Source organism: Schistocerca piceifrons, chromosome 5 (assembly GCF_021461385.2).
Source record: "Schistocerca piceifrons isolate TAMUIC-IGC-003096 chromosome 5, iqSchPice1.1, whole genome shotgun sequence".
Taxonomy (NCBI): Eukaryota; Metazoa; Arthropoda; class Insecta; order Orthoptera; family Acrididae; genus Schistocerca; species Schistocerca piceifrons.
In genome coordinates, this window is record NC_060142.1 from 35,143,644 (window position 1) to 35,215,732 (window position 72,089).

Consider the following 72,089-nt stretch of genomic DNA (forward strand, 5'->3'; position numbering starts at 1 on the left):
AAATTTTGTGTTAAATGCTTGTGTTTTAAGTCCATTTGTTCATTTAAAAAGTCATCAGGGTGCTGTAGTGTGTGTATGTAGATTTCTATCTCTTTAAGTACGTTCATTGTTAGACTTTTAGGTAATATTTGTAAAATTTTCATTGCTAACTCCGTTCGTTCTGCGTTGTGGTTATCGTTTTTTAAGTGATTGAAGAATGTAGAAGGATTATTTTCGCTAATTCAGGACAGACATCCGGCTACCCACTACCATTAACATTGCCAAATTCGAAATAACCCGCCCGCGCTGAGGGAACACGGGAAAGGCTAGGATGAAAAAGAAGAAGAAGAGGAAATCTGTGATTAATGACAGGTGAACAGCAAGGCCATGCTACTGCTCCACGACGGATCCATCACTCGTTAAATGTTTGCTTTGCGAACTGTCGTACGAGTCGTACAAAGTTGGGTGGCGCCCCATGAAGCATAAACCACATCCGCTGTCTTTCACCGAAGGTAACGTTCTCCAATAGCGCGGGTAATTTATCACGCAGAAATTGGTGATACTACTCATATTCCCGGTAAAATGTATGGTCCTCTGTCTCTCACCCAGAATGATGTATCAGTGGTTTGTGTCTAACAATAGCGTAGCAGCACACTCAGAGAACTAATTACGCAGACAAATACAATCAATGAGAAATGAGCAATGAAGGTCAACAGGAGACAGCTCGCACAAGTGAACACTGAAAATACTAGACGCAAGTACAACGGCCCAAATGTCAACAAGTATGTATATACAGACATATGTTCATAGGGACCTCTCTTCCTAACTTTGGCCATTACTTTAGCCTGTAACAGAATGGGACCCTTCTTTAAAACAGCCTAAATATTTAGCGAAATAATTTTGACGTTAAAGAAAATTTAGCATCCTTAATTCGTGAAGCTCTAACAAATACGCTACTTAAACTTAATTTTATGAATGGGAGACGTATTTAAGTCATTTGAAATACAAACTGGTGCTAGACAAGGAGACGTTTTATCATCTTCACTTTTTAACTGAATTTCAGAATAAAATGTAAGGATCTAGAATTTCAAGCTAAGCAATGACAAAACTGAACCAATTATTCGGAAAGGAAAACAAACAGAATTAAGGTAAACTGTATGGCTGTTGCTGAGGATTTTTCAATACTTTCAGAAAATCTGAGGGAAGCAGTTTCTACCATAACTCTCCTGGGAAGAAAAAGCGAACAGAAATGGTCTCAAAATTTCAGCGTAAAAAGTGAAATGCATGACATAAATTAAAAATGCACCAAAATATATGGAAACACAGACAGGCTCAATAGAATGAGTTAGTAAATTAAAATATCTCCGAAAACCTATAAAGCTGATTACACTAGAAATATTTGCAGTAGGTTTAGGAGTTAATAAAATGGAGACAGCATAATTTGACAAAAATTTCTACAACAATGAAGGGATATAAAAAAAATGATTAACGATGAACTATAAGCTGGATACGATAGATATACCTGAAAGTCAGATTATTAGAAAATCAATGGGTGAAATACAAACTGAAAATCGTTGAAAAATCATAAATAACAAGGAGTTTTAAGAAAATGTATAGAAAATATCATAAATAATGACAAAGCGAAGATCTTCTTTAGATACCTCTGTCGAATGAATGAGCATGCCTAACGAAACAAATATTTCTACAGAGTGTTTCGCAGTTCGTGTAACACACTTCTAGAGGCTGTAGAGGGGACTTAGATCAAGTTTTATGTAGGAGCCCATGGCCGAAAACGTCGTCCACCAACGGTACAGAACGTAACAGTTATAGGCGCCGGCGCTTGTAAATGCATGTATATACTGGCTTATTCCGTGATGAAATAAGGATGATGGAAAAGATCAATTTGAGGAAGGTATCAGTGTACCTCAAACGAAGGAGTCAAAAGTTGTAATCAAAAACCGTTCTGATACCTCTGAAAGTGGAATACATGTAATGGTACTGTTGTCGCTAATATTGTAGGGTAGGAAACTTTCCGAGGTAGTAGTATGGACCAAAACAAGAAAAAAATGTCCACTAAACGTGGGCCGGCCTCTGTGGGCGAGCGGTTCTAGGCGCTTCAGTCCGGAACCACGCGGCAGCTACGGTCGCAAGTTCGAATCCTGCCTCGGGCATGGATGTGTGTGATGTCCTTAGGTTAGTTAGATTTAAGTAGTTCTAAGGCTAGGGGACCGATGACCTCAGATGTTAATTCTCATAGTTCTTAGAGCCAGTTCTGAAGCAAACTTGGGCTGTAGAGTGCGTACCTTAAGAGCTATGAGCACTTGTTGAATAGAGAACACGTGTTTCACAGTAGCGAAAATGAACAAGTTCTCATAGCTCCTCAGGTATGCATTTTAGAGGCCATTTTCGTGGAAGAAGTTTTTCTTGTTTTAGTCCATAATAGCAACTGTGAACGTTGCCTACGCTACAATCTTACCAACAACAGTGAACCGTGGATTTAATTTCAAAGAATATTCTTAAAATTTTATTTTATTTACTAGCGACTCATCAAGAACATTAACACATTTAACCACACTATGTGAGCGCGGAAGTAGTTGCCAGGGAATAACTGATGAAATCATAATCAAATTGCTTTTAACAAATGGTAATTTTATTCCTAAAAGCATTTTTTTAAAAGAAACAAATTTAAAATCATGAGCAGAAAGCATCCTCTAAATATCAAGTTACAATTTATTCACAGGCAGGAAGAAACAAATTTTTGAGTGTATGAGCTTTCGGGCTGAGAATCTTGCCGCTACCTTTTGACACGGCCGTAGTCACGACCGCTCACAACAACCTCTGAAAGACTACTCTCGTGCAAATCTACAACACACCAGATTACTTTAAACTAAAAGTTTTAACAATTCACACAAACACACAAACTATGCACCCCATAGGAGGGATGTAAATAGTACAAAACACTAAAACTAAAAGATTAAGTTGCCACTGAAGGTGCAACTTGATTTTGACTTCTAAGAAAAAGTGTTACGGTGGAAGGGTGGCAACTTTATATACTAAAATGACCATTTAAATAAAAGCCCATGAAATGCAATCTTATACAAAATTATACAAAGTTGGCCAAACGAGTTAACATGCTCTACAATACACATATACCGCCTCTCAAGATGATAGGCAAGGTAAAAACACATTTCAGGAATTAGGCCGTTACACTCCAAGCAATGAATTCGTTAACACACCGAATCCGTCAAACATGACAGAGACAGCTACTAACATACGGCAGATTGATATGGAGATTACAGAACAACCTGAACCGCAGGTTGTTCTAACCCGCCCCTACTTTACAAGGGAAAAACGGACCACCCAATTCATAAATTACCATCTTCCCGCGGTGGGAAAACGGAGAAGAATGGTGGGACGACCCCAAAACAAAGCGGCTGGTGACCTCACCAAGAAAACAAGTAGAATTTAACAAGTAAATGAAACAACATATCACCAATCACTTAACTTCTAGTAATCTGCGATTTCTGGAGAAGACCTTCCGCAGCACCCCCAAATCGCTCTTCCGAACCGTCCGCTGCCAGCCGCTTCAACGGACGCAGGAAGGCGCGCCGATCTCCCGTCTCACGGCGTCGCAGCTCGCACCGGCCAGACTGATGTCGTGGGTTGACTTCTGTTGCTCTCGTGTCGGCCGCGAAGCCACTACCCCTCGCTACATGGCGCGGCCCACTGGACTGACGTGGCGACCTCTCATGCGCCGACGCTCAAGACGGACAAGTCATCTTGTGTCTCAGTGCGCGACCGACCAACCGGTCGATCCAAACCGCCAATGACCATTGCCTGAGCAACTCAAGCAGACTGGCGGCCTAACGAGCAGATTCAGATGCAGTAACTAAGCCCCGAGCGGGCGACCGTACGCTGTTCTCTTACTGGCGGAGTGGAAAGACTCATATATCCAGCTTTAAAGATTGATCCGAACGAAAGACATACTAACACTCCGGACGACAGACAGACACTAACTGCCCCACAAATCCGGGCGAGAGACAGACTAGCAAGCTGGAGATGAGAGACTGACCCCAGACTGACTCCATGCTCACCCAGACTGACCAACTGGCGAGCTCATAGCGCGCCTTAAATGCACGTGAACAGGAACCTTTCCCCTTTCCCACCAGAGGGAGACACCAGAGCTGTGATTGCCACAGCGGCGCCACCGTCAGAAACGGAAGGCGACTGCTTCACACTACGCGCTGCGGCGCGCTCTTCAAAACAGCAATTTTTTACCACGCCTCAAACAGTACCAGAACATTCATTCTACTACCAGAGGTATCAGAACCGTTTTCGGTTGTAACTTGGGATTCGTTCGTTTAGGGTACAGGGGCTCTTACCTCAAGCTGACACATTTATCCCTCGTCTTCCGCATGCTGATTGAACACTGCCTGTGTTCTACAAGTGAACCGAAGTCAGACATCTGCCTTACTTACGACTGAACCTATGTGATCGTCTGTTTCATACCCCTACAACTTGTTACACACAGATATTTATATGAGTTGGCTGATGCCAGTTATAATTCATTGGCACTGAAGTCATAGAATATTATGCTTCTTTAGTTTTTTGAAGTGCACAGTTTTACATCTCTGAATATTTAGAGCAAGCTGATTAACTTTACAGTCAGCGCTGTTACCCGCAACCAAATTATGTGCGTAGAAAATGTACGACTAAAAGTGGAATTGAATAGAAGAATAACTTGCTAAATTTAGCAGATTTAGCATGTCATTGTTAGTGAAGAGGAATTTCTAGGAGTCAAATTAGCATCTGACGTACATCAGGGCAGAATGATAGCGCTGCTGACGTGTTTACAATGAGACTGTACCCTAACGTCAACTGCACGATAGCAAGCATAATTTGCAGGAGAAAATTCAACCGCATATTATTTCTTTTTGTTTCCAAACAAATTAGTCAATAATTTAGGCCAAAGCTTTTTGTTTATAGAAACGACCTTCAGGAACCACGTATAATCAGAACGGACAACTGCGTGCCGATTTCGGAACGAGCAGGTGCACGGGAGTCTTGTTGGTTCGTGTTGACAATGCGTCCAAGGGCAAGTGGGTTATGCCACGTGCGCTTGTGCGACGCTGGCCAAGTAGGCCTACCGACCTTGCCTGGTAGAAGTACAGCTCATCAAAGTTAGGACCCTCTTTCGCTAGGTTCAGTGCTGAAATATTTCCTGTATTTTGCTAGCAACATGATTCATTTGGAAGATTCAACTCCATCAGATCTTTATCTAATCGTTTTAGGTGTGGAATAGTTTCTGACTCATGGCTTCCGAACTACATAATGGCGACGAGATGTCGCTAAATACTGATTTGCGTCAAAAATGGTACTAACTTTTCGATTCCTTTCAGCATAATCTGTACGTTGATCGATTTTCCGTACACCCCGAAAAAGGCCTTACTCACATCCTTACCTAAGCTCGTGGGCCACTTCACCATCTGATACTAGAACACCTCTCCTCGTGCGTATAGTTTATAGGGTAACGCCCTTTCCGAAGACGGCACCGAACGAGGTGGCGCAGTGGTCAGCACACGTCCGGCCATCCTGATTTAGGTTTTTCGTGATATCATTTAATCGCTTCAGGAATATGCAGGGATGGTTCTTTTCAAAGGTGCGGTCGACTTCCTTCGCTAATCCGGTGGGACCACTGACCTCGCTGTTTGGCCTCTGTCCCGCAAATCAACCAACCAACCCGACACGGCACACCAACAAATTATGCCTCACAGCTCGCTGTTTTTACAGAACATTCATTTTTTGTTCACGCCTCTTCAGATATTTACATTCATTTACTCGCTCTGAACATTGTTTCTTTATTTACGACGTTTTACAATAACTCCCTTAAAAAATTCCATTGCAGAGCTCTGAAACGCCTTTAGTGAAGACACAATGTTCATGGCATCGGAGGATAGGATGTAAGGCATCTTACAATATCACCGTAGAAAAATAAACGCCTATAAAAACAACTAGTCGCAGTAAATTCATTATAAATTATCTTCAATTTCAGCAACTCCAGACGTCGACAGTGGACAAATATTATTTACTGATGTTAATACGAAAAAGAATAGAAAAACAAATTGTGGCAATGAGATGGACAATCCGAGTTGAGTAAGGAGTAATTTTGCGATTTTGGCCACTGGCAGGTCATCGAGGGTTTGAAATACATTGTGTTAATATCTACAAAGACAATTAGGGAGCATGTTTCTTAAATATTTGTCCAAAAGTACTTTTGTACAAATTGTTTCTGTAACGAAAAATAGTTTAACATTCACTAGTCTGCGTCATTAGCTTCAGACCCTAGGCGAGGAGAGAGTTGGTGGAAATACGCGAAAATGCTTTCCCGGTAGAGAATAAAGCGAGCGTCTTGCTCTCCCACGAATTGCTAGGGCCAGCTTGAAACGAGTCGACCTGTGGTGCACAGGAAGGTGACTAGTTTACACTGAGGAGCCAAAGAAACTGCTGCTACGCCTGCCTAATATCGTGCAGGGCCCCCGCGAGCACGCAAAAGTGCCGTCACACGACGTACCATGGACTCGTCTAATGGTTGAAGTAGTGCTGCAGGGCTGTCCACAAAATCCGTAAGAGTACGAGATCTCTTCAGAACAGCACGTTGCACCGAGATATGCTCAATAATGTTCACCTCTGGGGAGTTTGGTAGCCAGCGGAAGCGTTTAAACTCAGAAGAGTGTTCCTGGAGCCACTCAGTAGCAATTCTCGACGTGTGGGATATTCTATTGTCCTGTTCGAATTGCCGAAGTCCGTCTGAATGCACAATGGACACGAATGGATGCAGGTGATCAGACAGGATACTCACATATGTGTCACCTGTCAGAGTGGTATCTAAACGTATCAGGGTTTCCATATCACTCCCACTACACACGCCCCACACCATGACAGAGCCTCCACTAGCTTGAACAGTCCCTTGCTGATATGCAGCGTCCACGGATTCATGAGGTTGTCTCCATACCCGTACACGTCCATCCGCTTGACACAATTTGAAACAAGACTCGTCTGACAAGGCAATATGTTTCCAGTCAGCAACAGTCCAACGTCGATATTGACAGGCCGAGACGAGGCGAAAAGCTTTGTGTCGCGCAGTCGTCAATGTTGCACGAGTGGGCCTTCGGCTCCGAAAGCCAATATCAATAATGTTTCGTCGAATGGTTCGCACACTGACACTTGTTGGTGGTCCAGCATTGAAATCTGCAGTAATTTGCTGAAGGGCTGCACCTCTTTCATGTTGAACGGTTCTCTTCGGTCGTCGTTAGTCCCCTTCTAGCAGGATCTTTTACCAGCAGCAGCGATGTCGGAGATTTGATGTTTTACCGGATTTCTGATATTGACGGAACTCTCGTGAAATGGTAATACAGGAAAATCCCCACTTCATAGCAACCTCGGAGATGCTGTGTCCCATTTCTCGTGCGCCGACTATAACACCACGTTCAAAATCACTTAAATCTTGATAACCTGCCATTGTAGCAGCAGTAACCGATCTAACAACTGCGCCGGATACCTGTGTTCTTAGATAGACTTTGCCGACCGTAGCGCCGTATTCTGCCTACTTACATACTGTATCCTTGTTGAATACGCATGTCTGTACCAGTTTCCTTGAAACTTCAGTGTAGATTTTTGTTACAAAATCTAGTGAGATCAGTGCCTTATGCAAAGACTGATAACTGTGCCTAAATGGAAATAAATGTAATGTAATGCGCGTATGTTGGCATAAAGATGAGGTCAGTCACTGAAATCAGATATAACCTTCAATTACCTAGGAATTTCTCTGTGTTGTAATTTAAGGTGGAAAGACTACGTAAATCCAGCTGTGGGTACGGCTAGTGAGAGACTTTATTTTCAATGTGAGAACTCTTTGTGTAGTGTCACATATCAGTAGCACCCTACAGACATCACAGCTATAGAACTGGAAGTTTCCGTGAGACGCCAATAGCGTTTGTGTAGGAGCCAGGGGACCCAATTGAGCACGCCAGCTGAGCCACACCTCCAGCAGCTCTGTCCCTCACTCGCCCTCTGGCGCCGTGATTTGGGACAGCCGGCAGCAGCGATTCAGGCCACTCACTCTTGCAGCCACTTCCTACGGGATGCCACGCAGACTATGCCCAGTCGCGACTCCAACATCATCATTGTTACTACTGTATGAGGTGGACGTTGTTTCCTACCGCAGTATTTGTAATGTCTACATTCACTTGGAGAAATACAAGTATATCCTCTTGTTGTGCTAACTTGTTCGCTAGAGCTTTCCTACTACGACAATTGCCACACCAGTATGTAGTCCACCTCTCCTTACCGTTCTGAACAAAGTCTTACTGAACACTAAGGTAGTATAACTCATGCATAAAAGAAGAAGCTTTTGATCCATCATTTCTTAGGTGTTGATCATCAATCTGGGCCCCATAGAAGAGCTTCCCTCGGCCTGAGAACTCGACAGGTTTGATTAGCCATTTTCACGCTAGAAGGCAGAGCTGACTCTTCCGCAGTTGTACAAGAACACGATTGCGTGCTGTTTCTCCTAGTACTATCAAAAATGTTCAGATGTGTGTGAAATCTTATGGGACTTAACTGCTAAGGTCATCAGTCCCTAAGCTTACACACTACTTAGCCTAAAGTATCCTAAGGAGAAACGCACACACCCATGCCGGAGGGAGGACTCGAACCTCCGCCGGGATCAGCAGCACAGCCCATGACTGCAGCGCCTCAGACCGCTCAGCACAGTATTCTCCAGTAATTGTTGCCCAGTGGGGGGATAATCCACAAACTGAATCCCCTTCGCATCCCGGAACACTGATGCAGTGACATTTCCCATCGAAGATATTGCCTTTGGTTTCTTCTTGCACATATTTTTTTTTTCATTTCTGTTTCTTCAGTTAAAATGTGATATACCCTTTCCGATGACATCTGGCAAGCGTGAGCAATTTCACGTACTTTCAAATGGCGGTCCTCCACGACCATTTGGTGCACTTTTGCAATGATGTCTGGAGTAGTGACACATCTCGGCCGACCACTGCGCGGATCATCATCTAAGCTCTCCCGACCAAATTTAAATTCATTTGTCCACTTGGCAACAGTTGAATATGAACGAGAAGAGTCCCCGAGAGTATTCTGGAAATCGGCACGAATGTACTTTGCTTTCATACCTTTCTTTAAGAAAGTACTTAATCTCTGATCGAATCTCGATTTTTTTCCATCTTCGCCTTCACTATGCGCAAACAACAATAGAGACACGTCACCGCCACAGCTCTCTTCCAAGAGCACTGACGTGGCACGTGTTTACAGGCAACAGTCCATTGAATATCACATGAACAACTCGTTGCGCTAGCGCTGACCTCTCGTGGTGATTCCGAAAACTTCTCAAACGACCCTCGTAACAGCACGTAACAAGTAGAAGCTGAGTCCAAACGCGTCAGCTAGCGTTAACAGTTCGTTAAGAGTTTAGTTTCGATGCTCAATAACAAACAAAAATACTTACAGTGACAGTAATATCTGGTTAAATTTAAATTATGACGGTAAACTCAGCATCAGCCATGAGCTCAGTCAGGTAGACCCCGTTCTGGATTTGGATTGTTTTGGGGAAGAGACCAAACAGCGAGGTCATCGGTCTCATCAGATTAGGGAACGACGGGGTAGGAAGTCGTCCGTGCCCTTTCAAAGGAACCATCCCAGCATTTGCCTGGAGCGATTTACGGAAATCACGGAAAACCTAAATCTGGATGGCCGGAGACCCCCCTTCCTGAGGGTCAGAGGGATAAATAGCGCGGCCACTACGGGTTTACAGGATGCCAGAGGTGTAATGTTTTATTGTCTGTGTTCTAGTATTGGCAACTCAAGTGTGTGCGCGTCTGGTACCCATCAGAACCTATGATATAAATTTTGACACGGAAGGTGCCCTAGATTCGTGAAAGCGCATTTGAAGATAATCATCTTCAAATGCTGTTCATATCTGTAGCAAGGAATATCAAATTAAATTAAGGCTGCTGTAATGCAACGCAATGAGGTGAAGAAGAATGACATTCAAGATATTTGGTAAACATGTGTGATAGTGTCTTTCCAAACTCCATTTAAAAGAAAGTTCAGTTACTGTTTTTGATTAGTTAATCATCCGCTCTGACAGACAACAATACTTCATTCCGCAGTTAAACTGTCACAGCTTCAGGGTCGCTGAGGGCGGCAGCAATCTAAAGCAGACAACACTCAATACAAAATGTTCCGAATGGTGCCGAGTTGTAACGGTCGAGACCTGGAGGCTGGCGGACAACTTACAGGGGTTGGACGAAAATCTGGAAACGCAGCGAGAAATGCGTGCTTGAAAATAAATGCAGGTGCTAGCCAAGCCTGAAGGTGCTGCTGTTGTATCTGACCACTAGCGGCACCTGTGTGATGGCCTCGATGTCTCGCAGCTGTCAGTCGTGCTTTGAACAGTGTGTCTGTGAAGTGGTGGGTGCATTTTGTCTAAGCATTCGAAAGTTGGAAAACTGCTGTTGCTCATACGGTGGGTGCTACCGTAACCGATGTAGCCGAAGTTTTCTTGCATTTCTAAAGGCACAGCACCGATGATTTATACTGCACGCAGGGAAAACAAAAGATCATCATATGCTAAGTCACAACGAGGACGAAACCGTGCGTCGAGCGATCGCGCTGGATGGTCACTGAAAAGGATCATGACGTAAAATAAGAGGATGGCAGCTGCAAAAGTCACTGTGGAACTGAATTCCCCTCTCGCGAACACTGTCAGCATCAAAATAACACGAAGAGGGTTCCATAGTCTTACAATCGTAAGGGGCGCTGGAATCCCAGAACCATCCGTCAGTGATGCAAATCCACTCACGAGGATAACGTGATGGAGAAACCACAAAGCTGGACTACGGAGCAACGGAAGAATTGGTCTTCATGTTTACTGTGTAAGATCGCATTACTGACAAGGACCGTATGACCATTTTAGTTGATCAGATCCATCCCATGATACAATATTTGTTCCTTAATGATGAAGCTTGGTTTGTATATTCAAGGACTGGTTTTTTAAGCACGTGGGTGAGCTGCCGAATCTCCGTGACTACCAGTCAGCGGATCTCAATATTGTTGAGCCTCTATAGCCTGCTTTGGAGAGAAATGGGCGTGATCACGACCCACCTTCACCGTCGTTACCTCAACTTGCCCTTATCTTGCAGGGAGAATGATATACGATTCCCTTCAAAACAAAACAGGACGTGTATTTACCCATTATGAGACAGTTTGGATGCCAGCGATTTTCCTACACGGTATTAGCCATGGTAAGCTGTGTATTCCATGCTTGCTATAGCTGGCCTATTATGGATTCATAAAATACTAATATTATAGCTTACGAATTAGTAACCAGATCGGTACGTAGGCGCCAGAGGTGCCGCTCCACAGTGTCAGTATTCGATCTTGAGCAAGAAAGTTCGACGACCACTGCTACAGATTATGTAAAACATTGTGCTGCTCGTTTTCAGTTATAATTGTTCATTAACTGTAATCCCTAAGTTTTTAGCTGAATCAACATCCTTTAAGTCATTTATCTACCGTATAACTTAAATTTAATGGATTCTATTTAGGACTGATGAGGATGATTAGAATTAATTGACATCTTTCGCGCCAAACAGTTATCTTGTCTAAATAATTTTGCTGTTCTCTTTTATTTTATGACGACGTCACTAGACTGAAAACGACAGTATGATTGGCAAACAGAGGGCTGCTCAGATTTAATGTTAAATCGTTTATACAGATCACGAACAGCAGGGGCATTGAAACTTCCTGGCAGATTAAAACTGCGTGCCGGACCGAGACTCGAACTCGGGACCTGTGCCTTTCGCGGGCAAGTGCTCTGCTATCTGTGCTACGCAAGTACGACTCACGCCCCATCCTCACAGCTTTACTTCTGCCATTACCTCATTACGTTCGCAGAGGAGCTTCGGTAAAGTTTAGAAAGTAGGAGACGAGGTAATGGCAGAAGTAAAGCTGTCAGGATGGGGCGTGAGTCGTGCTTGGGTAGCTCATATGGTAGAGCACTTGCCCGCGAAAGGCAAAGGTCCCGAGTTCGAGTCTCGGTCCGGCACACAGTTTTAATCTACCAGGAAGTTTCATATCAGCGCACACTCCACTGCAGAGTGAAAATCTCATTCAGCAGAGGCATTGTACATTTCCTTGTGGGACGCCAAATATAGCTTCTGATTCATTCGATGACTTCCCCTCAATTACTACGAACTGTGATCTATCTGACAGGAAATGACAAATAAGTCGCCCAAGCGAGACGATAATTCATCGGCACACAATTTGATTAGAAGCCGCTTGTTATCAAGTGCGTCAAGCCTTCTGTAAATCTAGCAATATATAATCAACTTGGGATCCCCCGTCAATAGCACCCATTATTATGTGTGAATAATGAGCCACTTGTGTTTAACAAGAACTATATTTCCTGAATCTCCGCTGCTTATGCGGTAACACGTCGTTTTCTTCGAGGTATTTCGTAATGTTCGAACTGAGAATATATTTCAGAACGTGGATCATTCGGCGTAATAGCCACATACAGGCGCATAATTGGGCAGTATTTCCATTCGTGTTTTAGTGCCACTCGTGAGCGGCATATTGTCGTCAGGCAAGAAGGGAAGTCCGAGCCTCTTTGTCCATCAAAATGGTTGAAATGGCTCTGAGCACTATGGGACATAACATCTGAGGTCATCAGTCCCCTAGAACTTAGAACTACTTAAACCTAACTAACCTAAGGACATCACACACATCCATGCCCGAAGCAGGATTAGAACCTGCGACTGAAGTGGTCGCGAGGTTTCGGACTGAAGCGCCTAGAACCGCTCGGCCACAGCGGCCGGGTCACGCTAACTAAACAACAGTGTACACTGAGTTGACAGATGTTATGGGATATCTCCTAATATCGTGTCTGTCCTCTTTTGCCCGGAGTAGTGTAGCAACTGGACTTGGCTTGGGCTCAAAAAGTCTCTGCAAGTCACTTGTAGAAATATTCAGCCGTGCTGCTTCTATAGCAGTCCATAACTGCGGAGTTGTTAGCAGTGCAGGATGTTGTGGACGAACTGACCTCTCGGTTATGTCCCGTAAATGATCGATGCGATTCTTGTCAGGAGATCTTGGTGGCCAAATCATTCGCTCCAGCTTTCCAGAATATTCATCAAGCCAATTGCGTACAAATGTCGCCCGGTGACATGGCGCCTTGTCATTCATAATTCCAACGATGTTTTGGGACTTTAAGTTCTTGAATGGCTGGAAATGGTCTCTAAGTAGTCGAACATAAACATTTCCAATCAACGATCGGCTCAGCTATATTAGATGACCGATTCCAGCCCACACCGTTATAGAGCCATCACCAGCTTGGCTGGCTTCGGTGGCCGTGCGGTTGTAGGCGCTCAGTCCGGAACAATGCGACTGCTACGGTCGCACGTTCGAATCCTGCCTCGGGCATGGATGTGTGTGCTGTCCTTAGGTTAGTTAGGGTTAAGTAGTTCTAAGTTCTAGGGGACTGATGAGCACAGATGTTAAGTCCCATAGTGCTCAGAGCCTTTGGAACCATGACCAGCTTGCACAGTGACTGATTAACAACTTGGGAACATGGTTTCGTGAGGTCTGCTCACTACTCTAACCCTACCATCAGCTCTTGCCAACTGAAATAAGGAATCAACTGACTAAGCCACGGTTGTCCAATCGTGTACGGTCCAGCTGATGTGGTCACGATCTCAGGAGATGCGCTGCAGCGATGTCGTGTTGTTATCATAGGTACATGCGTCGGTTGTCTGTTGCCTGCCGGCCGATGTGGCCGAGCGGTTCTAAGCGCTACAGTCTGTAACCGCGTAGTGCTCAGAGCCATTTGAACCATTTGTCTGTTGTCACAGTCCATTAACGCCCAATTTCGCCGCAGTGTCCTAATGGATACGTTCGTGATACGTCCACAATGATTTCTGCGGTTATTCCACACAGTGTTGCTTGTCTGTTAACACTTACAACTATACACCACTGCTCTCGGTCGTTAAGCGAAGGCCGTCGGCCACTGCATTATCGGTGGTGGGAGATAATTCTTGAAGTATTTTATTCTCGGCACACTCCGTGGATCTCGGATAATTGAATTCGCTAACCTTAGCGAAATGGAATGTCCTGTATGTCTATCTCCAACTACCATTCCGCGTTCAAAGTCTGTTATTATCGCGTGGTACGGCCATAATGACGTCGGAAACCTTTTCAAATGAATCACCCGAGTACAGCTGACAGCTCCGCCAACGTCCTCTCTTTTATACCTTGCGTACGCGATCTTTTTTATGGGTATGTCGTTACCCCGTGACTTTTGGCACCTCAGTGTAGGAAGTCATCGACATGAATGCACGTTTTCTGGAATGGCTGCTCTCTGAGCAATGCTCGCGGAGACGAGATTGGCTCGTCCTACCAGAGGGCGCGCGCGACCATATGTCTGGTTAATTCCGACGACAGTTCCGGAGGGTGGCGCGGGCTGCGTCGGATGACAGAGCAAACGGTTAAACACGGCGTAGCCCTCAGGCTGGGTGGGCAGGAGTTTTAAAGCAAAGTAAACAGCGCGCGGGCGCGCACGTGGTGCTCCGGCCGGCCGGAGCCGAGCCTCCGCAGCGACTGGCTGGGAATTAGCGGCTCGGGCGCCGCGCGCCCGCCCAGACAGACAATGCGGCCTGATGACTGTGGGAAGGCGCGCCAGGTGGCGGCGGCCGGGGACACGCGCCACCACGGCCGGGGGCCAGAACAGCGCGTCACGGTGCGTGGGCGATAGGCTGATTAGCGCGGCACGCGCCCCGCCGACGTGAAATATCCGCGACGCCACCGAGCGACGTCTCTGTTAGTTAGGCTAAATGGCTGCAGTCTCTCGACGATAACAGCGCAGATAGGGTGTAGTGAGTCACGGCTGTGCGTCACAGTGCGCTGATTCTCGAAATATCGACTTCTCATTGCATGGAGTGTATGCTCTTGTGTTCACCAAACGTAGGTGTGGGATTACGTATCGACATCAGCCGACGGACGTCACAGCAACGGAATTGCAAGTTTCCAGCTAATGCTCACCGCGGCTGCCCGTAATACGGAGGACCCAACGGAGCACGCGAGCTGAGCCACGCCTCTGGCGACTCCGTAGCCCAAGTTCCCTCTACCGCCACAATATAGCAGGGCCGGCGGCGGCGGCAGCTCGGCCCACTCGTGCTCGATGCCACCTTGCTACAGGGAGCTACACAGTCACTGCCTGGTCGCGGATCTGTCTTCACCGTTCGCGTTTCAGTAGGGAGACTTTTCCTTGTGGGCTTGTGATAGCTGGACTCTGTTTCTTGTAAATAACTTTCCTTTAATTTACGTCTATGGTCTCAAACTTTTTGTTGACAGATTACCGGTTTCGGTCTTTAATGACCATCATCAGATCTGCAGCAAAACTGAGAAAAACATAAATACACTCGCAAACACTGTACCGCTTAAGAACAATACATAGAACATAATGAAAAGTAGTACTGACAAAATTTACATTTGTGATCATTAAATATGAAGAGGCATACCTGTTTTATAAAAACAAAGTCCTAATGTACTGCAGCCATAGTGGCATCGTCAAATGTTAAATGCGGAATCAGCACCAGCATCGTCAAATACATATAAATAACGTCACATCCAGGAGTCATGTTGTCAGTAGTGCTACTGTTTAAAACAAGCTGCCGTACAGTAGCCACAAGATGTTTGTGTTGTACGTTCACCAGATGTCGCTAATGTCGGCATACACTAGTTTGCAATAATTAATTGAAATTTGTACTAAGTCTTTATACACTACGAGACATACAAGTTAAGAAAACTTCTGTTTGTTGTGTTATCTTGTTCTCTAATCATTTTTGCACTTGTCCAGCTTTACTATGACGAAAGCCGCCTCACCACTCTGTTGCTCACCTCTCCTTGCTGTTGTGTACTATTTTGTATGCAACAGTAGGTGCCCAACAAAAAGGTACCAGGACGCGAGCCCCTGACCCAGATATCCGCGGCTAAATGGAAGTGGCCTGCTTGCCCACTAGCAATGAGAAGCGTTCAGTACGTAGGGTCTTGTACCACAAGGAAGCAAGGGAGAGGATATTGTTATGGGTGGCCAGCATCCTCTTTCTACAACACAAATGCACATGTGGATTAATACGTTCCTTGTTTACATGAACTGGATGTTTTACTTAACTTGAAGAGAGTCTATGTTTTGTGGTACAAGCTCATCAGTAATAGTCCTCTTGCAGACTGATGTAAAATAATAGTCCTTCTGTAGTCACTAATCTGGTCGCTGTGTATCCTGTATTGAACTTAACCCGCTGTGTGCGTAAACTGACAGACGCGAAATTAGATGAGTTAGTTCAGAATGGTTCAAATGGCTCTGAGAACTACGGGACTTAACTTCTGAGGTCATCAGTCCCCTTGAACTTAGAACTACTTAAACCTAACTAACCTAAGGACATCACGCACATCCATGCCCGAGGCAGGATTCGAACCTGCGACCGCTCCGGCCGGCGTAAGGGTTAATTTTGGGCGTTTGTGATAAGCTCATGGTGGTTCGTTTCCTAAATTCTGAATGAGAAAGTGGGGCGAAGTTTGTGTTGTTTCGTAAAATTTTGTGGATTTACTTTGAGTAAGTGTGTAATGGTGGGTTGACCTACGAAGTCTCTTATGTGTGAGTTGGGGACGTATCTGCCAGCGCTTGAGATGACACGGGAAACTTTGTTCTGGAGACGTTGCAGTCGGGATAGTGCTGTGTCTGGCCCCATAGGCCAAACCTCCGAGCCATATGGGATGACTGGAAGTATGAGCTGGCGCCAGAGGAGAAGTTTACACTGCATGGTTATTCCGTCGCCTTTCAGCAGGGGATATAACCTACAGAAGAGGTCGCAGCGTTTGTCTGCTGCGGTGGTGAGGTGACTGTTGCATGTTAGGTCTCGATCTATTTCGAGGGCCAGGCAAGAAACTAAATTTCTCCAAGTTAACTTTCTGCCGCCAATGATGAGTTGACGATCAGGGAGCTTCATCTGAGGAGTGAAATAGATCGTCTGGCACGTGGTAGCATTGATCTTTATTTTCCAGCGATTGCACCACTGAGTTATCTTTTCGAGATGTTGTTGGAGGTGCATAAGGAGGAGGCTGCGACTGCTTCTGTATATTGCGGTGTCACCCGTACAGAGAGAAATATCTCCTCCAATCTGCCTATGGATGTCATTCGTATATATGGTACAAAGAACGGGACCTAAAACCGGACCTTGCGGGACTCCTACCGCAATCTGCCATGGCAACGGAGTGGCAGCGCGGTTTGAGGCGCCATATCACGGACTGCGCGGCCCCTCCACCTGATGTTCGAGTGGTCCCTCGGGCATGGGTGTGTGTGTTGTTCTTAGCATAAGTTAGTTTAAGTAGTGTGTAAGTCTAGGGACCGATGACCTTAGCAGTTTGGTCCCTTAGGAATTCACACATATTAGAACGTTTTTTGAATCTGCCATGTCTGGCTGGACTTGACTCCTTTCCATACGAAGAACCGACCTCCTGTAAGGAAGGAGTCCATGATCCAGATTATGTGGACTGGACACCTGTCTGATCTGGTTTGCAGATTAGGCCATCATACAAGACGCGGTCAAATGCTTTTTCCATGTCCAGGAATACTGCTCCTGTTGCTTCTCTCCTTGCCCTGGCCAGGCAAATATATTCTACCAAGCGAAGGGGCTGCTGGATAGTGGAATGCTCAGCGCGGAATCCAAACTGTTCAGGCACAAGGATACTGTTTTCAGTCAGGAACTGACGGAGGGGTAAGATGATTATTAATTCTAATAATTTACTCAGGCCATTTAGGAGAGAAACGGCCCTGTAGCTTTCGGGAAGGAGCAGGATTTTATTGAGTTTGGGTAGGGTGATGACCTTCGCTGCAGTGGTAACGCCGTTTCCCGTCAGATCACCGAAGTCAAGTGCTGTCGGGCTTAACTTCGATGGGTGACCGATCGTGTCTGTTGGAAAGCGGGTTGCACTCACAGTCTTTGTGAGGCCAATTGATTAGCTACATGATTGAGAAGTAGCGGAACCGGTCACGGAAACTAACAGGCTCCCGGGAGGGCGGTGTGCTGACCACATGGTTCTCCATATCTGCATCAAGTGACACCGATCGGCTGAAGATGACACGGCGGACGGTCCGTACCGGTGGGCTTTCCGCTGCCTACTTGGAAGAAGTTCTAACCATGTAAGAGTTGTAGGACCATCTGAAGGTTCTCGGGATCTAAGACTGAGATTAACAGATATTTATTTTACTGACAAAAATCTCAGTAAAAATTACCAGGAACAAAGTTTTCTATAGCTCAAACTAAATTACAGAATAACGCTAACACTGTGCGGAAGCGCCAAAAAGTGTGGAAGACTGTACGGAGAAATCGCGGCAAAATCTGTCCATCGGAGCAGCTCACGAAATCAAAATACAACAACATGCCACAAATTATTATAACCAAACTAAGCAACACAAGCTGTGTGGTGAAGTAAGCAAGAAACGAGCTGCTCAGAAAGTGGATGGTGATACCGCAATACCCTATTTTCCTTTGTTAAAAATATGTTCCTAATTGTCGTTATGTAATATTTCTGGCTTATTCAGCCATCATATTAGGCTCCAAGAAGCTGTTCCCAGAGCAGTGGAGATGCAAGAAGTATATAGATGACGAATTGTGGTGTGAGGTACCTCTGACAGATGTCATATTCGGTACCATTCCCGTGAGAAAGACCGCCTTCATAACGCTACTGCTCCGTGATTGGCTGCTGTGTTCGGAGCAAGGGCGCCAAAACGTTAAAGTATAGTTATTACTATTAGTTAAAGTACTCATTGGAATGACTTCACTTTTTAGTATAAATATCTCTCAACAGTTGACCATCAATCAGTCATTTTAAAATTAGTAAAAACAATTTAAATCAAAAACAAAAGACTGACGAAACTGCAGACGAAGCGTTCGGGTCACGCCTTTTCTGGTACAGCGCGTGAAGTGTTTCGGGCTGTTCGTCACTCTGGATTAGGCAGTCGAGAAGAACAGACATGTTGTCTATCGTAGGATGTGTTTGCCAGTATTCAGTATTAAAAGATTAACTCCGTTAGTCATGAGGCACAGACACGTGCCACAAATAGTGTAAAGATACATTTTCGTAAACGTTGTGTTTGATCATGTACTTTGCTGTATCAGAAGGTGTTGTATTATGATCATGTAGTCTTCTCGTGTGGCTATATTAAAATACGCGAGTGGCATCCCAAAGAAGTGATACATTACTTCAGAACAGAACCTCGCTAAAAGTCAGTTTCAGCCTCAAGATACAGAACATACGACCTGCGTGCTGTTTTCCGCGCTGGGGACATCAGCTTGAAGACAACAGGTTAGTGAACTAAACTATAACAGAACCTTCGTATTCCACACAGTGCAGTGGAAACAACTAGGCGCCTCCCATGTACTGAATGCACAGAACAAATGTGCTCAGTGACACATCATCTGCAGTAATGCAGAGGAGGTAACGGAGGGCCGGCCGCGGTGGTCTCGCGGTTCTAGGCGCACAGTCCGGAACCGCGCGGCTGCTACGGTCGCAGGTTCGAATCCTGCCTCGGGCATGGATGTGTGATGATGATGTTGGGTTTGTGGGGCGCTCAACTGCGTGGTTATCAGCGCCCGTACAATGATCCAATCTGTGCTCAGTCCAATTTCGCCACTTTCCTGGATGATGATGAAATGATGAGGACAACACAAACACCCAGTCACCTCGAGGCAGGTGAAAATCCCTGACCCCGCCGGGAATCGAACCCGGGACCCCGTGCTCGGGAAGCGAGAACGCTACCGCGAGACCACGAGCGGCGGACAGGACATGGATGTGTGTGATGTCCTTAGGTTAGTTAGGTTTAAGTAGTTCTAAGTTCTGGGGGACTGATGACCACAGCTGTTAAGTCCCATAGTGCTCAGAGCCATTTGAACCATTTTTTGAGGTAACGGAGGATGATCGTTACTAACACCAACAATCAATTCATTCATTCTTCCTTTCTTGCCGTAGCATTTTTGGTCAATATTCTCACTAAATACGTCTTATTTTTATGTAATTAAAGCTTAAACGTTCTGTTATTGGCTGACGCTCTGGTGACATCATAGCCTAGGTGTAAGCTGTAGCTATACGTGTGTAATAGGGATGTTATCAGAAGTTACTAGTGTCTTACCATATTTTCTATGCAAACAGTTTAGTTATTTAGTGATTGGAAACGCATTTACAACTTTTAAGTAACAGTGGAATTGAATTTTGTGAGGGCTGATGTGGGAAACCTTCCGATAGTTCATGTGGTCATGGTCTTTTCCTTCCTAAAAAAACAACACATATTTTTATGTTCTGCAAACAGGAAACTTGAAAACTGCATTGCATGATGAGCGCGATGAAAGTACTGCGACACAGCAATAAACCACAGGATTTTCTTAAAACTGAGTGGATCTGGAATTGGATTATTTGTTCGGACCATGCTGGAGAGGTTTTCAGCGCAACTTGTGAAAGTTTACACAATAATACACAGTGGAAACTTTTTCATTCACTAGAAAATTCTGCTTGTTAATTGCTATTGTTATTATCAGACCTACTGTTTCCCAAATATCTCTTTTCTCAATTTTCAAATTTTCAGGCAGCGTAATAACACTCGTGGGTAACAGCACAGCAACAACGTCTTTCCCTCCAACAGCTTTACACACTGCAGTTTTTCTTTTCCTCCAGGTCATTAATTTAAACGACCGGAAAATTACGTTCTACAAAACATGCGGTTGGTGCAACAAAACCTTAAAGTGTCTGTTGTTCTACTGCATACTTAACTGCTGCTGAAAGACTATGATTTAAAAGCGCTTAAGCAAGACCAGCTTCCATTTTAAATTTACGCCCTTATTACATATCCTCGTAGGTTCAGAGGAATTTTCAATTTTCTGTTGGTCACAATTATACGGCTTTACAACAGGCTCCATGGAGACAGTGAAAAAATGGTAAATTATTGTCTTTAACGACTTGTTTGGTAAGAATAATAGGGTTGGAAATGGTTAAATTGTTTCTCAGATTCTTCAGAATAAGAACTACATCAGGCATGAAATACAGTTTCTTAACACCATCCTTGTCATTCACCTGAAATTGATCATTTGTAAAATGAAGCTAATAAATCCAAATAGATATGAAAATTTAATACGATAAAGAATTTAGAGCTCTTACATAACCGTATTACGAAGAAAGTAAACTTAGGAAGACAGTAGTATTAAGTGGAAAAATCTCTCCAAATGAGGATCGATCCTGCGAACATTGCATTAGAAGTCCAGCACGCTACCTATGATGCAACAAGCAACAACGTGTTCGTATGGAGTGTTTACTTGCATCAAAATTATCCTCACAGAAATAGACACACATAGTGACCACTATCTCATTTGAATCTCTACGAGCGAGTTACAACCACCTTTTATGTTCTTATTATTTGGAACTCTCAAAAAGAATTCTTCAGGAGTTTTTGTAGATGTATTTCGACAATGTGGTACGCACACTATTTGTAACCCATTTCCCGAAACATAAATTCCAAAACAAGCTTTCACTGTCAATCAGCTTTATGACAGTAGAATCAGCATGCTAGCTAGTGACGTCATAGGCATCACATTACTCAAACGGATGGTTTTAGCAGGATTTCAGATAATTTTAATCTCATTTCCGTTTTTTTAATACTACAATTCATGAGGAGAAGAGAGCAAGTTATGACCATAAAACGGCATAACTAATCATTTGAGACGCTTTCAAGAAAAGAGTGAAACAGTCTATTGTAACACTTACATTTCCCCAAAATCAGCGAACTGTGAGCCCATCAACCCAAATGAGGTCCGAAAACTAATGACCCTCACGGCGGATGGCGGTCGAATGACATCGCCATAACTCTCTGCTCTGAAAAAAACTCGTTGCGGAGTTCATTATTTCACGCAAAATGGTGATTGCTACAGGACCAGCCCACTCTTTGCATAAAGAAGACACCTTCATGAATATGAGGTTAGGATGAAGCAGTGCCCCATCGATTGGTTGGCTTCTTCTCGTGAAGCATGGTGGTGGGTCGACTCAGTTCGATTGGGTACACCAAATTTTGGAGTGAAAGCAGCAGCATCTCGATGTCTCGTCCTTCGACGCCCGAACATCACAGGCAGAAACGTCGAGCTCAGTTATACTTTGGGTACAGTAGTGGCGGCACGGTCCTTTCTGCTCATGGCCAGAGAGCCACCGGCTCTGCTGCAAAAGAACAAACCATTTCACAGCCTTACTTCCAGGAAAACTGGCCAGATCCCTCGTTCTTCCCAATGATAATCACTGACTGTCTCCGGCCGACGTGGAGTACCCAGAGACCACATTCGGAGAACAACTTCCCAGTGAGAAAACCCAAAGCTTGCCCCTTGGCAAACGTGTCCGGTGCATTCTGAATAAAATTAAGCACGATATGATGGCCAAAATGATTCAGTACCGTATAGCGATATGTGACAGTAACGTAAAAACACAAAGTGGCTCTGAACACTATGGGACTTAACATCTGAGGTCATCAGTCCCCTAGAACTTAGAACTACTTAAACCTAACTAACCTAAGGACATCACACACATCCATGCCCGAGGCAGGATTCGAACCTGCGACCGTAGCTGTTGCGAGTTTCCAGACGGTTCAGTGACCTCAGTACAACGTAATGCAAAATTTAGAAAAAGGCAAGCAATTTACTTTAGGTTATTGAAAGACTGAACTGAATTTACTTTAAACATGTGAGCAACTGATTTCACTTTTGAAACAGCAATAATAAAATACATAAAAGCCAGCAGAAGTCACTCACTAAGCTAAATAGAGAACAAATGAGACTGTTCACTCGTACCTCTAGTTACTACACTACTGGCCATTAAAATTGCTACACCAAGAAGAAATGCAGATGATAAATGGGTATTCATTGGACAAATATATTATACTAGAACTGACATGTGATTAAATTTTCACGCAATTTGCATGTATAGATCCTGAGAAATCAGTACCCAGAACAACCACCTCTGGCCGTAATAACGGCCTTGATACGCCTGGACATTGAGTCAAACAGAGCTAGAATGGCGTGTACAGGTACAGTTGCCCATGCAGCTTCAACACGATACCACAGTTCATCAAGAGTGGGGCTTCGTAGGGATCGAATGAAGGGTAGGGACACGGGTCGTAACGCATCTGAAATGTAACGACCACTGTTCAAAGTGCTGTCAATGCGATCAAGAGGTGACCCAGACGTGTAACCAATGGCACCCCATACCATCACGCTGGGTGATACGCCAGTGGCGATGACTAATAGACGCTTCCAATGTGCTTTCACGGCGATGTCGCCAAAGACGGATGCGACCATCATGATGCTGTAAACAGAACCTGGATTCATCCGAAAAAATGACGTTTATCCGTTCGTGCACGCAGGTTCGTCGTTGAGTACACCATCACAGGCGCTCCTGTGCGTGATGCAGCGTCAAGGGTAACCGAAGCCATGGTCTCCGAGCTGATAGTCCATGCTGCTGCAAACGTCGTCGAACTGTTCGTGCAGATGGTTGTTGTCTTGCAAACGTCCCCATCTGTTGACTCAGAGATCGAGACGTGGCTGCACGATCCGTTACAGCCATGCGGATAAGGTGCCTGTCATCTCGACTGCTAGTGATACGAGGCCGTCGCGATCCAGCACGGCGTTCCGTATTACCCTCCTGAACCCACGATTCCATCTTCTGCTAACAGTCATTGGATCTCGACCAACGCGAGCAGCAATGTCGCGATACGATAAACCGCAATCGCGATAGGCTACAATCCGACCTTTATCAAAGTCGGAAACGTGATGGTACGCATTTCTCCTCCTTACACGAGGCATCACAACAACGTTTCACCAGGCAACGCCGGTCAACTGCTATTTTATATGAGAAAGCCGTTAGAAACTTTCCTCATGTCAGCACGTTGTAGGTGTCGCCATCGGCGCCAACCTTGTGTGAATGCTCTGAGAAGCTAATCATTTGCATATCACAGCATCTTCTTCCTGTCGGTTAAATTTCGTTTCTAGCACGTCGTCTTCGTGATGTAGCAATTTTAATGGCCAGTGGCGTAGTTTTGCCAGTGATATCTTACTTTACATTAAGTAGCTTCTGTTATGCAGCCGGCGGGAGTGGCCGTGCGGTTCTAGGCGCTACAGTCTGGAGCCGAGCGACCGCTCCAGTCACAGGTTCGAATCCTGCCTCGGGCATGGATGTGTGTGATGTCCTTAGGTTAGTTACGTTTAACTAGTTCTAACAAAGGAACCACCCCATCGCACCCCCCCCCCCCCTCCTCAGATTTAGTTATATGTTGGCACAGTGGACAGGCCTTGCAAAACTGAACACAGATCAATCGAGAAAGTAGGAAGAAGTTGTGTGGAACAATGAAAAATAGGCAAAATATACAAACTGAGGAGTCCATGCGTAAGATAGGCAACATCAAGTTTAGTGTGAGCTGAGGATCACCGTGGTCCGCTGGTTAGCGTGAGCAACTGCGGAACGAGAGGTCCTTGGTTCAAGTCTTCCCTCGAGTGAAAAGTTTATTTTTTTTTATTTTCAGACAATTATCAAAGTTCAAGCACTCACACATAGTCAACTTCGCTCTCCAGAATTCCAGGACATGTTCAGATTTGCTTGGACATCCACAGGATTTGACGGTCTACACAAGGGAAAATTTGAAAACGTTAAAAACATGTTTTGACAGAGCACAGAGAAAACTGTGCGACTGTGAAACTGTTGCACTCATTTGTTGCAGTTTATGTGACAAACTCTTATGTTTTCATCACTTCTTTGGGAGTGATTATCACATCCACGAGGAAACCTAAATCGGGCAAGCTAGAAGAATCTTTTTACTCATTCGCCAAGTGTACAAGTTAGGTGGGTCGACAACATATTCATGTCATGTGACGCACATGCCGTCAACAGTGTCGTATAGAATATATCAGACGTGTTTTCCTGTGGAGGAATCGGTTGGCCTATGGCCTTGCGATCAAATGTTTTCGGTTCCCATTGGAGAAGCACGTCCTTTCGTTTACTAATCGCACGGTTTTGCGGTGCGGTCGCAAAACACAGACACTAAACTTATTACAGTGAACAGAGACGTCAGTGATCGAACGACAGATCATACCTTTGCGAAAATAAAGAAAGTAAAATTTACACTCGAGGGAAGACTTGAACTAAGGACCTCTCCATCTGTAGCAGCTCACGCTAACCACTTTTTTTTGTATAAAACCTTTATTAAAAAGAACAATGTTACAGATTCCAAATACATACTAAGTTATACATACATGAAGTTATTTAAACAAAACTGTTTGATCATTTCAATTGCGCTGACGTTAAGGAAAGACAACAGAAGATTGTGTTACTGACTAAATCACCAGAAAGAATTAAATTAAACATAAATACTTGAGAATGGCGGAAAGGAGATATATAATAAAGTTGACTAGCCTTCCAACTACACTTTTTGGACGTTAATTGAATCTAAGTATCTGAAGCGATCAGATCTATATAATCAGTCTTTCACTGCAAAAATGAACATGGCAATGTGCCAGCCATTGAATATTACATTTATCAGATAGAATCTTATGGTTTTAACCAATCGATAAGGACATTTCTATAAAAACTGTCTATTTCCAAATTTCTAGTATAAGACAATAATGCACCTTTAATGTTTTGTGTTTGGCACTATTAGACACACAATCTCAATGTCACATAAGTTCTGTACATTAGCTTATAAATTTCAAAAAACTACTCTCTGAAGTAGAAAAAGCACACATCATAAATATACTGTAAAATCTTAAATAGTATCCTTAAGGTAAGTACAATATATCACTGTCAACACAGTCTTCTTTTTTATATTAACCAATGCCCATTCTTTCAAATACAATTTTTAGCATATTACCGAACTTTTTCTTGTGATTCGAATAGCTTCTAATTTTGTGTAACTCACACAGAATGTGTACCTTGAACTCTATGATGCTATCGGATCCTAATTTGTTAAGGACGTAGTTAACAAAATTTACCAGCAACCAGTACACGGAGTTACATTTTACTTCTGGGAAATAGCGTGCTTCAGGCCTGTGTATCAATGACAGCGATATATACTCAGGGGATGTTCTTGTAATCAGAGCTATTTGCTCCCGGATCCACTTCCAACTATTCATGTGACCACTGCAAGTATATCTATGAATTACTGTCAACTAGATGGCATTGTTGACATAAATTTGTTTCACAGAGTCCGATTGCGTGCAGTCTTTCATTGGTGCTAACTATGTTGTTAACTGTCTTGTACCATGACGTTTTTATATTTGACGTGAGCACATTAGAACTAATGTTTTTTTCCAAATCTCAGTCCACTCAATGTTTGGAAACTGTCGTTCTATTTTGTTTCTTCCTTCGCTTTTCTTTCGTTCCCGCATTATGGCTCTCGATGTTATGTGTCGGGACTGCCTGAGTTCGACACTGACATAACTAAACTCAACATAGAAAATCCTCACGTGCTGTAAGCGACTGTTGATATTCTGCACGTCAATCGGGGGAAGCAGGCTTGGAGGTTTAATGATCTCGAAAAGTTGGCTGGTTATGCTTTCTCGCGAGTCTCTTATTAAATTAACTTGCCTTTTGATCAAAAGAGCAGAGGCTTTATCCGTTATATCAGTTAATCCTAGTCCACCATTTTTAGGATCTAAAGTGGCTACTTTAGCAGGCACTCTGAACACTTCACCTCTCCACAAAAATTTTGTGATTTTGGACATTATTCTCCTCGCTATCATTCTCGGTATTGGAAACAGCTGGGCAGTATAATAAGCCTTAGCAAGGATGCATGAGTTGATATACTGTGATCTTTGAACTTGGTTCATATATCGAGTTAAATTATCTACAATGGCTCCTTGCACTTTATCTGCTGCAACTTTCCAATTTAAAGCCGTCATTTTCATAGGGCATGCTGTCAGGGTGATCCCAAGTGTTTTATGTTGTCGGACTAATTTTGCCCACTCGACGTTGATATTATCAAAACCTCTGAGATTTAACATCTTACTTTTTTTTCCGTTTGCATTGGCTCCAGATGCTCTACAGTACGAATCAATCACTGTTGCTAGCGTGGTTACCTCGTCATTATTCCTTATAATAACCCCTATATCGTCAGCATAGGCTCTTATAACTGTTTTGTTTCCTGATAATGTTAAGCCTTTTAATGTAGCATAGACATGTCGGAGGAAAGGTTCCAGCGAAATTGCGAAGAGCGACATGGACAGAGGACTTCCTTGAGGAACACCTCGTTGTATTTGCATCGGCCTGGATTGTTGACAGTTCACCGCTATTTTAGCATTTATTCCAGTTGCTATGTTCTTAATCAACTGTAGAACCCTATCGTTGAAACCTATTTTCTTCAATGTCTGTAGAAGATATTCATGGTTTACTACATCGAACGCCTTATAAAAATCTAAAAACAATAAAGCACACTTTATGTTTGTTACAGAAGTTATTGCAATGATATGCCTGAATTCCGCTAGATTTTGAAAAATGGTTCTGCCTTGGGCACAGTTCTGATGTTGACTAATAATTTTATCTGTAAGGTATGAAATTCTCTTGTTTATTATTCTAGCTATTAATTTATAATCAGAATTCAGCAGTGAAACTGGACGAAAATTATTTAAATCTTTGTTTCCATTATTTTTTGGCACCAGAACAATTTTACTCTCCTTAAACTCAGCCGGAATCATTTTACCCTGAATAACCTGATTTACAATGTCCGTGATTTTCGCACCTACTATTGGCCAGTAACGGATGTAAAACTCTGCTGGCAGACCATCCGGTCCTGGGGATTTTTTTGGTGGTGAGGCGCACAGAGTCTCATACACGTATTCTTCAGTGACAACCTCGAGAAAATTTTCGTTGTCATCTTCTGTCAGCTGTGGGGCTAGGATGTCAAGGAATTCTTCCAAGGAAGCATCACTACTTTGATGTACAGAATATAGCCCGCAATAATAGCAATAAATCTCGTCCATGATATCCTGCTGGGTTCTGAGAATCGTACCGTGTTTTGTTCGAATTTCTTCAATAAAAGTCCTTCTCCCGTTTTTCGTATCCTTCACTAAATGATATAGGGAAGTAGTTTCATCTGATGACACCGAATTTGCCTTCGATTTTATTTTCAACCCTTCTATTTGACTTCTCTTGATATTAAGTAACTTGGCTTTGACTTTTTTGATGTCTGCTATCCGAAGTGAGGAACCTGCTGAGACTTGATCATGTAGATCTCTCAAAACGGAATAGTAATACTCTACAGTGCATTTCATTTCCCTTGCGCTCTGGGCACTGTATTGAATAAGAACTTTCCCCAACTTTGGCTTTGCCATTTTAACCCACCAGTCAATAGCAGTGGCATATCTACTACGGGCTCGCAGGCATATTGCCCATGTTTCTTTAATCAGATATTCTAAATCATGATTTACTAACAAGGAAGTGTTCAAATTCCATTGATTCTTGAATCGGCGAACCGGCTGTCTTGTTAGATTTATGCAAGCTAAGACACTTGAATGGTCTGAAAAGTACGTAGGAATGGTTTCTACTTTTGTCACGGAAGTTACAAGATTTTTAGAAGTATATAGTCTGTCAATCCTGCTACGTGATGTTGCCGTGACATAAGTGAACTGAAAAGTGGAGGGGTATTTGATTTCCCATATATCCTTTAATTCTAACCAGTAACTAATTGATTTAGTTCACTTGAGAAATTAAAATTAGATAACTGATCTTTTCGATTTAAAACACAATTAAAATCACCTCCAAGTAATAACTGTCTTGGCGATTTCCTTAACAAGTATATCAAGTCATCTTTGAAGAAACGTGCCCTGTCAGCTCGATGAGAACTTCCTGAAGGGCCGTACAAGTTGATGATAGTCACATCATAGATATTTAGTCCTATTCCCCTTCCGGATTCCAGTCGTTCCACCTCGCTTACTGTAATCCCTTCCCTCACCAAAATAGCTGTTCCAACACTTGTTTCGGGAGACACATTTATGTAACTGACAAAACCGGGAATTACCAAATCCGAAATTAGAACTTCTTGTAACAGGGCCAATACCAGTCGCGGATTCGTGCAAAAATTCCTTAAGGGCCGATAATTTCAAACCGGTCGTGATTTTATTTATGTTTATAGTGGTGACAGAATAAGATTGCGTCATTGTGCTGTCACTATGTAGTTGTTTTGTTGAACTAATTTAGTTTACTGTGGTTCAGGGTTCAGTTAAGCTGTAACAGTTTTCTCGGAAGGCTGAACATGGAATAACACTTCAATCAGTTTATTAGTTACTGTCCCGTTTTTTTCTACTTCTGATGTTTTCTCTTGTACCGCAAGCAGACTGATTTCCTGCTAAACTTTCTGATTTTTCCTCCAGTGATTCGTGTACGACCGTTTCGGACTGAACATTCTTTGGGCTTGGGTCGACCCTACCGGATTTTCCCTTCCCTTGGTTACGAGCTACATTCTCATTTGGTTGCGTCGGGATTTTACTTCGCGGCTTATCTGGAGCAGCAGCAGACGCTTTCGCAATTTCGGTTGCCGGCGCCTGCCCTGGGGTGTTGACCGTGATTTCAGTTTGGCCACCACTTCCTCGTTCTTTACTAATTTCACTCACTTTCTGATCGAGGGAAACAAATGGAGACTGCAGCTTTGCAACCTCTCCCTGAATTTGTTTATTAACAGATAGATTCTGATCTTTGCAATCGGCTACTGCACCTGTTGTTTCTTGCAAATTAATGCTGCTTACACCCCTTTCATTTTCTGGTACCGTATGTGTATTCGCATTTTGCCTTCAGGTTCCTCTGCCTTCTCATCGCACTGTTTTTGTTTGCGAAGTGAGGGAGTGGGACAAGACAGCTCGTCCTCTGAACAACTATCAGCTATCTCCAGAGGTCGTTTTTTCGGTTGCGTTTCAGTTTCACGAGTAGTGGCAACAGGGTTTCCTTTTGTTGTTAACTGGGGAAATTGACTGTTATCGTGAAGGGAGACATCAGCTTGGCCCGCTGCGTTAACATCCTCAACCAGTTGTTCCGGGCTATTCTATGGTAACAGATCATTTAAGGTAAGTGTGGTGTCACAGCCAGACACCACACTTGCTAGGTGGTAGCCTTTTAAATCGGCCGCGGTCCATTAGTATACGTCGGACCCGCGTGTCGCCACTGTCAGTAATTGCAGACCGAGTGCCACCACACGGCAGGTCTAGAGAGACGTCCTGGCACTCGCCCCAGTTGTACAGCCGACTTTGCTAGGAAAGGTTCACTGAGAATTACGCTCTCATTTGCCGAGACGATAGTTAGCATAGCCTTCAGCTAAGTTAATTGCTACGACCTAGCAAGGCGCCATTTATCCTTTGCTATGTATCTAATGAAGAATGTACAGTAACAAGACCAATGTTCACCAATTGTGGATTAAAGTTAAGTATTCCAGCAGCTACGTACTTTTCTTTATAGCATTCATTACGTATCCTGTTTCAGACCTCACGCCAGCCTGCGTGAGTTAAACGCGTGCCTTTCGGTTACCCGTCACTGGGGATTGGCTGTCTGGCCAGTCCACAACCGTAAGCTTCTGACGCTGTATCAAATTACTTTTAAGAACAACAGTTCGCCGCGGACGTTCCTGTCTGAAGTGGCCGGTTTCGTTACATTTATGGCATGTAGCTCTCTGACCTGTATAAACAATTTGTGCCTTATACCCACAAACAGTTATGTGAGACGGAATATTCGTCTTAACGTCCATCTCTACACAGCGGACCCCGTTAAAACACTGCAGTTTAAAGCGAGGCGACCATGTTTCATTTGCAATTGATTTAACGTCTCCATAGTTTGAAAGAGTTTCCTTAATCTTATCATTTCAATTTCAATGGGAAGATTCAAGACACGAACGGTTTTGTAACGACTGTCCGCTCTATAGATGGAAACCTTACTTTTATAATCATTTCTATGCACAAAATCTACTTCATAGCCCCACTTTCGTAACACTTTATCAACAGTCGAAGCACTGATTAACTTGACAAAAACACAGTATTTTTCCTGATCCAATTGCCAAGTATGAACGGTTTCAGAATTTAGACCAATTACCTGTGTAATCCACTCATCTATTTCCAGGGATGTCGGCTGAACAGGACGGGATTCCTTGTCAAAAGCAAATACCTTGGCCGGCCGAAGTGGCCGTGCGGTTAAAGGCGCTGCAGTCTGGAACCGCAAGACCGCTACGGTCGCAGGTTCGAATCCTGCCTCGGGCATGGATGTTTGTGATGTCCTTAGGTTAGTTAGGTTTAACTAGTTCTAAGTTCTAGGGGACTAATGACCTCAGCAGTTGAGTCCCATAGTGCTCAGAGCCATTTGAACCATTTTTGAACCTTAGGTTAGTTAGGTTTAACTAGTTCTAAGTTCTAGGGGACTAATGACCTCAGCAGTTGAGTCCCATAGTGCTCAGAGCCATTTGAACCATTTGCAAATACCAGAGTATTCCTCCTGAGGTTTGTAGCCATGGTTAATCCAGCGAAGCAATTTCGGTTAAACAACCGAAATTCCAAGTAAGAGCAGCAAGACCAGAAAGAGCGATCAGATCACAAGGAACAGGAACGAACACGGAGATTAACGGACGGACGGCACTCGGCGAAGCACAAGTACAGCGATGTAAACACTGAAGTGCAGCGCGACAGTTAACAGCGGCCACTCGCGAGCGCTGCTGAAACGGAACTGACACGGGACCACGGCGCTCCTGAGCTGACACTGTCCTTCATGTTGCCTATCTTGCGCATGGACTCCTCAGTTTGTATATTTTGATTATTTTTTTCATAGTTCCACACAACTTGTTCCTGTTTTCTCGATTGATGTGTGTTCAGTTTTTCAAGGCCTATCCACTGTGCCAACTTATAACTAAATCTGAGGTGGGTGCGGTGGGGAGGTTCCCTTGTAAGTTCTAGGCGACTGATGACCTCAGATGTTAAGTCGCATAGTGCTCAGAGCCATTTGAACCATTTTTCTGTTATGCAGTACAATAATAAACAGTTACTGAGGCAGAAAATTTAGACTGAAACTGGTCATTAGCGAACACCAAAACTGGCAGAAAATTTTTAATCAATTTTTAATCAATCTTCATATTCTTACGTCACTTGGTGATTGCATGGAAAGGAAAGGGACCCTGCTTGGTAATAATGTCTGAGTACAATGACAGCACGGGTGCCCTAAAAGTTTTAATACAGCTTACAGCTTCAGAATCAGAAATACAGTACAGCTTACAGCTTCAGTATCAGAAATACAGTACAACTTATCAACGGATATTAAACGGAGAAAATTTTGCATGGTGCTTTTTTTATCTGTATCTTCGGTGTTATAGTGGTACAAAACTGGACTTTCATTGATCCATCACAATAATAAGAGATTTGTTGATTCATGTGGTTCATGGTGTGGGTTCCTGTAGTCATGTCCATGAACCACGGGCAACTTATGAGTGGCCAAGTAAGTGGTCCCGACAGTCGGGATACCAGTTACTTTGGAATAAGGCTGGGCATTTCGGACATATTCTGAGTCGTGGTCACCTTTGTGCTCATACGGCAAAGACTATCAAATCCACCGGTTAGTCCCTCAACCGTTAGGGGTAAAACCCAATGGGACTCGGGGCAAGTAAGGCTAGCAACCTGCTTCCCTGGTGCTTTAAATATGATGCTGGCAACAATCAGAGCAAAATGCCTCGGACGTTTGGAGGTAACGGGGTCCCACCTCTAACTGACAAACCAGGAACTCCTAAGATACGACTTGGCAAACAAACGGTAATGAGATGGGGAGCTATTAATATCAATGGGAGCTACTCTGGGAAGAAGGTAGAGCTGGCAGAGGCTGCAAGTAAGATGGGGCTGGACGTTTTAGCTGTTAGTGACATTCGGGTAAGGTGTGAGAAAGAAGAGGAAGTGGGAGAATACAAGGTCTACCTGTCAGGAGTCAAAGCAGGAATATCACAATGGGGTGTAGGACTTTACATCAGGAAAGAAATGGAACCCAGCATAGTTGCAATAAGGTATGTAAACGAACGACTGATGTGGATAGATTTGACAGTGTCTAGCAAGAAAATTAGGATTGTGTCAGTATATTCGCATTGTGAAGGGATAGATCAAGATAAGATGGATAGTTTTTATGAGGCACTCAGTGATGTAGTTGTTAGAGTAAAGGACAAGGACAGTGTTCTGCTCATGGGGGATTTTAATGCCAGGATTGGAAATCGAACAGAAGGGTATGAAAAGGTTATGGGTAAATTTAGAGAGGATATGGAGGCCAACAGGAACGGGAAACAACTCTTGGATTTCTGTGCCAGTATGGGCTTAGTAATCACAAACTCCTTTTTTAAACATAAGAACATTCACCGGTATACTTGGGAAGGCAGGGGAACCACATCTGTCATTGACTACATAATAACAGATCAGGAATTCAGCAAGGCTGTGAGGGACACACGTGTATTCAGGGGATTCTTTGATGATACTGATCATTATTTAATCAGGAGTGAAATTAGGATTGTGAGGCCGAAAGTTCAGGAGGTCAGGTCCATATGTAGGAGGATAAGAGTGGAGAAACTTCAGGATAAGGAAATCAGGCACAAGTACATAACAGCGATCTCAGAAAGGTACCAGTTAGTTGAATGTAGTCAATTACAGTCATTGGAAAAGGAATGGACAAGGTACAGGGACACAGTACTAGAAGTAGCTAAAGAATGTCTTGGAACAGTAGTGTGTAAAAGTAGGATGAAGCAAACAGCTTGGTGGAATGCCACAGTCAAGGCAGCCTGGAAAAGGAAAAAAGAAGGCGTATCAAAAATGGCTACATACTAGAACTCAGGTAGACAGAGAAAGTTATGTTGAAGAAAGAAACAAAGCCAAACAGATAACTGCAGCATCCAAGAAGAAATCTTGGGAAGACTTGGGAAACAGGTTGGAGACTATGGATCAAGCTGCTGGAAAACCATTCTGGAGTGTAATTAGCAGTCTTCGAAAGGGAGGTAAGAAGGAAATGACAAGTATTTTGGACAGGTTAGGAAAACTGCTGGTGAATCCTGTAGATGCCTTGGGCAGATGGAGGGAATATTTTGAAGAGTTGCTCAATGTAGGTGAAAATACGATCAGTAATGTTTCAGATTTCGAGGTAGAATGGGATAGGAATGATGATGGAAACAGGATCACATTTGAGGAAGTGGAGAAAATGGTCAATAGATTGCAGTGCAATAAAGCAGCTGGGGTGGATGAAATTAAGTCGGAACACATCAAATACAGTGGAATGTCAGGTCTTAATGGCTACACAGGATAATTGAAATGGCCTGGGAGTCGGGACAGGTTCCATCAGACTGGACAAAAGCAGTAATCACACCAATCTTTAAACATGGAAACAGAAAAGATTGTAACAACTATAGAGGTATCTCTCTAATCAGCGTTGTGGGTAAAATCTTCTCAGGTATTGTTGAAAGGAAAGTGCGAGTATTAGTTGAGGACCAATTGGATGAAAATCAGTGTGGGTTTAGGCCTCTTAGAGGTTGTCAGGACCAGATCTTTAGCTTACGGCAAATAATGGAGAAGTGTTATGAGTGGAACAGGGAATTGTATCTATGCTTTATAGATCTAGAAAAGGCATATGACCGGGTTCCTGGGAGGAAGTTATTGTCTGTTCTACGGGATTATGGAATAGGAGGCAAACTTTTGCAAGCAATTAAAGGTCTTTACATGCATAGTCAGGCAGCAGTTAGAGTTGACGGTAAATTGAGTTAATGGTTCAGAGTAGTTTCAGGGGTAAGACAAGGCTGCAACCTGTCCCCACTGCTGTTCATATTATTTATGGATCATATGTTGAAAACAATCGACTGGCTGGGTGAGATTAAGATATGTGAACACAAAATAAGCAGTCTTGCATATGCGGATGATTTAGTTGTGATGGCAGATTCGATTCAAAGTTTGGAAAGTAATATTTCAGAGCTAGATCAGAAATGTAAGGACTATGGTATGAAGATTAGCATCTCCAAAACGAAAGTAATGTCAGTGGGAAAGAAATACAGGGTGATTCAAAAAGAATACCACAACTTTAGGAATTTAAAACTCTGCAATGACAAAAGGCAGAGCTAAGCACTATCTGTCGGCGAATTAAGGGAGCTATAAAGTTTCATTTAGTTGCACATCTGTTCGCCATTTCAGCCAGTAAAGTTTTTGGTCCCTTTTTCTTCGAAGGTGCTACTGTAACTGGACTACAGTATCTGGAGATGTTAGAGAATTGGCTGTTCCCTCAGCTCGAACAAGAAGCACAACAATTCATATTTCAGCAGGATGGAGCGCCACCACATTGGCACTTATCTGTCCGTAACTACCTGAAAGTCAACTACCCGAGGCGATGGATCGGCCGCCAGGCAGCCCGTGACAGAGCACGTCATCACTGGCCTCCAAGAAGCCCTGATCTTACCCCCTGCGATTTTTTCTTATGGGGGTATGTTAAGGATATGGTGTTTCGGCCACCTCTCCCAGCCACCATTGATGATTTGAAACGAGAAATAACAGCAGCTATCCAAACTGTTACGCCTGATATGCTACAGAGAGTGTGGAACGAGTTGGAGTATCGGGTTGATATTGCTCGTGTGTCTGGAGGGGGCCATATTGAACATATCTGAACTTGTTTTTGAGTGAAAAAAAAACCTTTTTAAATACTCTTTGTAATGATGTATAACAGAAGGTTATATTATGTTTCTTTCATTAAATATACATTTTTAAAGTTGTGGTATTCTTTTTGAATCACCCTGTATAAACGGATTGAGTGCCAAATATGAGGAACAAAGTTACAACAGGTGGACGGTTTCAAGTACTTAGGATGCATATTCTCACAGGATGGCAACATAGTGAAAGAACTGAAAGCGAGGTGTAGCAAAGCTAATGCAGTGAGCGCTCAGCTACGATCTACTCTCTTCTGCAAGAAGGAAGTCAGTACCGAGACTAAGTTATCTGTGCACCGTCCACTCTTTCAACCAACTTTGTTGTATGGGAGCGAAAGCTGGGTGGATTCAGGTTACCTTATCAACAAGGTTGAGGTTACGGATATGAAAGTAGCTAGGATGATTGCAGGTACTAGTGGATGGGAACAATGGCAGGAGAGTGTGCACAATGAGGAAATCAAAGAAAAACTGGGAATTAACTCTATAGATGTAGCAGTCAGGGCGAACAGGCTTAGGTGGTGGGGTCATGTTACACGCATGGGAGAAGCAAGGTTACCCAAGAGACTCATGGGTTCAGCAGTAGAGGGTAGGAGGAGTCGGGGCAGACCAAGGAGAAGGTACCTGGATTCGGTTAAGAATGATTTTGAAGTAATAGGTTTAACATCAGAAGAGGCACCAATGTTAGCTCATGGAGGAATTTTATAAGGGGGCTATGCTCCAGGCTGAACGCTGAAAGGCATAATCAGTCTTGAATGATGATGATGATGATTGTTGATTTCATCATGCTCTCATTTAGTTGAACGTTTCCAGTATTTTCTAATGCATGTAGACTTTCTTGTTCAGTTCCTTATTTTGTGGTAGCACAGTATGCCACGTGGTTCGTGTATGAATACTTATATCCATTCTAGTATCAATTATTATGTTTTGAGACGAAATAATTATCAATTTAACTGAAAGAGCTTCTAATATTTATTCACATTCTCGTAATTATAATAAATCCATGTATGGTTCAAATGGCTCTGAGCACTATGGGACTTAACTTCTGAGGTCATCAGTCCCCTAGAACTTAGAACTACTTAAACCTAACTAACCTAAGGATATCACACCTGCGACCGTAGTGGTCGCGCGGTTCCAGACTGTAGCGCCTAAAACCGCTCGGCCACTCCAGCCGGCAAATCCATGTTAAAGAATTCTCTTAGCTTCGTGGTATTTTGTGCGCATTGCAACTTGAATTTAACTACCTGGTCAAAATGAGCCACTATAGCAATCAGTACACAAATTTTATGGACTGCAATCATTGGAACACTTTTGCCATTCTTTTGATACTCCGCCTATCTGGGGCAGACAGCACCACCAGGGAAATAGAGGCTGGAGTGCCGCAAGGCTCCGTAATGGGTCCTGTTCTCTACTCAATTTATGCTAATGACATTCCGAAATATCCAGGAGGTCACCTCTCACTCTTCACTGATGACACTCTACAGGAACAGCCCAAATCTTCTCTTCATCGCAAGGAAATCGGAACAACACCTCGATGCCATACAGGATTGGGCAAACCTGTGGAAAATAACAATAAACATTTCAAAGACGCAGGCGATCATATTTACTCACCGTAGGATCAGCCCAAACATAAGAATTACCTTTAACAACGTTGACCTACGCTGGAAAAACAACGTCAGATATCTAGGAATGGTCTTCGATCAGACTTACATTTAAGGACCATATCACCCAGTTATGCAACAAGGGCGCACAGTCCATCCACCAACTACACCCTACGTTAAAAGGAAATTGCCTCACGGTCAAGTCAAAACTCAAAATGTACAAAACGATAGTATTACCAGCTATCCTATATGGGTTGGAACTCTAGTCGCTAGATAGTGACACTAACATTAGAAAAGTCAAAGTAGTCCACAACAAATTTCTGAGACTGACATCAAATACGCCCCGTTATCTGTCAAACAGGAACCTACACACTAACACAAATTTCCCCTCGATCACTGACATCATCAATAAAAAATCAGACACATTCTTTCGCAACTCACAACATTCTCCTTACCCACTCATTCGAAACATAGGAATTATCCCAGATCATCACACAACCCAGTTCCCAAAAAAAAACGATCACGCGTCTCTACTATGTTTATCTATAACCCGCAATCATTATACAAAAACACAATAAAATAACACTTCCTACATCATAGAAACGAATGAGTTTCTTCCCCATAAATTTCAGACAGAATGCATGAGCTAAGTGAAGCCTGAACACCAAATCGCTAAATCGCTCGCTCGCCCTACCTGGTTAGAAGACAAGTAGCAGCATTGGAATGGCGAGATTGTGATATATTCAATGTGATTGTTTTAGATTTTCAAGTTTCTGGGTAAAATAGTGCTAGGTTATCAGACTCAGCCACATAACTCTCATAGGTCATAACTCACGTAGAAGATAAACGACACATTTCCGAAATCAAACTATGAACTCCCAAGTAGGAACTGTGATCATAAAATTCATGTAAGTATTAACGTATGCCCTCTCCTCTTTCCACTGCTCAAAGTAAGCAGTAGCTACTCTTAAATACGTTCCTTCTTTTTTAAATTACTCACACCACATTGTAAGATATTTCTTGAGTCTACACTTTATGTAAAAGCGGCATTTCACTCAGGGCTCAGTACTTTTATGTACTCAGAGCGACAGACAAAAGTATAATTTACTTACACCTTAACGTTCTCTTCAGTGCAACGACAACTATGAAGTTTTCGCATTACTGGCGTCTTTGTATTGTTCATAATATCACAGAAATTGCTGGCTTGTGAGACAAAGCTACTGCGTGTACTTGGCTTCTTATTTTTTCGGTTCAGATACATGGAACCCATTCCATTCAGCATAGAGTGATTCCTGCCGTAATTTAAGCATCGACTTGCGAAAGTCTCTGCAACTTCCCCTGCAACACCTTCTCCTTCCCAGTGACTAAAAATTTAATGGTATTAACAGCAAGCCTCACTGCTTCGTTCAAAGACATTTCCTGTGATTACTTTCTCTACTCGGACTGCGAAGAGACAAGGCAGCCTATTTTGAAATAGACCGTGACTGTACCTAGTCACGTGACCAAGATACTTCCCCTTGAGGGGGGGGGGGGGGGGTCTACCGTTAGCTTTGTCGATCTCAGCTGTGACAGCCATTTGGAGATCTGAAAGACACAGTTAAAGCTGCTGAAAGTGGTCTGTTAGAAAACATCTTTCATATCATTTATTTTTGTGCGAGTTACAAGTCGCTGTCGAATCCAAAGTTTGGCCTGCTAGGGATGCCACAGTGTTTGGGCGCATAGCGAATGTTCACTGTACTTTGGAGAAGGAATGTGACGATCTGAGCTCGCGTGCCCATGTGGCATGGGAGACAAAGCACGCTTGTGTTTCCTCCGACCGCTGGATAGTCACATCCCTTGGGCGCTGCCTGCACTTTTCGGGGTCCTACTGGTTCAGATTCGACGACTTTGTATAACGTTTTACTTAGGTGGCCATTTCTACGATGCGCCATGCTTGAATTTATGGTGAGAAAGTTGCCTGCTAATGGTTCAGCTTTGTAGACGTGCTGTCTTTGTGACCAAAGTTAAATCCGTTGATCAGAGCGAAATATCTTGTTTCATGTTCAAAACTCAATATCGGTCTTTTATTAACTCATCCGTGAATGTAGGTCATGGCTCACATTACTTTTTCACTTATTTAGTGCGAGGCTTAGAAAGTACATATGGCTCCTTTTGTTCTGTTTTTGCTGATTTGTGGTCATTGCTGACCTGTCGTGACGGTTTTCTTGAATAATAAATAATTATTCAATTTTTACTTCAGTTATTTCTCTTCCTGATGCCACATCTAACCCATCATGCTCTCATGGCCGGCTGCCATTTCTTTCGTTACTGATGCAAGCACACTGAACTGAATATTTTCTGCCTTCAGCGGAGCCGTTATTAGGCAAGCTGGCTTCAGCTGACTACTTAATTATTTCTTTGCATGCGTACTGCAACTTGTGTAAGGTAGGCCGGAGCTGCTGAGAACTTCGAAACACGTGCTGAACCTGAGTCTGTTGAGAACGACTACCGTGGTTAATGAATTTTATAAGTTTCTGTGAGGCTATACGTTATGGAGTCTACATTTGCACTGTATCCACCCTCTTCATAAGGTATGAGGCAGTGTACTGTCAGGTTGTGTTAACAGGTTCGGGTGTGTTGGTAGTAATAGTAAGCACGTGTTCAAGATCCCCTACGTTTATTGCGCTATGAAGGTCTTTTCTGTCTTCTAATGTCTCATAAAAGAAGTCAGATCGCGTTAATATTTATTCACAGGTAAAAATTTTATATACGAATGGGAGCTTTTCTGTGCATTAACACCGACGTCAAACCAGTCAAGTATTCAAACTTAATGTAAAAACGAGTAGGAGGCTTTCCATATAATTCGATAAAATTGCAATTGGAGACGTGCTATAATACACTAAAGAGCCAAAGAAACTGGTACACTTGCTTAATATCGTGTAGGGCCCGAGCGAGCACGCAGAAGTGTCGCAAAATGACGTGGCATCGACTGGACTAATGTCTGAAGTAGTGCTGGAGGGGATTGACACGAGGAATCCTGCAGGGCTGTCCGTAAATCCGTAAGAGAACGAGGAGGTGGAGATCTCTTCTGAACAGCACGTTGCAAGGCATCCAATATATGCTCAGTAATGTTCATGTCTGGGGAGTTTGGTGCTCAGTGGAAGTGTTTAAACTCAGAAGAGTGACCCTGGAGTCACACTGTAGCAATTCTGGACGTGTGGGGTGTCGCATTGTACTGCTGGAATTGCCCGTCGGAATGCACAATGGACATGAATGGATGCAGTTGATCGGATAGGGTCACCTGTCAGAGTCGTGCCTAGACGAATGAGGAGTCACGTGTACTCCAATTTCACACGCCCCACACCATTACAGAGCCTCCACAAGCTTGAACAGTCCCCTGCTGACATGCAGAGTACATTGATTCATGAGGTTGTCTCCATATCCGTACACCTCCATGCGCTCGATACAATTTGAAACCAGACTTTTCCGACTAGGCAACATGTTTCCAGTCATCAACAGTCCAATGTCGGTGTTGACGGCCCCAGGCGAAGCATCACGCTTTATGTCGTGCACTCATCAAAGGCACACGAGTGGGCCTTCGGCTCCGAAAGCCCATATCGATGATGTTTTGTTAAATAGTTCGCACGCTGACACTTGTCGATGGCCCAACTGAAATCTGCAGCAATTTGCGATAGGGTTGCACTTCTGTCGCGTTGAACTATTCGCTTCAGTCGTCGTTGGTCCCGTTCTTGCAAGACCATTTTCCCGCTCCAGCGATGTCGGAGATTGGATGCTTTACCGGATTCCTGATATTCGCGGTACACTCGTGAAATGGTCGTACGAGAAAATCCCCAATATCGCTACCTCGGAGATGCTGTGTCCCATCGTTACTGCGTTGACTATAACACCACATTCAGATTCATTTAAATCTTGATAACCTACCATTGTAGCAGCAGTAACCGATCTAACAACTGCGCCAGACATTTGTTGTCTTATATAGGCGATGCCGACCGCAACGCCGTATTCTGTCTGTTTGAATACCTCTGTATTTGAATACGCATGCCTATACCAGTTTCTTTGTCGCTTTAATATATTTCACGTGGACGACGCTTTCACTGTGCAGTGCTGTCACGCTGTGTGTTCAACTGCTAGCGGCTGGTTCCGTTCAGAAAGCACAAGAATTGATTCGACTTAACGAAAAATGTCGTACTTCCGGTGTTGTAAATATTTCAGGTAGTGGCGTAACAATTTATGTGACTGTTCCATCAGATACTTCGTGATAACAATGCTTTCTTTCCTTTTATAGTCCTAAATAACCCTCTTAGAGTAAAGTTTGTTTAGGAGTTATAGGAAGATATCACATGGCTATATTTACTCCACTACTGAGCAGAACCACTTTCTCTTACCACTCTACGAATAAGAGGAGAGTTAACGCACATATTACATGCTGTTGATTTGAGCATGGATAATACGCCATACGTTCGCAAGACAGTTCTATGCTGTCAAGCAGATCCTCTGTAATGTAGTCGATTCTTCGTCTTCTTCTTTTCAACTTTATGGAGTAGGATTATACCATAGTCCCTATTTACCGAAGCCATCCGGTCCTCGGTCGTCTTACATCTCTTTCCAGTTGGTTTACAGTGGATTACTTGTTTGAGTAATCAGTCTACCCTTAAACTGTTGATATGTTGTAGCTATTTTATACATCCTTGCTCTTTTCTCCGTTTATATCCATACATATTCATATTATAAAGATGGATATATGTATTTAAGTTCCACAACTCTACCTAAACCAACGTATCAATACAACCACTTTCGGTATCATATCACTTACTGTGCAGAAATAACCAGCATGGGGGTAAGAACCACTTACTTCTGAAAGGGATGGTGGTGGGTGGTAAAAAATAAAGCGTAGTTCACGACGCACTGAAACTTTTAAATAGGATTTTAATTGGTATTCGGGAAACTGTGAGTGTATTTAAACCTCTGGGTAGCAATGTGTTAGCAAGTGCTTCTAGTTTCCGATTACAAAGTCCGATCGATAATCCACTTTGCTAACCTACTTTTGAACACGAACAGATCGGTGCAAATTACTTTTTCGGCATGTGATTTTAAGAAACCAGAAACGCATGTGACTGTCTGTAAATCAGATTAAAAATAAAGAGTGGTTCGCAACAATACAGAGAATGACTTTATCGAAAAATTATCACCACAATGACTAGCTGTTGCTCATTGTAATTGTAAAATACGTCTATTGAATTTACATGAAATTTTGCTAATGAAAACTGATCCTAATATTCTCTCAAAGTGTTCAGTTAGGGCCGGATGTTCTTTCTTATCTTGGAACGGATAAGTCGGCTTTGTTCTGACCGCACTGCAGGAAATGATAGGCTGATGTAAATCACTGCGCAGCGGTTTCCATTTCTGTTCAAAAAATGATTCATATGGCTCTGAGCACTATGGGACTTAACATCTGAGGTCATCAGTCCCCTAGATCTTAGAACTACTTAAACCTAACTAACCTATGGACATTACACACATCCATGTCCGAGGCAGGATTCGAACCTGCGACCATAGCGGTCGCGCGATTTCAGACTGAAGCGCCAAGAACCGTTCGGCCACAGCGGACGGCTCAACACATCCTGAACTCTGAGATTTCACTGATCCTTTCTCCAAGTAATCCCAATTAGAGCAAGAACACAAACGTGACGTATGGTGCACCTCACCTTAGCTCTTCTTCGTACTTCGCTGGCAGTATCCGTAGAACTGTGTTCCCCGATGACGTCGCTATCTACCACAATTGTGTATGTTGATTCCTGTACCGCCGTTTCACTCGCTAACGGTTCAAATAGCTCTGAGCACTATGGGCCTTAACATCTGAGGTCATCAGTCCCCTAGACTTAGAACTACTTAAACCTAACTAACCTATGGACATTACACACATCCATGTCCGAGGCTGTATTCGAACCTGCGACCATAGCGGTCGCGCGATTTCAAACTGAAGCGCCTAGAACCGTTCGACCACAGCGGACGCCTCAACACATCCTGAACTCTGAGATTTCACTGATCTTTTCTCCAAGTAATCCCAATTGCAACAAGAACAGAAACGTGACGTACGGTGCACCTCACCTTAGCTCTTCTTCGTACTTCGCTGGCAGTATCCGTAGAACTGTGTTCCCCGATGACGTCGCTATCAACCACAATTGTGTATGTTGATTCCTGTACTTCCGTTTCACTCGCTAACGGTTCAAATGGCTCTGAGGACTATGAGACTTAACATCTGAGGTCATCAGTCCCCTAGAACGTAGAACTACTTAAACCTAACTAACCTAAGGACATCACACACATCCATGTCCGAGGCAGGATTCGAACCTGCGACCGTTCCATTTTATTTTTCAGACTGTTTTTTTACAAATTAGACATTTCGTTCTTATTTTTAAAAAAATGGGTCTCACTGTCCACACATTAGTACAAAGCGTGATAGTATGTGCTTTATCAGACCTATCTTTGACTAAAATTGTAAATGTTGTGTGACTAGGGCCTCCAGTCGGGTAGACCGTTCGCCGGGCGCAAGTCTTTCGATTTGACGCCACTTCGGCGACTCGCGCGTCGATGGGTTAGAAATGATGATGATTAGGATAACACAACACCCAGTCCCTGTGGGGAGAAAATCTCCCACCCAGCTGCGATCCGGACCCGGGCCCTTAGGAATGACATTCTGTCGGGCTGACCACTCAGCTACTATCTTTCACTTACTAATGGGGATAAGTTTCATTAAATGTCCATAAAACGAGTAGGAAAGTATTCTGTAGTTCTATATAATCATTTTAAAGACACAAAAGCACCTTGTACTAACGTGAACGATAACATTTTCTACAGCCGAGTCGTTTATCATAAAATTTACTTTTGTACACATCTTTAAATTATATCATATTCACTTTTTTCGATTTTAATGAAACATTTTAAGTAACCGATGAAGGAGGAAACTTTCTGAAATACGGAACACAAATTGATAATTCTTCCTTGAGACCAACAAGTAGATATTACTCTACTGGCCATTAAAATTGCTACACCACGAAGATGTTCTACAGACACGAATTTTAACCGACAGGAAGAAGATGCTGTGATATGCAAATGATTAGCTTTTCAGAGAATTCACACGGTTGGCACGGTGGCGACATCTAAACCGTGCTGACATGAGGAAAATTTCCAACCGCTTTCTCATACACAAACAGCAGTTGACCGGCGTTGCCTGGTGAAACGTTGTTGTGATGCCTCGTGTAAGGAGGAGAAATGTGTACCATCACGTTTCCGACTTTGATAAAGGTCGGATTGTAGCCTATGGCCATTGCGGTTTTTCGGATCGCGGCATTGCTGCTCGCGTTGGTCAAGATCCAATGACTGATAGCAGAATATGGAATCGGTGGGTTCAGGAGGGTAATACGAAACGTCGTGTTGGATCCTAACAGCCTCGAATCACTAGCAGTCGAGATGACAGGCATCTTATCCGCATGGCTGTAACGGATCGTGCAGCCACGTCTCGGTCCCTGAGTCAACAGATGCGGACGTTTGCAAGACAACAACCATCTGCTCGAACAGTTCGACGACGTTTGCAGCAGCATGGACTATCAGCTCGGAGACCATGGCTGCGGTTACCCTTGACGCAGCATCACATACATGAGCGCCTGCGATGGTGTACTCAACGACGAACCTGGGTGTACGAATGGCAAAACGTCATTTTTTGGGATGAATCCAGGCTCTGATTACAGCATCATGATGGTCGCAACCGTATTTGGAGTCATAGAGGTGAACGCACATTGGAAGCGTCTATTCGTCATCGCCATACTGGCGTATTACCCGGAGTGATGGTATGGGGTGCCATTGGTTACACGTCTCGGTCACCTCTTGTTCGCACTTTGAACAATGAACGTTACATTTCACATGTGTTACGACCCGTGCCTCCACCCTTCATTCGATCTCTGCGAAACCCTACATTTCAGCAGGATAATGCACGACCGCATGTTGCAGGTCCTGCACGGGCCTTTCTGGATACAGAAAATGTTCCACTGCTGCCCTGGCCAGCACATTCTCCAGATCTCTCACCAACTGAAAACGTCTGGTCAATGGTGGCCGAGCAACTGGCTCGTCACAATACGCCAGTCACTACTCTTGATGAACTGTGGTATCGTGTTGAGGCTGGCTAGGCAGCTGTAATTGTATAAGCCATCCAAGTTATGTTTGACTCAATGCCGAGGCGTATCAAGGCCGTTATTACGGCTAGGGGTGGTCGTTCTGGGTACTGATTTCTCTGGATCTATGCACCCATATTGCGTGAAAATGTAATCACATGTCACTTCTAGTATAATATATTTGTCCAATGAATACGCGTTTATCATCTACATTTTTTCTTGGTGTAGCAATTTTAATAGCCAGTAGTGTATTAAACATAATGAAATCTTTATGTTACAGTTTACTGTTTGCCTTCTAATAAAATATTTTTAACTGTGGAGGCAGTAAGATAATTAGGATACTGAACACATGACTGATAATTCACTATGAATACCAACACGCAGATATAGTTAAACACAATGCAATCTTTACTCTACAATAATTAGTAACAAGCTCTTACTGCAAAGTAAAGATTAATGCAGATTACCGTTTTGCAAATGAACCGTCTCATAAAATTATCTCAAAACACTCTATATCATCAAATCACACATCCGGGCAGCGCCAGGTATTCAGTTAGCAGTCTTGTACTTGATCTATGAGGAAACATCTTTTAACTTTCCTTAAATATTTCACTTCAGCCGACTACATTCTTCTTTTCTCTTTACTGATTAATGTCCAAGATTGGCTACCGTATATTGTACTAGGGCTAACCACTACTTTGTAAAATTTTAACTTCGTATCCTTCCTTATCTTTTCACTCAGTGTCGACTATATTCTGCCACATATCATCTGAATCTTATTTAATTTATTAGTGACACTCTTTTCATGTCCGTAGATAACACTGCAACGTAAGAGCTAATATTGTGACACCTGTTGCAGTGGCTGTTCAACTGGTACTAAGTCGGAGCAGGATGAAAATTTCGCTTTAGAGGCCAATATTTTAGAATTTTTATTGAAGATTTGAGATGGCAGTTAAACATAGTTGATTTAGGCGATGTATTGCAAACTGGAGATCATTTTCTGTCTTCTGAATAATTATTTGGTCATTGGCAAGGAGCAGAGTATAAATGTTTGTGTGTACCGGTACTAATCTCACATTGTGTTTAACTTCCTATTTCCACTGTCTAAAACTGTCATCTAATTATAATAAATATCGAATACAGCAGAAGTCTCACCCTCTGTTGATCTTTATTGGAGCTGTATACTCTTTCTATGTATTTATTATAATTTCTTTGTGCTGATAGAAACTTCTTGCATAGGGCTTGTAAGAAGCACTTAGCTTCTTTAGTCCTCAATGGTTGGCACAGACATACCTTCCTCCTTTTTTGTAGAGCGGTATTACCTCCACTGTCTTGTATCGTTTAGATACCACTCTCATCTTCCATCTTTCATTTAAGAGGTGTAGGAGACTCAGTTGTAGCTTTAACCATCCATATTTAAGGAGTTCTACGTTGATTCCACCAGGCTCTACATCCTTCCTGCTTTTCATCTGTTTCAGGACCTGCATCTCATCTAGGGTGGTTTCATCTCCGTCATACACTAGTTGGTCCCCCTCATCCTCTGAAGTTGTCATTTCTTCCTCTTCGTCATCTTCTTCAGTCCTTAGTTCTCGATAGCGTTTTATCCAAGTCTCTTTATGTATGACTTTTAGCCTTGCAGCATCTCTTTCTTGCGTGTTAAGTTTTTTCATGAGTTTATGGGCCACCTCTTGTCTTCCTTGCACGTCATTTTGTATAGCTGACATATCTGTCCCAAAATTCTTGATGATGTTGTCGATGATTGTGGTAATTCTAGATCTGTGACTGGAAGAAGGCTTTAACCTTGGAAAAAACCCTACAATGGGAAATCACTAATTGAGGAAACGAGGGAACGGGTGGCTAATACATCGAATGATTTATCTTCGACTGATGTGCGGCAAATCGTTTTACTTGACAGATGTCCACTTTGTTCCTGTCGGGCGTGTATACGCGAATGTGAGGGGCCTCGACTGTTCTAAAATGAAGCTTCGTTGATCCCCTTCCTCTATTTGTTATAACCAGTCTTCCACTGTGCCCGTTGGTACAGCGATGATGACTATGACATGGAATGGAAAGGCATTCTTTGTGTCTCTTAACCAATCTTTCAATGTGTCTGCTGGTACAACGAGGATGTATATGACATGGAATGGAAAGACTCAAGTCTAGTGGCGACCTGCAGTTTAAACACAACGAATCCTTAAGGTCAAATGAAACTATACGGTTGCAGAGCAAGTCTCGAACATCAATGATGTATATATGCGGACTGAAGCGACGAATGGAAATTTGCACCAAGGCCAGGATTCGAACCTGGGTCTCCTGTTCACTAGGCAGATGCGCCAACCACTACGCCGCCCAGGCACAGTCGTTTTACACAACTACAAAGAATGCCCCTGCACACTTCCCTTCTCAATTCAAATTTCCATTCACGCCTCAACCCACTTCGTATTTCCCCTAACCTCAAACAGCTTTGCAGAGGTTCTCCAACTGTGTTGGAAGAGCAGCTCAACATGCAACGAAACGGGGGACCCCTCCTAAAAGACAGGCATAGGTGCTTTAATCAAATCTAACTACATGGTTCCAGATACATATTCAAGTCTCAAACATCTGTGATGTATGTATGCAGACTGAAGCAACGAATGAGAATTTGTACCAGAGCTGGGATTCGAACTTGAGTCTTCTGCTGACTATGCAATGAGCGAACCACTACGCCACCCTGGCACAGTGGCTTTGCACAACTGCACAGACTATCCCAGCACGCCTCCCTCCACGATACAAATTTCCACTCACGCCTCACCCATTGTGCCAGTATGGCGTAGTGGTTCGCTCATCTGCCTAGTCAGCAGAAGACTCAGGTTGTAATCCCAGCGTTGGTACAAATTCTCATTCGTCGCTTCAGTCTGCATATACACCCAACAGATTTCTCACCAAACTGACAGCAACACTCACCAGTTGAAGTACTGAGGAGAGATCATTGCTTAATCGAGAAGAAACAAGCACAGTATGCTCATCATGACCGTACACCTCTCCCCTTGTCGGAGAAATTCTGGTAACGAAAACGTTTTCCATCACCTTGGTTCGCACTGGCTGCCCTCATTTCTGGCGCCATCATGCTACCTCGACCGTGGTCTCAGAAGGGCAGTGTTAGTCATGATTACGATATGGCCGTCCAGCTCGCAGAATTTCACACACCTTAGCTCATAAATAACACACAGGTGTTATGCTAAACAGCCCAGGCGCTAACGTTAGCACAGCCGCCCGAAGATATTTTACGGCGACTGGTTTCCACACTGAAAATGATAAGTTTAACTTACAGTATAAAACAAAGAAAAGAACAGGATCATATGAGAGCAAAGAAAGTGACCAGATCTTATCTACTGCTTAGCCTCGGACATGCATTCAAGGCTTCTCTCTCCCGTTATATTACATTACTATGCAGAACTGAAAGATACGTATCTACCTTCTGACTTCCCATTTACGAGTCATCTCCAAGACGGACTGCCCTCTGCCCTACACAGTCAGACTTCGGCGCTATGTTTTACTTTCCTGTCTGTGTCATTTGCAGCTTTGCACACAATTCCCGCAGACATCCGTGTAGAAACGTGGAACTTTTTTCCTTCTGTGATCTTCTTGCTGCAATAGTGACAAAAACATTTCAAAATGTCCTCAAGAGGTTTCAAACAGTCAGTGTGGTCATCATCAGTCAGTCTAAATGAACATATAGCATGTGGTAACGTAAGATTTGTCGCCACGCAGAGGGCCGCGTGGTCTCAGGGGCCATGTCACGGATTTCTCGGCCCCTCCAGCCGAAGGTTCGAGTCCTCCCTCGGGCACTGGTGTGTGTGTTGTTCTTAGCACACGTTAAGTTAGATTAAGTAGTGTGTAAGTCTAGGGACCGATGACCTCAGCAGTTTGGTCCCTAAAGAATTCACACACATTTGAACATTTGAAGATTTGTCTTTCACTGTCAATATAAGTATCGACGCAATCGAAACCTTACGTCACACCTTGTTAACCACTGTCTGATCGAAATCAGTAACTGCGCTTCGAAGTGTTTTTGTATTTTTTGTAGCAAAAGCTATATGCTGACAGTTGGAAAACGGTCTGCGACGTCTTCAGACTGTCTTACATCAAATCCTTAAATGTCTTTTATTAATGCATTATACTGTGAGTACACATCTACCATGTAAACTATTACTGCAATTCGTGTGAAGTTATTTAATTGCATCATTTCTGAATGTTTACTCTGTATGATATGAACTGTCTACTAATGTTTACACTCTGCAGTTTCTTTACGTTTTCTTTGCACAAGAGTTTTATTTTTCTAGAACGAGTTTTCCACTCTGCAGTGGAGCGTGCGCTGTTATGAAACTTCCTGGCTGATTAAAACTGGGTGCCAGACCGAGATTCAAACTCGGGACATTTTTAACCTGCCACGAAGTTTCACTTTTATTTTTGTATGATCTAATCCGACAGCAAAAGAAAATGCTAAGAGGGAATCTACGATATGCAGCATTTACTCTTAGGGACTCATTCATGACAATATCCCTAAAACGAGGTCGCTTCAATGTTGTGTGTGAATCAGCGATAGACGCGAGCCGACCAAGGATTCATATCAATACGAGAGATCCACGAGACAGGAAATGCCATAGAAATGTAATCAACTTTGCACTGCAATTGAACTTCGGATGCTTTAATTCTCCACCGGAAAGATGGAATCACGCAACAGTGACAACATAACCCAAGATGTAAAGTAGAGGACATGGCCTTAAATATCTCTCTGCCCCCGTGGTGCTCTGCTCCCAGTAAGCTCGCATCGACCGCTGCCAATTATCTGTAACACAACACACATCAACGGCAGACGGTATTCTGAGACATAGACTACACAATCTTATCTAGAGAACAGGTGATCAATACAACTTAATAGAAACAAATTAGCCTCCGTGAGTTACTTGGCCAGTGCCAGCCCTTAAACTTCGATTAATAAGTTCGCTAAAAATCATTACCTAAAGCTGGCAAGAATTATCCCGGCGCACATTTACACGCCAAACTAACAAATGAACTACAAGGTACAATAGAGGACGTATCTCGGCGTGTCTTCAAACGCCAGAGCCGGACTTACTCACTACTCGTCTGTAACCACACTTCATGTCGGTTGGTTGGGCGTAGCCACACTTCCTCAACTGCCGTCAGGATAGTTAGTCACGACACCGAAGGTAGGCGATAAACAACTAAAACAATTCCAAAGGATTTTTAGTACACTGGCATATTCAATTAAGCCGCACGCAACCCACCGAAGCAACTCGGCGACTCCAATTCAATCGGCCGGCGTAGCTTATAACATGCTCGAAGGAGCTTGTCCTTCCGACCTCTAGGAAAACCAAATCACCATGGGCGGTGCATCTTCACTCACGACTCAACACGCCGTAGCCGCTGGCCCCGCTCCTTCGTTGTCGGACTCGTCCTCTTGCCGTCCTGCCTACGTACACAGTCCCACGTGACTCTCGCTCGCCGCCGATCCCGACACAACTCCCCAGCAGAGCGCACGCGCTCCGTTAAATCCGCACCGCCAAAGAGAGTAGAAGACAAATAAGGATCGAAGTCTACTCAAAGACCAAAATGACGATCGTTGGAAACTGGCTCCAGAAAACGCATCAGCTCAGGCTCCAGAATGAGATTTTCACTCTGCAGCGGAGTGTGCGCTGATATGAAACTTCCTGGCAGATCAAAACAGTGTGGCGGACCGAGACTCGAACTCGGGACCTTTGCCTTTCGCGGGAAAGTGCTCTACCAACTGAGCTACCCAAGCACGACTAACGCCCCGTCCTCACGGCTTAGAGCAATTGCCCGCGAAAGACAAATGTCCCGAGTTCGAGTCTCGGTCCGGCACACAGTTTTGATCTGCCAGGAAGTTTCATATCAACGCACACTCCACTGCAGAGTGAAAATATCATTCCTGAAACATCCCCCAAGGCTGTGGCTAAGCCATGTCTCCGCAATATCCTTCCTTTCAGGTTCAAAAATGGTTCAAATGGCTCTCAGCACTATGAGACTTAACTCCTGAGGTCATCAGTCCCCTAGAACTTAGAACTACTTAAACCTAACTAACCTAAGGACATCACACACATCCATGCCCGAGGCAGCATTCGAACCTGCGACCGTAGCGGTCGCGCGGTTCCAGACTGAAGCGCCTAGAACCGCTCGGCCACTCGGGCCGGCTTTCTTTCAGAAGTGCTAGTTCTGCAAGATTCACAGGAGAGCTTCTGTAAATTTTGGAAGGTAGGAGACGAGGTACTGGCAGAAGTAAAGCTGTGAGGACGGGGCATGAGTCGTGCTTGGATAGTTCGGTTGGTAGAGCTCAGGCTTTTTGTTAAAAAGTGTGTGTGAGCTACCACCAAGGCTTGAAGAGAGACTTTCCGAAGCGTGCCAATAAAGCGCTCTGTTTTACCTTAAACATGGCAGCGATCCCTGGTTGAGTGAGTCACTCCTTAAATGGTTCCGTTTTGTGGGAAGATGATTGAATTAAAGAGGAAACCCAGAATTAGTTGTTTTCAGCTATGAATGATTATTGCACAGTTTTATTTTTGGCACAATCTTGAATAATCACGTTATACATTTTGTTGAACCTTGAATTACTTCTATAGTTGTTTGACTGATTTACTTCCAATGCTCGTGTCTTTCTTGCACCATCAATGTTTTATGCCAAATGTTAATCGATACTCTGCATACACGCTCACGTCATCCGTCGCCACTCCCTTCATTGCTACCGCCCATTTCATACTGACCAGCATCCTTTGCATAACGTGAACAGCTCGCAGTGGTTGACAGCAGCAAGACCTCTGCCTTTCAAGTAGTCGTCAGAAGAGCAGTACTCTTCTGGACAATTCCTTTGCTTTATAATCAAAGAGCTACATCAAAAGGGCACTGAGTTCAAGTGCGAATTGGACATTCATTTACATACAAACAATGTTTATCATCTGTGCATTAATAAAAATTTGAGGCGACATCTGAGATCTCTGAATACATCGTCACCTTACAGTATCATCAGTTACTGATTAACTTGTGAATCTTCATGCAGTTCGCCCGCATCTCGTGCTCGTGCGGAAGCGTTCTCGCTTCCCACGCCCGGGTTCCCGGGTTCGATTTCCGGCGGGGTCAGGGATTTTCTCTGCCTCGTGATGGCTGGGTGTTGTGTAATGTCCTTAGGTTAGTTAGGTTTAAGTAGTTCTAAGTTCTAGGGGACTGATGACCATAGATTTTAAGTCCCATAGTGCTCAGAGCCATTTGAACCATTTTTTTCATGCAGTTCGCTTAATGCAAGGCGGAAGACGTCCTCTGCATCTTTTCCATAAACTTAGTGTGATTGATTCACTTCTAAAAACTGCTCCCGAGGAAACAAAGTGATGATAGACAGACATTAAGTGGTATTCAGATCGTCAGCTTCTCGGATGCTTTAGTGACTGGTGCCACAAAAAAGATGTCGTCAACACGAAGCTTTGATTGAACACCAAACAAATCTTAGTTGATTGAATTTTCTCATTTTGGGAAGAAAGAAAGAACGATCTGTTTTACTCGATAAAAATGCTAAAGCCAAGATCGCATAAGTATTTCTTTATTTAAAACAACCGGTATCAACAGACTTTGCTGTCATATTGAGGTCTTAAAGAATCTTTTCGTTATGAAACTTGCTCATTTTATGTTCGAGCTCACGCCAAGATGCCATGTGGACAAAAAACAGCGCATTATAAAAGATCTGTCATAACTAAAATATTTAAAAACATAAAGCACCTTGTGTAAATTCTCACGTCCATATATATGCGTTCACAGGTGACTGTTACGTCACAAAAACACACTACACAGTAGAACATCTGTTTACGTAACAATCATCTGTGAGCGGTATATACATAGAAACGGCCTTTTGCACAAGGTGCTTTATGTTTTTAAATATTTTAGTTACGACAGACCTTTTATATTGTGCTCTTTTTTGCCCACATGACAACTTGGCGTGAGGTGGAACTTGAAATGAACAGATTTCGTAACAAAAAGATTCTTTAAGACATGAAGATAACAGCAATGTCTGTCAAACGTGTTGATTTAAATAAAGAAATTTTCGTGCATCTTGGATTCGGGACGTTTTTAGCAAGCAAACCTTAGTCTTGCTCCTACCTGTAAATGAACTTCGTCAGTCACTTACAGAGAGTCCTACAGTTCAGTCCATTACTTGCCAAAACTGTATTATTTAATTTTTTAGCCTTTTTTACATCAGTGTGATACCATGAGTGACAAATGAAAGGTTCAAATGGTTCTGAGCACTATGGGACTTAACAGCTATGGTCATCAGTCCCCTAGAACTTAGAACTACATAAACCTAACTAACCTAAGGATATCACACAACACCCAGTCATCACGAGGCAGAGAAAATCCCTGACCCCGGCGGGAATCGAACCCGGGAACCCGGGCAAATGAAAGGAAAAGCTGTTTTGGAAAATTGCACTATATTTGTGGAAAAGCTGTAGACCGTCCCATTTCGGGATATTGACAAAATTACCAATTAAAATACGAGATATAATTGTCAATGCAAAAAAGTTGAAGAAACGTCGTGAACACAATAAAGACCCTGTTTGTAATATTATTATGAAATGAAACAAAACTCTTGTAATGCACACTAACATTCCACCTGTCACACATTTCTGTAGCTTTTCGCTTGCCGTGTTCACTTCTCTTCGGTGTTTTATTTGGCACAATAAAGTAGTTTCCTTTATCTAGTCGTACATTTGTGCTCACTCATCCTCCCATCAGCCTGCTTCTTTGTGGTCCTCTACGCTTTGGTGTTGATCCTTTTCTTTTTTTTTAAAAAAAAAAAAAAAAGTATATCGTCTATGTTCTTCTCCGGACATCCAAAAGTGAGAGCGTCTCACTTGATTTAGTGATTTGATATGCGTGTGTTTACCACGCAGATACCAATTATCTGGATGGGCACCACCGCTTAATTGATCTTATTCTCATGCTATAAAGTAATATCTGCTTCTCCAGTAGTTCAACGGCACCCATATGGGCATCGTATTCTGCAGTGAGATATGGCATTGTAATAGATATTTCCTTTTTCTTTGCCTGTTAGTATCTTTTAGCACAGCTCAGATGAGTAATACTACTGTAATTTGTGGTTACACATGATAGTTCTTTGTCACTCCATTTTACTAAGAGAACTTCATTCTCCTTGTCAAACATGTAGTCACTGAATCCTTATCCTTCCTGGTTAGAAGTTCTAAAGTACCTGCTAAAACACGCACAACATAGTCATCTTTCAGTGCATTCCCTTCAGTATCTTCTTCAACATATTTCATCTGCACTGGGAGAAACATTCGCCAATTCTGAGTCATCACCTTCACCACTCATTTCGTAGCTCTCTGCTTCGGCTAGAACTTCTTGAACTATAAGTCCACGTACCATGTTTTATCATACTGGAATCGTAAAACTTGAAAGAGATTATTTCACTTTACCACCTAACCCCGGAGAAAATCTGATAGAATATAAAGAAATTAGATCTCAGCAGTGTAGACTTCAGCGCGGTAGTGATAATATAACTTGCCACACCCCCCCCCCCCCCCCCTTTACTCAGACGCATAAAACTAGTTGACATTGCGCTTACCTCAGCAAATATGAAATATACTGAATGTTACATGGACATCCGTTTGTCCATAACAAACACAGTCAGCCCACTAAATCAGAGTTCATTGTTGTACAGAATCTACCTGCAACATACAGTGCACCCAAGTAAACAGGCAAATTAATTCCCTTCCTAAATTAAGATAATTAGAGAAAAATTATTTCTTTTCAAATTGTGGACATTATAGTAGTCAGTTCAACTTTCAGATACAACAAACAAAGCTAAAAATTTCCTTGGTTATGTAGAAAGAAATGTAATACACTACCGACCATTAAAATTGCTATACCAAGAAGAAATGCAGTTGATAAACGGGTATTCATTGGACAAATATACCAGAACTGACATGTCAATACATATTCACGAAATTTGGGTGCATAGATCCTGAGAAATCAGTACCCAGAACGACCACCTCTGGCCGTAATAACGGCCTTGATACGCCTGGGCATTGGATGGCGTGTACAGGTACAGCTGTCCATGCAGCTTTAACACGATGCCACAGTTCATCAAGAGTAGTAACTGGCGTATTGTGACGAGCCAGTTGCTCGGCCACCATTGACCAGACGTTTTCAATTGATGAGAGATCTGGAGAATGTGCTGCCCAGTGCAGCAGTAGAACATTTTCTGTATCCAGAAAGGCCCGTACAGGACCTGCAACATGCGGTCGTGTATTATCCTGCTGAAATGTAGGGTTTCGCAGGGATCGAATGAAGGGTAGAGCCGCGGATCGTAACACATGTGAAATGTAACGTTAACTATTCAAAGTGCGAACAAGAGGTGACCGAGACGTGTAACCAATGGCACCCCATACCATCACTCCGGGTAATACGCCAGTATGGCGATGACGAATAGACGCTTCCAATGTGCGTTCACCGCGATGACTCCAAATACGGTTGCGACCATCATGATGCTGTAATCAGAGCCTGGATTCATCCCAAAAAATGACGTTTTGCCATTCGTACACCCAGGTTCGTCGTTGAGTACACCATCGCAGGCGCTCATGTATGTGATGCAGCGTCAAGCGTAACCGCAGCCATGGTCTCCGAGCTGATAGTCCATGCTGCTGCAAACGTCGTCGAACTGTTCGTGCAGATGGTTGTTGTCTTGCAAACGTCTCCATTCTGTTGACTCAGGGACCGAGACGTGGCTGCACGATCCGTTACAGCCATGCGGATAAGATGCCTGTCATCTCGACTGCTAGTGACACGAGGCCGTTGGGATCCAGCACAGCGTTCCGTATTACCCTCCTGAACCCACTGATTCCACATTCTGCTAACAGTCATCGGATCTTGACCAACAGGAGCAGAAATGTCGCGATACGATAAACCACAATCGAGTAGGCTACAATCCGACCTTTATCAAAGTCGGAAACATGATGGTACGCATTTCTCCTCCTTACACGAGGCATCACAACAACGTTTCACCAGGCAACGCCGGTCAACTGCTGTTTGTGTATGAGAAATCGGTTGGAAACTTTCCTCATCTCAGGACGTTGTAGTTGTCGCCAACTTTGTATGAATGCTCTGAAAAACTAATCATTTGCATATAGCAGCATCTTCTTTCTGTCGGTTAAATTTCGCGTCTGTAGCACATCATCTTCGTGATGTAACAATTTTAATGGCCAGTAGTGTAAGTGTACAAGATATCATAATTCTACCTTTTATAGAATCTGAGGAAAAAGTACAAAAGTTTTTAAAAAACTTAATTTTCAGTATATGCAATTTACAGTTTTCTCTTATGTCAGTTCTTCACAAGACCCCAGATTTGTACTCAGGGTCCATTTTCCCTTCAAGGCTTCTCTTCTGGTTTCTTGTTTCCTACCTTCTTTCCTTTACCAAGTCTTAAACTGACTTTTCAGCTGTGGAGAGGTGCTGTGAATCTATTTTTCTCAATATGTCTTGAGTGAAATTTCCTATCTTAAAGCAAATTCTCTCCAACACTTTCATCTTCACTACGTTCCCATCATTAAATACAAGAAGTGCATCGTAAGTTGCAATTCTGACAACTATAGCACATGAAAATGTGGTTTTAGGGCATCATTTCCATACGAGTCATTCATTTGGATTCCGGACCTGCCCATGAACCCACTTTTTTGAAGTTCAGGATCGGCCATAAACCTGTAAGTAGGCTTGACAACATCCAGGATATAATTTTAGAAGCGTCTCCTTGTGAATCTCTATGAGCCTGTAGATATTTACACCAGCTAATGTGGCACAGATGATGAACTGGATGTTCATCTGTATTTGTCAGGCACTTCGGATGCGATTTCGTCATTGTGACTTTGGCGACTTATTGGCAACGAGTTCTAATAATAAATAAAAATTAAATTGAAAATTTACATTTTCGGTCAATTTCATGACGTCTCCGTTAAGCACCCCCACCTAAGTCAACTTTCGACTGCAACGTTTCTTCCTGTCAATAAAAGTGGTCGGGTTTTTGGGGTATCTAGCTATAGCAACGAACAACGTACACTGACGTCACAAGTCATGGGATACCTCCTAATATAGTGTCGGAAGTACTCGAGGCCTGTGCAGTCCAGTCCATCAACTTGACGTGGCGCGGACGTAACAAGTCATGGAAGTCCCCTGCAGAAACATTGAGCCATGCTGCCTCAGCAGCAGTACATAATTGCCAAAGTGTTGCAGATGCAAGATTTTGTGCAGAAACTGACCTCTCGATTACGTCCTATAAATGTTCGACTGAATTCATGTCGGGTAATCTGCGTGTAAGACTCATTCGGTCGAATTGTATAGAATGTTCTTCAAACCAATCGCGAACAAAATGGCCTGGTGACACTGCGCATTGTCATCCACAACATGACGTCTATTAATGGCTGCAAACGGTCTTCAAGTAGCCAACAAAACCTAGTATTTAGCCCTTTTCCATGCAAAAACAGGGACTAATCTACCAGGCCAGCCTTTTCCAGTTGTTTAGGGTCCAATCGATATGGTGACGAGCCGACGATATCCTGTTAGCAAAGGTACTCGGGTTGGTCGTTTGCTGCCGTAGCCCATTAACGCCAGATTTCGCAGAGAACTGATACGTTCGTCGTACGTCCCATTTTGATTTCTGCGTTTGTTTCACGTAATGTTGTTTGTCTGATAGTGTTGACAACTCTACCTCAAACGCCGCTGCTCTCAACCGTTAACTCCAGGCTGTCGGCCACCGCGTCGCCCGTGGCGAGAGGTGATGTCTGAAATGTGGTATTGTCGGAACAGGCTTGACACTGTCGATTTCGGAATATTGAGTTACCTAACGACTTCCAAAATGGAATGTCCCATGCGTCTAGCTCCAGTTATTGTCCCGAATTCAAAGTATGTTCATTCCCATGGCGATGCCAGTACCTCACCGGAAACCTTTCCACATGAATCACCTGAGTACAAATGACAGCTTCGCCAATGTACTGCCCTTTTATGCCTTGAGTACGCGATACTACCGCCATCTGTACATGTGCATGTCGCTATCGCATGACTTTTATCACCTCAGTGGAAGCACGTATGTCCACCATACTATCTCGAATGTAGCTCATAATTTAGCATGTCACGTACCAGTGGAGAAGATTTCAATGCTACAGTGTATAAATCAACGCTTTTCCTCAAGTGTGTGAAGTATATAGCTCGTGCATACAATGTAAAATCGTTTGTAAACAACGTGTATTTTGTGAATTTTTAAATTTTCCCGGCGAATTGACTGTTCAAACAAATTTTGGGCTTGCAGCCGGTCTTCGTTCAATACTTCGCACGATATTTCAACTGGACATCTGCCAGTCATCTTCAGGTGAGCCATCGCAGACTGGCGAAAACGTCTTTTCTTTCCTTTATTGTAATTTTGATACCTGTACATCAGGTAGGCTGGCAGCAGCATCTTACGCTACTCTTCAGCCTTAGAGTCGACAATGAGAAAACATAAAGAAGTCACATAATAGACATATTGACGGGCAAAAAAAGACAGTAGACACAGAATACAAAAACACGGAGCCGTTCACACTCGACGAAAAATACACTGAAACACGTTGGCACAGTGCACAAAACACTGATGATTTCGACAGCACAGGTGAACGGTGGAGCATGACAGCGAACACTAAACACAAACACGATGGCACACACACGAGAAACGGATGGCGATGATCTCGGGCGCGCAAATGTCCACGTAACGGTGCGAGCCTGGGGACCTGCCAAGAGGGGAAGAAGGGGGAGGGGGAGGGAGAGGGGAGAGCAAAGATGCCAATGGCAGAGGAGATGGGAGGAGGAATGGAGGTATGGGGGTAGGAGAAGCCCGGGGGAGGAGTGGGGAGAAAGGGAGGAGGGAGGGAAGGGGGAGAGAAGGGAGAGAGGGTGCCCAAAGGAACAAACACAGGAAGAGGGAGGGAGGATCAAAGTTGGTAGGAGGGGTAGATGGAGGGGAGGAGGGCATCATCAGGGAGGGGGAGCTGGCGGAAGCCACCTTGGGAGAGGGTGTGGAGAGATGGAGAGCAGGTGGGACGTGGAAGTACAGGCACAGCAGCGGACGGGGGTGGGAGAGAATGGGAGGGACCAGCGGGTGAGGAGGATCGAGTTTACACAAGGTGTAGAGGATCCGTATCCGTTCGAGGAAAAGGAGGAGGTGGGGAAAGGGAATAAGGTCATACAGGATCCGCGTTGGGGGAGGGGAGACGGATGCGACAGGTGAGGCGAAGAGCATGACGTTCTAGGATCTGAAGGGATTTGTAAAAGGTAGGGGGAGCGATCCAGGCAGGGTGGGCATAGCAAAGGATAGGGCGAATGAGGGATTTATAGATATGGAGGATGGTGGAGGGGTCCAGACCCCAAGTACGGCCAGAAGGGAGCTTGAGGAAACAGAGTCAGGAGCATGCCTTGGCTTGGATCGTCCAAAGGTGGGGGGTCCAGGAGAGGTGACGGTCGAGGGTAACACCAAGGTACTTAAGGGTGGGGGTGAGGGCGATAGGACGGCCATAGCTGGTGATGTAGAAATCGAGGAGGTGGGGTTTTGGAAGGATTGACCTTAAGCAATCACTGGTTGTGCCAAGCAGTGAACCGGTCAAGATGGGATTGGAAAAGGTGTTGTGAGCGCTGTAGGATTGGGGCAAGGGCAAGTAAGGCGGTGTCATTGGCGTACTGGAGAAGGTGGATGGGGGATGAAGGCGGCTGCATGTCCGCTGTATATAAGAGGTACAGAAGAGGGGGGAGGATGGAACCCTGGGGCACACCAGTGGAGGGGAAAAAGGTGTAGGAAACTGTGTTGTGGATGGTGACGTAGGAAGGACGTTGGGAAAGAAAGGAGCCAATCAGACAGAAGGAAGGGCGAAGGTTTGGAGCTTGAAGAGGAGACCGGAATGCCACAAGCAGTCATAGGCTTGTTCAAGGGAGAGGTAGATAGCGGAACAACGGGAATTAAGCTGTTCGGAGAGGAGATGAGTGAGGTGAAGGAGAAGGTCATCAGAAGAGAAGGATGGCCGAAAGCCACACTGGGTAACAGGAAGGAAGTGGTGCTGGCGGAGATGCTGGTGGATGCATTGGGTGACGATGGATTCCAGGACCTTGCTGAAGACCGAGGTAAGGCTGATGGGACAGTAGGAGGAGACAGCGGATGGCGGTTTACCATGTTTAAGGAACATCAGGATACGGGAGGTTTTCCACAGGTTGGGGTAGTAGCCAGTGGACAGGACTACATTATAGAGCCTGGCCAGGATGGAGAGGAAAGAGGCAGGAGCTTCATGAAGGTGGTGATAGGTGACACGACCGTGACCAGGAGCGATGTTGTGTATCGTGCAGAGTGTAGCGATGAGATCCTGTGTAGTTATAGGGGCATTCAGTTCTGTGTGTGCAATGTTGTCCAAGTACTGGAAACCAGGTGCGAGGGGAGGGACAGAGGTGTCAGTTCGATCGCGGACAATTGGGAAGAGGGAGTAATCGAACTGGGGATCGTCAGGGATGGTAAAGACATCGGAGAGGTAGGAGGCAAAGTGATTGGCCTTACTAATGGCGTCAGGGAAGGGTTGGTTGTCATGAAGGAGAGGATAACAGGGGGGGGGGGGGTTAAATTTAGTAAGGCGGTGGAAGGCTGACCAGTTCTTGGATGAGTTGATAGGAAGGGTAGCGTTTAAACGGGTACATGTCTGTCCCCAGTCCCTGCGTTTCTTAGCCCCGAACAAATTACGGATGTGTCTCTGGAGTTGCCGGTGGCGTAGTAGCGTGTCCGGGTCATGCGTGCGGAGGAATGCACGGTAGAGACGGCGGGATTCACGGAGGAGGAGGAGGACGGCCTGTAGGGGTAAGGTAGGACAGTGGCGGTGGATGGCGACGGAAGGGACATGGGCCTCCACGGCCTCAGACAAGGTCTGCTGGAGAAAGGAGGCAGTATGGGTAATATCATCAGGGTGGCGGTAGGTCAAGGGGTGGCCATCGACCTGGGTGGATAGGGTATCCCGGTAGGCATTCCAGTCGGCACGGGAATATTCATGGACGTATTTCGGGGGAGGGTCATGACGGGGGTTGGGGCGGTGGCGACGACCGTCTGAAACGGTAAGGAGGACAGGGAGATGGTCACTACCAGTGGGGTCCAGGACATCCACCGTTATGCAGCCAAGGAGGTTAGGGGAGGAGAGCATGACATCAGGAGTGGAGTTGGATTAGGGGCGGGTGTGCTGGGGAATGAGGACGAGGTCGCCTTGAAGGGAGGAGAGGAACCGATGCCACTGCCGTAACTGGGCGGTGGAACGACTATGGATGTTGAGGTCGGCGGCGATCACGTAGGAGGAGAAGGTACGGTCAATGTGGGACAGGAAGGCAAAAGGAATAGGGGCGTTAGGGCGGACATAGATGGTGGTGCAGGTGATGGTAAGGCCAGGGAAGAAGAGACTGACCTTTGTCAGTGGTATTGAAAGCTGACAAAGGTAATGCAACTGTTTTGTTACCTCGTGGTGTGTATAAGGATAAGATGTATGGTCTGCTAAGTGACTCTACCTATAGGAGGATTGATTACGATCCTACAGGACGTGTGCAACGGAAAACTGCAGCACTATTAAATTCCTCCTCCTTACCCCAAGAGACCATCAAGAGGTTATGACCACATGGTTGTGTACCTCCAAAACTGTATGGCCTTCCAAATATTCATAAAGAGGGTCTTCCTCTGCCTCCAATAGTGAGCAACATTGGAGCTCCTACATATGATTTAGCTAATCATCACGCTTCCTTACTGAGACCTTTCGTAGGCAAGTGCTCACATCACATCCGTAACTCAGCTGATTTTATCAATAGACTGGGGGCTCTTCGTCTTAGCAGTGTAGACCTACTAGTAAGTTTTGATGTGGTCTCACTTTTTACAAGATTTCGTCTTGCAGATTCTTTGACACTGATTGGTAACATGTTTCCTGTTGATATCACTGCTTTGTTCAGGCACGCTCTTTCCTCAACTTATTTTATGTTTAATCAAGAATATTTTGAACAGACTGACGGTGTCGCCATGGGTAGCCCCCTGTCTGCTTTGGTGGCCAACCTTTTTATGGAGGATTTTGAAGAGAGAGCTCTTGAAGCGGCTGCCCTGAAACCAACAGTTTTTTGGCGGTATGTGGATGACACTTTCATAGTGTGGCCTCATGGGGAAGATAAATTAATGGAGTTTCTGCATCACCTCAACTCCATTCATAGCAACATCCGGTTCACCATGGAAATAGACAAAGATGGTTGTTTGCCTTTCTTGGATGTCCTGGTTCGAAGGAAGAATGATGATTCTCTAGGGCATTCAGTTTACTGGAAACACACTCATACTGATTTGTACCTGCAAGCATCTAGTTGCCATCACCCATCGCAAACCATGAGTTTGCTTAAAACACTTGTTCATAGAGCTCATACTGTTTCAGATCTAGATAGCTTACCTCAAGAACTCGCCCATCTACAGACAGTATTCAGCGAAAATGGGTATTCCATCCGGCAGATTAACAGGGCACCAACAGTTAAAACAAAGAAGCAGGAAGTGAATAAAGAGGAGAACATGCCGGAACAATCTTTAGCTTTTCTTCCTTTCGTTGGCAACATTTCATTTAAAATAGCAAGAATCCTCCGAAAATTTCAGGTAAAAGTGGTTTTCCGCCCACCATCGAAGATTGCGGACCTTGTGGGATCAGTTAAGGACAATCTGTTACTACGAAAGGCCGGAATTTACAAGATACTGTGCCAATGTGGTATGGCTTACATGGGTCACACCACACGCACTGTGAAAGAACGCTGCACATCAACTTTACACCCGCCTTTTGCAGCCAAGCAAGTCTGCTATTGCTGAACATTGTATTTCTAGTGGACATTCAATGGAGTATGAGAAAACAATGATTTTGTCCACAGCAACGTCTTTCTGGGACTCCATTATTAAAGAATCCGTAGAAATACGACTGACGGAAAATCTGTTAAACCGTGACAGCGGCTACCAGCTGGACAGTGCATGGAATCCCATCATCTCCACGATTTGCTCAAATCGAAGACGACAGAGTGCGTCGACGGCCGTGGCACACAGCAACGCAGAGGGCGACTGAGTTCCGCTATTGCACCAGCGAGGGCACTGCCGGCGGGCAGTGTGGTTTATCTATCAAGTTTTCGACGCATGTGCAGAATAGTTACAGTACGCTATATATTGCAGAACGGAGGACATTTTCGCACCACCACCCTCACCTACCTTGGCCTCACCATTGACCGTCACCTCACCTGGATCCCTCATCTCCGCTCCATCCAATCCAAAGCCCACAACCGCCTCCGACTCCTCAAACTCCTCTCTGGCCGGACATGGGGGTTGCACCCCTCTACCATCCTCCACACCTACAAATCCTTAATCCGTCCCATCCACTGTTATGCCAGTCCTGCCTGGATATCTGCCCCCCAAAATTCTATAAGTCCCTCCAGATCCTTGAGCGCCATGCACTCCGCCTCGCCTTCCGTATACGCCTCCCGTCCCCCACGCGGATCCTCTATGATCTCATTCCTTTCCCCCATCTGCTCCTATTCCTTGAACATATCCGCATCCTCTACACCTCCCGCCGTCTTGAACCCCCTCACCCCCTGGTTGCTCCTCTCCTCTCCAATCCCCGCCCCCTGCCATGTCTTCACCGTTGTGTCCCCCCTACTCTCCATCTCTACACCCTACATCTCCTTTCCCAAGGTGGCTTCCATCAACTCCCCCTCCCAGATGATGCCCTCTCTCCCTCCATTTATCCCTCCTATCAACTCTGATCCTCACTCCCCCTCCTTTCCTCTGTCCTTTTCCCAGGCTCCCTCTCCCCCCCTTCCATCCTCTTTCTTCCCCACCTCCCCTCTCTTTGCCCCCTTCTCTCCCCTGAGTCCTTTTACATTTCCCTCCTCTGCCTCCTCTCATTCCGTCTCGCGTCTGCCCTTCTCCCCCTTTATTAGTCCTCTCCCTCCTTGGTTCCCCCCCCCTTTTCGTGTTTTCCTCTCCTCCCTCCTTGTTTTTCCCCCTACTCCAGGTCACCCCCCCCCCCATCTGCCTTGGATCGGGAGTGCCATCTTTGTGCCGCCTTTTTCGTGCAGTGTTTTACAGTGTGTTTTTCCAGTGTGTGCTCCGTGTCGTGTCTTTTGGGAAGTGTAGCGAACAGCCATCATACTGTCGCTGGGTGTGCTTTTTTTTTGCGAACAGAAACCAGACTGTCGCCATGTTTTTTAATTGTGTGTCTACTATGTTACTTGTGTGATTCCTGTGTATTTTATCAACATTGCCAACCCCTTTTGCTTTCTGTTTTAACTTTCCGCATTTTTACGCCCTTTTACACTTTAAATCACCATTTTATCGCCTGTTTTTCCTTGTTTCTTTCTTCTTCCTTTTTTAAACAAAACTCTGTAGGCTGTAGAGCAGCGTAGTAAGCTGCTGCCAGCCCGCCCCCTTCGGGGGGAATTGAAAATCAATAAAGAAAAAAAAACCGTTTTCGCTAGTCTGCGACGGCTCACCTGAAGATGACTGGCAGGTGCCCAGTTGAAATATCGTGCGAAGTATTGAACGACGACCGGCTGCAATCCCGAAATTTGTTTGAACAACGTGTATTTTGTTATATCGTAGCATAATGCTGAGAAATTTCTACGATAAATCCTAGCAGCCGCGTGACAATGGGTCTAGTACCAGAACTAGTAGCAGCGAAGCGAATCATTCACCCAAAAAGTATGGCTGGTTACAATTTTTGTTATCTTAAGTGATGTAACATGAGAACGCTAATTAAAAATGCATTTTATACCGTAACATCATTCAGGTACAAATAAAAGAGGTGTCACTGAATGTGACATTTCAGTAATAGATACTAGTGATGTTCAGTACGTAAAGCTACACTTTTTTCTGAAAGCAAGTTGGCTTTAGTCATTATTACCCTGCTTTGACTACAAAACAGTGTTTTTCGACATAATTCCCATTTAATGCGGTGCCCTTATGCCCCCTTGAAACGTCCCTTTAGGAAAATTTATGAATGGCTGTGCTGATAAACCTCTTACATTATTTGATTTTCAAACAGCTGAGCAGAACTGAACGTACTCAGATATTTCGCTCTTTACCTATTCTGATCAACACTAAACTGACACACAATATTTTCAGCGCAACGCAATCTGATTTTCAAAAATCCGTACAAAAGAATGGCCCTGACTAACAATAAACTATACCTTTCATGAATCATTTACCTCACAAAAATCTTCGTTACTCGAACTACTGCAATACAGCGAGCGCCACTACTGCCAGCTAAACAAAAGATTCTAACTACTGAAGGCACTAACTACTGATAGGCATAGTCAGCAAATGAAAGATTTTGATAGTGAACAAACAATGTATTTACCTTAATAATGTTCCAAAGTCATCATATATATATATCATTTCATGATATCCAATATTACAAATGTATTCTCTCTGATGGACACACGTCCAGATCATCCTCTCTCAAAACTCCGCCATCTCTCTCCCAACATCCACCACTGCTGGCGGCTCACCTCCAACTGCCCAACGCTACGCGCTGTTCACATCCAACGGCCCAACACTATAATGGCTAACATTCCAACAATGCCAACCAGCCACAGACTGCACACGGCACAGCCAGTGATTTTCATACAGAGCGTTAGGTGACGTTACCAACATAAAAACCTAAACAGCCTACTTACACCCTTACTGGGAGCGACTTTGTGCCCTACTGGTACTGGTCGACATCGGAGCCAACGTCTTGCTGCATAAATAACCTCTTCACATCATCAGCGTAGCCGCCGCCCGCGGAGTGCATCCTTCACTGGGCCAAACAGATGGAAGGCGGAAGCTGTGAGATCCTGGATGTAAGGAGGATGAGGAAGAATATTCCACTCAAGTTTCGTGGGCTGTTCTCGGGTGTGCATGTTGTCTGATGCCTTGCGTTGTCATGGAGACGGAAAAGTTTGTTTGCCTTTTTGCGGCGAAGAACACGTTGAAGTCCTTTTTCAGTTTCCTGAGGTAGCACAGTACAAGTCAGAGTTGATGGTTACATCATGAGAGAGGACATCAAACAGAACAGAACCTTAAGAGTCCCAGAAGACTGTCGCCACGACTTTACCAGCTGAGGTTCCGCCTCAGATTTTTTTCTTCGGAGAAGAGGTAGATTGCCGTTTTGTTTCCGATTCGAAGTGATGAACCCATGTTTTATCGCCTGTGATGATGTTCGACCAAAAATTGTGACGACCGGCCTTGTGAAGCGCAAGTAACATCATACAGATGGTTTTTCTTTGTTCTTTATAGTCTAAATTACAATGAAATGAACACCCTTAGCTGCTTACAGGCGTTGACATACGTCAACGGGGACAGATTAAAATGTGTCTCTCGACCGGGACCCTGCTTACATGGCAGACGCTCTATCCATCTGAGCCACCGAGGATACAGAGGATAGCGCGACTGCAGGGATTTATCTCTGGCACGCCTCCCGCGAAACCGACATTCTCAACGTATTGTCCCGCACTACATTCGTAGTGCCCCCCGCCAATTATACTCATTACTCGCGGCGCGTTGCCGATTCCCGTAAGAGTTCGAGCACTGTTTGTGCATTCGCACAGAAGAAGAAGATGGTCAAGTGGCCGGTGAGCCTTAACTATATATATATACTGTGGTGTCACCGCCAGACACCACACTTGCTAGGTGGTAGTTTAAATCGGCCGCGGTCCATGTAGTACATGTCGGACCCGCGTGTCGCCACTGTGATCGCAGACCTAGCGCCACCACCAAGGCAGGTCGCGTGATACGAGAGTGGACTCGGCCCCAGTTGTACGAGAACCAAGCTACCGCCCAGTTGTACGCGAACCTAGCTATCGCCCAGTTGTACGAAGCCTTTCTCTCTCATTAGCCGAGAGACAGAATAGCCATCAGCTAAGTTAATGGCTACGAACTAGCAAGGAGCCATTTGTATCAGTGCCTATAGCTTACGAGTATTCCAGAGAGATGTATTCCGAGGAATCAATAAAAGTTAAGTACAAAGCATCTACATACTTTTCTTCTTATTCATTCATAAGTTTTTATGTTCCAGACTTCACGCCCGTATGCTTATTGCCGTTCGTGCACTATCGGCCACAGCGTTAGTTTAGCATTCCTTTTCAGCAATCAACATCACGGTGTCGGTCCAGCTACCGACACTACATATACTAAGATATTTGTTGTTTCGAACATGTCCGAAAGAACAGATACCATCTTAGTATATATACTCTTTATAGTCTTCTGTTAGACAGCGAGAAACCCAGCAGGCAGGCACCTTTGAGTACCCCAGTTGGTCGACCTGAGTATCAGCACTAGCGACAGACTGGTCCAGTTGAGCGGCGAGGTGTTTCATTGTAATTTGTCGATCACCTCGAACGAGTGTGTCCGCACGTTCCAACATTGGAGGAGCCACAGATTTGCGAGGCATTGCTGCGATAATGACAGACACCTCAGCAGACCTGTGAATATCTGCGCCACTCTGATTTTCCTCCAAAAGAAACTCAATGATAGCTGTGCCTGGAAGGCACTTCCATAACAGACATCATTTTGGAGGTTACGTATAGCTGCCACCAATCTGAAATTGGTTCAAATCAAATGACTCTGAGCACTATGGAACATCTGAAGTTCATCAGTCCCTTAGAATTTAGAACTTTTTTTTTTTTGCTTCTGCCTTTATACTGCAGTTTCGCCGGGTCGGCATGGTTAGGTTCGGATTTGGCCAGGTTAATGTTAAGGGGTGGCCAGATGCCCTTCCTGCCACCACACTGTGCTCCCAGGATGGAATTAGTGCGCCCCAGCACTCCGCATCTAGTGTAATCCATGGAATAGTGTGAACGTGTTCAGATCTCTGTGAGTCGTGTAACTGAGACGGGACGTGGGAACCATCCCAGTATTCATCTAGTGGGACGGGGAAAACAGACTAAAAACCACATCCAGGCTGGGCGGCACACCGGCTCTCGTCGTTAATCCGCTGGGCGGATTCGATCCGGGGCCGGCGCAGCTACCTGAGTCCAGTAAGCAGGCCTAGAACTTAGAACTACTTAAACCTAACTAACCTAAGGACATCACACGCATCCATGCCCGAGGCAGGATTCGAACCTGCGACCGTAGCGGTCGCGCGGTTCCAGACTGAAGCGCCTAGAACTGCTCGGCCACACCGGCCGGCTATCTGAAATTCATGGAAGCGGGAGCAGGACTATTCTATGATGTCCCATAACAAATTCCTCTTTGAACCGAGGTTTATTATTTTCAAAGAATGTAGTTAAGAATTTAATCTACTTACTAGTGATTCATCAAGAACACTAACACATTTAATCACACTATGTGAGCGTGGCAGTAGTTGCCAGGGAGTAACTCATGAAATCATAAGCAAATGCCTTTTTAACAAATGGTAATTTATTCACTTTAATGGTGCCTAAAGCATTTTTAAAAGAAACAGATTTAAAATTATAATCAGAAAGCACCCTCTAAATATCAATTTACAATTTATTCAGAGGCAGAAAGAAACAAATTTTTGACTGTATGAGCTTTCGGGCTGAGAACCTTGCCGCTCCCTTTTGACACGGCCGTAGTTACGACCGCTCACAACAACCTCTGAAAGACTATACTGGTGCAAATCTGCAACACACTAGATTACTTTAAACTAAAAGTTTTAACAATTCACACAAGCACACAAACTATGCGCCCCGTAGGAGAGATGGAAATGGTACAAAACACTAAAATTAATAAATTAACTTTACCACCGAAGGTGCAACTTGATTTTAACTTCTAAGAAAAGTCTTACGGTGGTAGGGTGGCAACTTTATATACTAAAATGACCATTTAAATAAAAGCTCATGAAATGCAATCTTATATAAAATTCTACAAGGTTGGCCAAACAAGTTAACATGCTCTACAGTACACAGATACCACCTCTCGAGACGACAGGCAAGATCAAAACGTATTTCAGGAGTTTGGCCGTTACACTCCAAGCAATAAATTCGTTAACATGCCGAGTCCGACAAACATGACAGAGGCAGCTCCGAACGACAGACAGACACTAACTGCCTAACAAATGCGGACGAGAGACTGACTAGGAAGCTGGGGACGAGAGAATGACCCAGACTGACCGACTGGCGATCTCATAGCGCCCCTTAAATGCACGTGAACAGGCAACCTTTCCCCTTTCTCACAAAAGGGACACGCCAAAGCTGCGATTGCCACAGCGGCGCCACCGCCATAAACAGAGGGCGACTACTTCACACAACGCGCTGCGGCGTGCTTTTCAAAACAGCAATTTTTACCACGGCCCACTCTTTTTTTTAACCGTAATTGGCCGATAACAAGTATGTGTTGCATTACTCATTGAAATACCTCGTATTTTGGGGTGAAACACAAAAAATTTTTAAGCAACTTTTGTCCGAAGAATTTTTGCTTATCAGTAAAAGTGTTCACGCAGTTGGGTAATCTGCCTTCAGCAATGAATAATTTAAACTGCAAAACAGGGGGGAAGAAGGGGAAATAATCTTGGCCGCTTCGAGCCGGATTGTCGAGAGCAGCAAGCCATTGAATCGCATCAGCAGTGGCGAGTGCAGAAACAGGCGCAGCCCCGTGCCCCCGTATTTGATTAACTCCGCAAGTTTTTCAATTTTACGCCCGCCCCGCTGACGTATAGCCGCAAAATCGGACGTGACGGGTGCCTTTAAAACGTCTCATTTTAAGGCGGCCGGTGCGGCTAAATCCAATAGAGTCCGCGGCCGGCGCACACAATGGGCGGCGCGCGCCATGCGGCTATTGTGCGCTGCGGCCGGGACGGCAGCGGCGAGGGAAAGAGATAAAACGCCGGCGCTAATCTGAAATTGGAAAACCTCATTGTCGGCGCGCCGCGGAAAAAGAACAGCAGAGGCGGAGGCGTGCGACCGCGAGACGCACAGGGCAGGAGTTTGCGTGGCGCCCGCCAAGTGAGCAGCGGAGAGGGGTGGGCGGCCACAATGGCGGCGCTCCGGTGGCGGCCGAGGATTATTTTGACGGATGGGCGCGGCTGGTTGATAACCCGTGACGGCTGCGACCGCGGCTGCGTGTCTACGCACACGCACGCATTGTGCGACTGCCGGCCGGTCACACGCCTCTCGCCGCTCTTCCTCAGTCGAGTACATTCGCAGCGCGGCGCGGCCGGGCCATCCATTATAAAACGCCGGCGGCCGGCGGGAGGGAAAGGGGAAGGGAAGGGTGCCAGCATTCACCGGCCCTCTGCAGAAACACAATACGTCCAAATTGGCCACCGGCACTGTTGTCGAGTTCCGGATAACTAGGCACCGCAGACGCCGGCCGCTGGGAAAGTGCTGCGGTGATGTAAGACAAGGCGCAGATTTGCTCCTCGGGTTGCGTGCTTCTGTTAAGTATCGACAGCGAGAAGGATGTCACGGGAGTCTGAACTCGATACCGAGACTAAATCGTGATTACTGGGGACAAAGCACTAGCGCGTACGGTCGGGTATAGCGATGCGAATCGCATGAGACACTGTAAATTTATACATTAAATGTATTCGTAATTGCCGCGCGGGATTAGCCGAGCTGTCTAGGGGGCGCTGCAGTCTTGCACTGTGCGGCTGGTCCCGGCGGAGGTTCGAGTCCTCCCTCGGGCATGGGGTTAAGTAGTGTGTAAGCTTAGGGACTGATGACCTTAGCAGTTAAGCCCCATAATATTTCACACACATTTGAACATTTTTTTGTATTCTTAATTGGGAATAAGGAACACCATCAGCTGTAAAATGGACTGATAACAATGAAAACTTGTGCCGTATTGGAAGTCGAACCCGGATTTCTTGCTTATCGTGAGCGGTCGTGATACCATTTTCGTTCGCTGCATTTGTTCGGGGTGGACGTTCCATGAGACCCAGTTTTTTATTACAGAGGGCAGCTAACTCTCTGACCCAACACGCTGAGCTACCGTGCTGGCACAGCTGTGGAATAGAATGACAACAATGAAAATATGTGCCTGATCGGGATTCGAACCCGGATTTCCTGCTTATCGCGAGCGGTCGTCTTACCATTTGGCTATCCGTGCACGACTCACGGCCAGACCCAAACTTCCATTTGTCGTCAACCGTGCGTCTACGACCTGGACTCGTAAACTGATGATGTATATTCCCGTACAGATCAGACGTTGTACTTGAAAGTTTCTTGCCCGGTATCGACATATAAATGCGATATTGCAGTGCCTGTGCACGCATGCATGTCCAAAGGAACCTAGCATCGCAATCAGAATAAGACAGCCACTGCAATGTCGTACTGTAAATTTATTGTCCACGGCAAGTAACATGAGAATAACTTACAGAACACCAGAAAAGAAAACTGAAAATCTGTTCGATGACGATCAATTTGGCCATAGGAAATGCAAAGGGAACAATGAGGGTGGAATTAAGATTCAAG